The sequence below is a fragment of the Epinephelus lanceolatus genome, chromosome 23 (assembly GCF_041903045.1).
Source record: "Epinephelus lanceolatus isolate andai-2023 chromosome 23, ASM4190304v1, whole genome shotgun sequence".
In the NCBI taxonomy this organism is placed as follows: Eukaryota; Metazoa; Chordata; class Actinopteri; order Perciformes; family Serranidae; genus Epinephelus; species Epinephelus lanceolatus.
The window spans coordinates 34,604,898-34,667,769 of NC_135756.1; the positions used below are offsets into that span (position 1 = coordinate 34,604,898).

Genomic DNA, 62,872 nt, shown 5'->3' on the forward strand with positions numbered 1-62,872 from the left:
CCTTATCAAATGAGTTTACATAGTGCTGATCATTACAGCTCTCTGATTACATGATATGTCAATCTGCCTGTATTACCCAATACCTTGACAGGCAGGGAGGGGGAGAAAGCACAGCAATGTGACATTATTTTGTATCCAGCTGCTTTTCTAAAGTATGTCAACCATTTTTGTGCAATACAATAAGGTCTTACTGATATCTGATAAAAATAAAACCATTGTCATTATAATTAGTTATAACATGCATGTACATGTATTTGAGTACACTGTTGCATCTCCCGCATAAAGGTGGGGATGGCGAGGCCCTTTCACTTGGTGAAACCTGTATCAGCGACCCTTGTTTCTGGCAGAAACCTGTCCCAGCAGAAGGAACTGCCCAGTCAGCCTGTCCCCCCTCTGCAGCAGACCTGTGAGCTCTATCTCAGCTATATGGAGCCCATTCTGGAGGAGGATGAGTTGAAGCAAACCAAAAAACTAGTGGAAGAGTTTCAGAAAGCAGGAGGAGTCGGAGAAAGACTCCAGAGAGGCCTGGAAATGAAAGCATGCAACACTGAGAACTGGGTGAGCCAAACAACTACACCAGTAGCTATAGACACATTTATTGAGACAATGGGGTAACCTCCTCACACATTCTGCAGTTCTGCAGAAGCTCATTATGTACTCACCTCCTGGGACTGACCTTATAGACACATTCTGCCAGTGGAGATACAGATACAGATCTCCAAGGTTAGAAAATAAATCATATTTATCTTGACCAAATTATTACATAATACTTTTTGCTTCATATTTCTTCAACCACAGTTAAATTACATATGAAAGATTTATTTCTTATAAACTTCAGTCTATTACAATCTGTGGTCCAAAATTAAATGAAAGGGAGGAAACTTTTTGGGAAATGAGGAAAGAGATGCACAAAATGGGCCTCTAAAACTGGTGGAGAAAGGATGGGGCCTGAGTGAAAGGGTGGGGCTGGACAGGGCTGGAGACAGAGGGTTGGGCTGGAGAGGGACAGAAAGAAAGGGTGTGGTCAGTGGCAGCTGCACCAGCTCAGAGGTAGAGGTGGAGATGGTATAACTACAACTGATGTTTCACTGGAATATATACACCAAATGATGAATATAATGTCTGATCAAAAGACAGAAGAGCACAGTTGCTGCCTTCAGTCATTTTACAATACAATCATTTGAATTAACTTTCAAGTTAAAAGAAAATAAGTCACCCCCTGCTTATTTGGTCGACTACAACATAATCACATATGTTTATTCATACTTCTTGCACTGTATTTCTTTCAAAGATTTAGATTAAGTTGGAGATCTTTATTGTCATTAGTTGAACCTAAGATGCTCATAACACCAGGTCAATTTTTTTGAACGTATTCAATGTGTCATCACTCTCAACAGTCTCAAACCCAAGTTACAGTACTGAAAGTCTTTGGGATAATGCTACATGTATTGTAAAATATTAATATATGAACAGCTTTTTATTACAGAGCTGAACAGATAATAACTGAACAGCGTAGATGTAATAAACTGAAATGTCATTTGTGATTGCATGTCAAACCCACTAGTGTCATATCAGTTTCAGTCCTTGGATGAGAGGAGAATCTGATTCATTGGAATACCCTTTTTAAATGGTATAAAAGAAACTGAATAAAACCCTGCCCAATCATGCAGCTCTGCTTCCGTCTCATTTCTGACAGAGCTGCTCAAGCTGTGTTTGCTGCACCCAGTTGTCATACAGATGTCTTTTAGCACAATTCTTGGATTTGTATCAGTAATATGTGACCACCAGTATTCTCATATGTCACCAAACAGATACACTTATAGTTGCAGTTACAGATTAAGTTTCAACCAGAATTGAACCTTGAACAATCATAATTTTAAATATAAATTCAAACCCTAACTTTTGCAGTTAGGGTTCTTGCCAAAGTGAACATTCAGCCACCTACAGTCTATGCAACCCTGGAAGGGATAGAAAACAAGGGAAAGACACTGTTATTGCTCATGTAAATTGGAACCACATTTCATTTTTTTTGGCCACCAACTTTATTCAGGCATTTTGTGCCATTTGATCACTAATCTGGAAGAAGCAGATGTCCAAAAACATTTAATATGAAGTACAGGCGCCATGAAACACCTTCTTTACAAACTCAATTGAGTTTATCTGTCATTGTCTGTATTTTTCTGTGTGTCACTTATAGTTTGTAACTGTTCTTAGTTTACAGAGGTTATTGTCAAGAATGGATTTCTTGCTGCGCGAAAGCCTCTCGCAGGTGTATCAAATTCTGCAGGGATCTTTCCCCAAAAGTACTGTAGTAATAAAAAGGAAAAAATAAGGTAAGCACACACACACACACTCACACACACACAGGTTACTAGTATGGATGATAAATATAGTTGGGTTGCTTATAAATATGTTTGTACAATGTGAAATCTGAGGTATTTAGTGTAAGAGGTCGAGAATGTGTAGTTATTACACAATGTTTATGATTATGTCCATGATACTTCCTTAATATCACATAAGGGGCTGTACACATGCTGCGTTTTTTGCGACCTCAGATTTATTGTTTTCAATCTAGACATGGGGCAGGCGCACTCAAACGCCAGAGTGACGCCATCGTGGCGTGCGCGTTCCCAAGCACCCATTTCTCAGGGCGCGCCTGCTGCGCTCTGAGATAAACCGAGTTCAACTTTTGGAATACAGCAGTGCGCACTGCATGTCATTTGATGAGGAACAATCAATCAAAGCTGACCGATATCTTTCCCTTCTTCTGAAATTATCAGTCTGTGATAAATATGGAAAAGTTGATCATTTTGGTGCAAAGCTGCCAAAGATTTTCTTCTGTCCCATGGACAATATGCCCACACACTTATAAACAGCACCTGGATGAAGGTTAGCTCTGCATTCAGGATTTCAGGTAAATGTGCTTTGATACGGTGCTAAGGTGTTAAAGTTGCATAGCAACCTCAGATACAAGTTTCTACAGTGCTCTTCACAGCTGGCTCAAAACAGGCACAAAAGTAGTGCCCAGCGCCCAACCTCGCATTTTCCAGGTCTTTAATGCATGGGTACGGCCCCTTACGGTGCTTTACGTCCCATGGGTTGAGGAGCCACCTCAGGTCTCCATTTCTCCACTGTTCATCTCTCGACCTGAGGTGAATGAGTTGTAGAGTCTGATGGCCACAGGGAGAAAGGACTTCCTGATGATCTTGTTGATTTTGTTGGCATCGACTGTCCTCACCCTGTTACCCCAGCACACAATAGCAAAGAAGCTGGCACTGGCTACCACAGATTGGTAGAACATCCTCAGCATGGTACTGCACACATTGAATGACCGGAGCCTCAGCAGGAAGTAGAGTCGGCTCTTGCCCTTCTTGTATCCAGCCTCAGTGTCCTTAGTCCAGTTCAATTTGTTGTCTTCTCCCAGGTATTTGTAGTCCTGTCCAGTTTCCACATACACCCCTTGATGGAAATATGTGTAGGGGTGTTTTCTGCCTGCTGAAGTCCACCGCCAACTCTGTAATTTTGCCAGTGTTGAACTGCAATATTATGCCAGTTTCTGTTGGACCTGTGATGAATACTGTGACATTACCAACATATTCTGACAAGCTAACTAAATTTACTGTTTCTGAACAGGTTAACCCTGTTATACCCTGTCTGATCTGATTCAAGAGACGCTCAATGGCCAGAGAGTATATAGCATCACAGATGATGGACAAACTTGCTTGAAACCTCTTTGAACACTGACTGGTAGGCTGAGTCCACCACCAACCTTTAATAAAACAGAAGAAAAAATGTCTTACCAAAACCATAAGCAATAAAGTGTCCCAGACATATAATTGTGATCAACTTTATCAAAAGCTTCCACTTGATCAGTACTGTACAATCATTGACAAACATTAAGCACTTTGGACTTTATGACTTTGGACAAATCAGTTATGTTTAATTATTAAATAAATACATTTACACTCAGTTTTTTAGATGAGTAGTATTCAGTCTGTTGTACAATGTCCTCTGTGGCTCTGGGGGTAACTTTATATAGGCTGACAAACTACACCAGGATTATTTTGGATTGGCCTTGAGACTTTTTTTGTTTTGGGAAATTGACCTATATAAGGGATAAAAAGTAAGCCACTAATTTGAACAATTCCTTAATAAAGTTAGTCTCATTCTCAAATTGTTTCTTACAAACATTTAAATGAAAAATGAAGATTTAAATAAATAACCATGTTTTCTCTGTTCAGGTCTGCTGCAAAATTGATAGCAGCTGGAATGGAATTAAAGACAATGATTGACAAGTGAGTACTCAGCTTATATTTTATCATTGTAACAGTTTCATTTTTTTAGTCACGATTTATTGTTTCACACAATGTAATTATAAATACAGCTACTGTGTGGCTCAAAAATTAACTGTAATATTAACTGCAGCTAATCAATTCATTTGTTCCTTTCACCTTAAAACATTAAACACCAGAAGAAGCAGTTAAATTGCACATTAACAGAGGTTTCAACTGCTGACTGAAAGTAGTACTATGTTTTTTTAAATGATGTTGTCTTAAGCTAGTCAAAAGGTAAACTTGAACTTGGAAAAGTTCAACCAACCACATTTGCTCTCTATCTTTGTACACTCATATCTGTGCATCTTTGGTTTGGATCAGTTTTATTATTCTTATTTTTTCACATAAAAATAAATATAGTATGACATAGTAAAACTATTCATAGAAAAAAGAAATGGCTTGACCTGAAAACCCTGTTTTCCTGCTCATCTTATTGAGAACATTAATATCCACAAGAGTTTGTTTTGATTCAAACCTTATCAATAAATATTGTAAGTGCATCAAATGCTATATCGTAGGACGTAGGACACAGGACACAGGTCACAGACAGTAAACTGTGGGCTGACTGTATCAGTACTACCCTCTTACTGGTATAGGCCTTTTCCTTTCTCTTATTTTGTAGGTGAAAAGATTAAACTTCAGTCAAACATGGAGACAAAACTACATTATTTTAAGTGGTTCTGAACATCCAGTGGATGTGACAGCTTCAGGGACATCAATGGCCAGAATTGTAAATGATATTTGATGGCTGAGGTAGTATTCAATGTTTGTGTGTTTTTCCAGTGACGCACTACCAGCTGAGTACATAAAAGGGAAGCCACTGTGTATGAAGCAGTTTCAGTATCTGTTTTCATCCTGCCGTATCCCTGGTGCGACAGTGGACACCATGGAGTTCTACACCCAGAAACACATCACTGTAGTACACAACGGTCAGGTGAGGAACAAGTCAAACATCTGTGCCTGAGCTTTTCTGGGACCAGTGCTCATAACAACACTCGTAAGAATTACACTTGGACATTGTCTTAAGAGCCAACTGAGGGGGCATCCTGGGTTGTTGGGTATTTCGGTCCTGACCATGAACCACAACATCCCAGTTTGTATTGGACCATCCACTTTCTCCCTCTCCTTATTCCCTTAATCTCTCTACTATGCTCTACTGTATAAAGGCATAAAATACCCCAAAATATCATAAAGTGCCAGCTGAGGGGTAAAAAAAGCTTTTTTTGACTAAATTTGGAGAATAGAACATTATAAAGCAACTTACTCCTATTTACAGTAAAGTGTAAGAAGTAAACGGAGGAGCTCTCAAGTGATCACATGATTAATCACATGAATGCTCAGAGCAGAGTCGATCAAAGACAAGGATTTGTCCTACACCTGCCACCAAACTGGAGCATAGTGGAAATACCACTGTTGGAAGACAATATGATAATTCCCATTTTAGAAGGTAGTGTAACATCCTATAGTTTAAAAATAGTGGGCTAATATTGTTGTATTTAAACTATACATATTATAACAATTGCATAACTTTTGTAATGGCCAATAATAAATTGTACAGTCATTGCTAAAAAAAAAAAAAAAAGGTTCCTGGCCTTTGTCTCTGTACTATGGTCATTTAAAACACCCCAAAAGCTCATATTAACCAGTTTAAGAGAACTCATCAGCTCTCTGAAGTTCAGTCAAAAGGAAGTTCAGCTTTTATGATTATGTCACTTCTTATTTGTAAGTCTGCATGAGTCTAGTGAATATGAGTGCTTCAGGGACATTAATGTAAAACATGGTAAATGCTATTCTAATAAGATGCCCGAATGACCTTAACTGGCTTGTTTAAACATGAAGCAGTTTGACTTCCAGGTCCTCTCCCTAGTCCTGTCTCTAAGTGAAGATACTGCAAAGATCATTTCAGCAAGATCTCATTCTTTCAGTCATTACCCACAACTTGTTACAATTGTTGAGAGTCGGAATGTAGATCGACCAAGTTAAGTACTTCACCTTCAGGCTCAGTTCCCTTTTCATTCCAGTAATCCGGTACAGTCATCTGCATCACTGCTGCCTGGCACCAATCCATCTGTCAACCTCAAGCTCTTACCCTCCATGGAAATAAGTAGTGAGGTCTTCCAGTGACTCACAGTGGCAATGGATGCCTGCTGCATGTCAGATATGTTCCTTCATTTGTTTGTTTGTTTGTTTGTAATTCATCTTGGTTTGCCTTTGTTTGTTGTAATACAAACATCAAAATCAGCTACAGCCAAAATCTGCTGCTGTGCGCCAGCATCTGGATGTGATGCATTGTTTATGAACACAAGATGTATTTTAAGAGATCATTTGAGTCAAGAAAATCAGATTGTTTGTCAAACAGCTATTGCAACTGTATCCCGCATTTAGAGTGTTTATTTCAGACAGTCACTGAAACCCTCTGACAGTCAGCTCGAAACATCCCTCAGTTTTCTGTCTAAATAAATCATTGCAAATAGCCTTAACACCTTAATATTGGACCACTTCGTCTTTACTTCTGAAACAGTCTGAGGCAGCAGCATTTACAGCATCTGCCACCAGCTGCCACTCCGCTGCATTTTTAGTAATGTCCATATTGAGTCCACCAAACAACATTGTCTTTTTGTTATCAGCCTCCCCAACAAGAACTTCAGCTTCACATAGTGTGAAGTTTAGTTTTAACCTTTTTTTCCCGCTACATTTGCCATGCTCTTCTTTGTGCAGTTTCTTGTTAATGACTATTAATTCAGGGCGTTTCATTGGCCATTTATAGACACCTATGGATTGGGCAAGACACTCGCTCACCTGTGCCAGATTTCAAGTTTAATGTGATTTATAAAGGGAAACAGGCGTGGGACATGCATGCGCACTGTGCTATAAATCAGGATATTTTTGAGCGTAAGCACTTTCTGTGCTTTATTCATACATCACCTTTCCTGCGCACAGTTTTACAAATGAGGCCCCAGGACTCCAGTGTAGAATGGGCCCAGGCTTGAATTTTGCTCTGAGGCTCAACCATGCATCATCTCTCATAGCTGGTGGGGCATCAGATGGGTCTGATTCACCCACAGCGAGAATGGACCCAGACCAAGGCAGAGTGGTGTCACGGTCTGGTGGGGCTTAGTAACTTAACCCTGGGATGAGGGAAAGTCTGGGTTTGCTGTTTAGGAAAGAGAGGTCACTTAAATTTAGGGTCAGTTATCACTGTATCTAACTCTTTGAACCTAACATGCTCACTGGCAGGTTTCCTTCAACAAATCCTGAGTTTCTCTCTTTCTTCTCCCTCTGACAGAGCCAGACATGCAGTTTCATTTCCTCATTGATTTAGTCAATGTCAAAATGCAAATCAAAGCATATTAATTAATGAAGGTTAATGTATGTCAGAATCAAAATCCTGGTTGGATATTAGTTTGTTATCCAGGGCTGTCTAAAGTTACCCCTGTTATGTGCTGTCAGTTGTTCTTTTTTTAACAGCAGTTTTTTTGCCCTCATTCAAATATTATGCACCATCAAGTCACCCTCAGCTCAGAATTAAACCTCTGCATGTCCTTTTTTATAACAGTGAAAACCATTCACCAAGCACAAGCTTAACTCGGGGTGAATATACTCAGAGTTGATGGATCTAATTCTGATCAGCCGTACTGGAACCAAAAACTCAGAGTTTTCCATTTCAGGGTTCATCAACTCAGAATTCAGGGTTAGAGAGTTCAGCTTCTCTCTCAGTACAGCTGCTTCAGTTGCTTCAATTGACTGCATTTACCATCAACAATAATTGGATAGCCACTTAAAATGTTGTGAATTTCTCCTTTAATGAAATGTGGTGAATAGGTCTATAATATTGAAGAGGTGCCCAGTGGTTGATATTTTGTGTTTTCTGTCTGTTTTTAGTGCTGTCTGTGTAATGATAGTAGTCTGATTATTTATCTGATGGTTGAGGCTATAAAGTGTGTCACATTAACTAGTGTGAGAATGCCATTTGGCCTAATCTTATACCTACTGTCTTTCCTTTAACAGAAAAATATACAACTGTACACCAATCCAAGTTTTTTGTCTTTCACCAAACTAAGACTAACGTTTTACGAGAGTTGCAAATAGCTAAGAATAGCTCAGTGCGCAGCAAATATGTATGTGTGTGTGTGTGTGAGGACCAAAAAGTGTATTTTAGCAAAAAAACATAAAGTGAGGACATTTTTGGCTGGTCCTCGCTTTTTCAAAGGCCTGTTTGAGGGTTAAACTTAGTTTTAGAGTTAGAGTGAGGCATTTAAGCCCTGTTTCCACCAAACACTGTCAGTATGATACCTTTGGAACCAAAGGTAACCCTTCAGACATGGTACCTAGACCACGGCAAACAGTACTCTTTCGTGTGGGCGAGGTTATTGTCACACACTGCTCCATCCAGCACTCACTGTATTTCCTCCATTGTCAGTCTGCACCTTGCTTATCATCCACAGAACAGGGTTACACGCCGACATTTTCAGAACAAAAAAGAACAGGCTATATTGAGAGTCTCTCTCCATGGGCTATTAAAAAATAATGGGTTTGTGCATTTAGATCTCAGGCAAGTGCAGGGGTTTAGTGTTGCTGGAGACCACAGAAACAACGCTCTGCGATGCTTTTTTTTTTTTTCTCTGAGTGAGATTTGGATATGTGCAGTTCACATATTCCAGTCAAAATTAATATTTTTTTTTAACACTAAAAGATCCTCTCATTACTAAAAGTGTATGTAATCCAAGAGAGACAATAAAAACTAGTTAAAGTAATGGTCAAAGTTGTCACGTGAAATTTAAGGTGCGCTGATGGATTCACGTTGTCAACTCATACATTGAGTAACATAACAAGTTAACATTCCACCTTATATGCTGCCAGCAGAGGGCACAGTGAATTAAGCTTTTTTCTGATTACAGCTGCTGCCAGAGCCAGGGAAACATCCATTCATTTTATACTTACAGTTTACTATTATACTGTATGTGAAGCTCTCTACGGTATGAACAGTAGTTACAAAACCAGCCACAGCTCAGCAGACTGAAGATGTCAAAAGTAAATGTGAAGTACAGTTTTAGTTGTGTGCTTGTGGATTTGCTTCGGTGTACCAACTGCAGCTCAGAAGAAAACAAAGTCTCCTCATGGTTCTGACCATGGTCTGGAGATCAACGCAGGAAAACTAATACTAACATTAGCTTAATTGTCCTGGTAACTCATCATAAAACACACCCCATTGAAATGTAACAGAAACAAAATAAAACTCACCAAAACTGTGAGATGTTAGTCTTTTCAGTCATCTAGTCAGTAAGTCCACTCCTCTAACAATCACCAACTGTGTTTTGTTTGAATAAATCCATATGGAGTCTTAATGAATTGATTTAAGAACAGTTTGCTAACCAGTGGTCACAGTGAAATTTAATCAGCTTATTATTTTAATTAATTACAAGTTGTAATTACAATTAATGATTGTAAATCAAATGACCACAACACCATTTGCTCACTGACAACCTAAGGCTTTGGGAGGGCTGAGCGTCTTTGCTCCTGGGGGTTTTGCTCAGGTGGTAACCCAGTCTTGCTTTCATGTTTCTTCCCTTTGGATTCAGTTCTTTGTGATGGAAGCATACAACAGTGATGGGAGTCCACTGACAGTTGATCAGCTTTGTGTTCAGCTGGAGAGGATCTGCAACTCCTCACTACAGACCAACATGGAGCCTGTTGGAATCCTCACCACCCAGCGTCGTGACAACTGGAACAAAACCTACAACAACCTCATCAAAGGTGAGAACAACTCTGTTCTAATGCAAGTCAAACTGTAGAACTGCTGACCTAATGAGAACATGTGAAATAAACTTATTGTCTACATTCATGCATGCCTGGTATAGAAGAAGAAGAAGAAGAAGAAGAAGAAGAAGAAGAAGATACAATTCATTAATCTTAGAGGGGGAATTCATTTTTTTTTCACTCTGAGCTTGTTTCCACCTGGTATTGTCATGCATCTTTAGTGATCCCATCACAAGTGAACAGCTTAAAGTCTGTCACCTGGTATTGGAATGTGTCTCCACGTGTCTCAAATGACTGCTTGTGATGGGATCTCACTTCCCCTCTTGATCTGCAAATAACCACTTGAATCATTTGCATTTGCAACGACCAACTGCATTATTGTTTTTAACGAGTTTTAACATTTGTTACGCTACACGTACACTTAGCGCCTTTTATTATCTAAAATGAGTAAAATCATAATTGTAGACCTGCAGTGTATTGATTAGCAGCCCCTCCTTGCCACGAGACAGTTAGGACTGCTGAAAAAATATCAATCTAGCATAATATTGAAATATTTGTCATGGCAATATTGTATACAGACATACCCTTAGCGACATTTGATGAGAGTCCACCCAGGCCACATACTCACAGTGAAAGGGCTATCTGTTAGCATCACAAGGCTAATGTTATCTAATGGTATTAACAGATTTAGCTTTAGCTTGTGCTAACCAGGCAGATGTTGAGCTGACCATTTGTTTGTGTAACTGTACCAACAGAAAGCTTTGCAGTGGGGCATCAGATAGCAAGCACATCAGCTTAGTAGGCAGTCTTTGTGTGTGGCCCAGAACACAGTAGCATACACTAGGATTGCCAACTTTCACGCACCTGACCGTCTCACACTTTTAGGCTCTGTCTCACACTCTCACAACACCAAGGCAAACACTGTGACAGCAACAGAGTCGAACAATCTTGTAATGTAGTGAATGACTTTGACTGTAGAAGACAGCTGAGTATGTGATTCCATGGCATTTCATCTCTAACTATTCTCTGATTGAGATTGGACTGAAAAGCAACAGCAGGGACAAGCCGAACAGTTTATAATGAGCTTTAATACACCACTTCAATAAATACAGGGAGCGCAGTCTGGTGAAGCAACAGAGAGTCAATGTTCAGTTTCAGAGCTCCCAGGGGAATAGGATCTGTCCGCACTTTTCTGCATGGAATGCTGAAGCAGCACACAGGGGAGATGCTAGCATCCACCAGGCGCACACACACAGCAGACAGTTCACTAGTGTGCAATGGTAACAAGAGGGGGCAGGCGGAGAGCGATGTCAGAGTAGCTGAGGTTCCAAAACCACAAGTACTTACTGAGAAAACAGTCTCTCCAATGCGAAGCCAGCTGTGGACAGAAAAGAGCTTGACAGCAGTGATGACACGTGGATTCTGCAGGGCACACACACAAAAGCGAAGTGTGCAGCCACACAACGAAGCAATCCACAAAGACTAAGTAGAAGAGTCAGGGACAGGCAGAGTCGATACCAAGTCCATCTTCGTCCAAGGACAGTCCTTCCACATTGATGTCTTCCACTGACAGGGAAGATGAGGCCTTGGAGAGAGAATCCTTGCCTTCCAGTGGTGAAACCTTTACATCATAGGGCAAAGGCACGAGTCCGATGAACTTAGGAGCCAACTTCTTGGACCCCTCCACCTCCTTGGATGGAATTGTTCATATATATGGGGACACATTACTCCATGTCTGTCCTTTCACCCAGCCTGCCCTTTGCTGTGCCTTTATTATTATTACCAGGGGCGGATTTAGTGATCTGGGGGCCTGGGACCCCCAGGCAAACTGCCCTGTTTTATTTTCAGCCTTCCTCTGAGAATGCTGGTAGGCTATTGGCAGTTGTAGGAAAAACAGGCCTAGTCAAAACCCTGCACAATTTACCTAAATGTACTTCAAGTTTGTTCAAGATTTAATTTTTATATAGTGCTGGATAATTTGAACTGAACTATTAATGAATCATATTTCGAAAGTAAAATCTGAGTGATTAAAAATGAGTAAAAATCTGAATCTGCAACATAACCAGTAACATTTATCTGTCAGGTAGATGTAGTGGTAAAATATTTTCCTCAGAAGTTAAAGTGTACAGTTGCTTATTTTAAAGGGGGAGCACTGGGGGCCATCTTTGAGTTATTTTAAGGTACAATGAGTTACAGTGGTAACACAATTCAGTATTTTTCATATCTTAACATCATCATGACAGTTCTCCCATTTTATCATACAGCTCTCCCCTCCTTAAAGTGTTGCAGTCTGATTACATTATAACACAAAGTTTGCTCTGTGTGCATGTCCTTGCTGTGTTTAGATGAGACCAACAAAGAGTCGGTGCTGGCTATCCAAAGCAGCATCTTTTCAGTGTGTCTGGATGGAGCGATGCCCTCAGAGTCTAATGAGAAGTATCGCAGTAGTTCTTTTCGTCAGATGCTGCATGGAGGAGGCAGCCAGCGGAACAGTGGAAACCGTTGGTTTGACAAGGGGCTTCAGGTGATATTACAAATATTACAGACATGTTTTAATACAGAATGCATTTCTCAATAGAATTGTTAACAAAACACTTCCTGACTTACAAAGTGTTAAAGCTTCTGGAAACCCAAATCCACAATAGCCTTCTCACTATGTAATTTAGGGTCTTATGTACATAATATTAAACATGTAAAAACAATTAGAAATCAGTTTCCATCCAAATTCAAAATATCTGTCTTTTAAGTTTTTGTACATTCTTGAAATTGGGCTTGATTTGGCCATGGTTATCTCTGAGATTTATTACACAATAAATGCCAAACCAATATAAATCATCCATCAGTTGTCTCATCCCGCCCCCCAGTGGCAGTGCAACAACACCTTTCTGCTCCAGCTAAATCTGCCTCTTTGAGTCTGAGCCAACAAACAGCTTTCTAGTCTGATGCTTAGAAAATACAGATCGTAAACTGGCTGAACTGCTCGGCTGCGACCCAGCGGAGGCTCTGCCTCTGGTGGGCTCCCAGTAGCACTCGAATCAGGTTGACCGGCTCCAGAGCCTGGACAATCCGAGCCTTTGCAGCTCGTGGAGCTGCAGGAAGAGGCGGCTTGTCCCTCGGGCCCAGTGCCGGTGTCGGCTCACGGGGAGGGGACGTAATGTGCACCCTTCCTCACCCCTAACCCCAACCCCAAGCAGTTAGCTTTGCTACGCATAAACATATCCCCAATCGCGGAGGTGATGCTGCGGGAAACAATACAATTTTAGCCAGAGGGGAACATTATTCTAGGCGGGCAAATACTTCTACACAACACCAGAGAGACGGCCGGCTGGCCGGTGCCGGTCTCTCCCGCTTTGACGGTCGGTGTGTGTGTCAGAGTAAAGACATATTTAATCTATTAAGACTGGATGTGTTTGAATGAAAAAGGCTATTATCAGAAAAACGGAGCAGATTTATGTTTCCAATGAAAACGTATCTCAATGAAGAAAGGCAAAGCGCTAGCCTTCCGTTGTCATTCATCTCAGCTAACATTGCATGTAAAAGTTATGCTAACTATTCTACGAAGTAACATTAATATGAATCACAAAACATTTTGAAACTTACCATTCAGTGACCACCTGAAAGGAATCATTTTCAGCCGGCAGGGCTTCTGTTTCATCCTCTGAATCATCAGAGGGCTCAAACATGTACAGCTGGATTAAATTTGTGGCAGCCATTGCTGAGCCAGGGAGATGTCAATCAAAACGAGGGCGCTGTCAATCAGAGCGTTATCTGCCACGGCCACTCTATCCTGGCAAGTGGTCTCAACAGTAGGGGTGTAACGGTACACAAAAATCTCGGTTCGGTACGTACCTCGGTACACAAGTCACGGTTTGGTTTTTTTCGGTACAGTAATGAAAAAAATAGACAACTATTAAATATCTTTTACTTATTGGTAACCTTATTAAAACATACCACCACAGCAGTTAACTCTTTTTACACAATTTTTGAATGAAACAAATATATATAAAATCCTGCTTTTTCACATTGTTTGAATGAAAATAGAAATATAAAAGTGAAAAATAAAATCCTGCTGTTTTTTCAACACATTTTTTGAATGAAAAATATAAATATACATTTCTGCTTTAACAGTTTTACTCAATTAAAATAGAAAGTATAGTGCAGCTGGTCAGCTTTAAAGCCTGCTCAGATTCAGTTTTACTAGGAACTTACTTAGCTTTCCCACTTTGTTAAAGTGCAGTAAACAAAACATGCTTATATCTAAAGTGCAGCTTAAACAATTTTACTCAACTCCAGTGGTGGTGGTTATTTCTTTAAGCGCGATGGTCAGGGAAACGCTCTTTCTTTTTTTCTAGTCGTGCCAGTTAACGTTCAAACTCGGGTGGTGTCGCTTTAGATGCGTTAGCATGTTAGACGTGTTTCCAAGTACATACCCGACCGCTGTTCTGCAGTGTCGGCACACTGCTTTTGTCTTGTCCACTTGTTTATTTCCATCTTCATATTTTACGCTGAAACCAAAGTGTTCCCAAATGGAGGACTTAAGGTTTGCGGGTGGGTCTTCAGGTTCGTCAGGCTCACTTGCCATGTTGTGAAAATGCGAGAATGTGCCGCACAAAGTGAAAGCGGAGATTTACGGGACTCGGTCCATCACTCAAATATGTCTGTTGGGGAACTAGATATTTTAAATGGTTCGGCTTGCAAAAACGGAATTAAAATAAAACAAAATAAAATAAAATAATATCCTGCGCCCAATAATTCGGTACAGGGTCGTGCCGAACCGAAAGTCGTGTACCGAACGGTTCGACACAAATACATGTACCGTTACGGCCCTACTAAACAGCAAAATGAGCTGTTTTTACACCAGGTTTTCTAATAGTTATGAATGGTTATTTTCACTCAGACTTTTGTGGATGATTAATGAGACACTCGACTTTGATATAATATATGCATTTTTACTATTTCAAGCTGTGTTTCCAAAGGCTTTAAAACCTGTTTCCACAAAGAACATCTCCAAAGCAAACAAATAATTGCAAAATACAAAAATAAATACAAAAAATCACCACATTTGGTGTGTATGACCCTGAGGTGACCCTGAGCCCAGTGTTTGACCCAAAATTTAAAATAAACCATGCTCCAGTCGACACAAGAAAATTTACATCAAAGGAGGACAGCTCTGATCCCTACATCATTTGAAACCACAACCAGAGCAATTGGTGAATTAGAGTCTGCAGCTTTTGCCAGGGTGCTGGACAAAATAGCCTTGACCTGCGCTAAAACCTTATGACACTCAACTTTATAAATAACTTAATATCTGCTTCTGCAGATACAGATACAGACTTCACTGACACTTTGAACAGGTTACAAGATTGAACTAATAAACTATCATTCAGTTTTTTGATATCTTTGGCAATTTTTATATTGTATATTATCACAGGTTTATGCTGTTTTCAGACCTTTTCTGAGTTAATTATAGGTGTGTATGGCACTGCTTGAAGTAGGTGACGTAACTGAAGACATCCCCCACTCTAACACCCTTTTGCCTCTCTGTTTTTACAAAGAAAAAAAGTAACTTAAACTCCTGTAATGCTCACAATTTCTACTCTTCATACACAATTTATACATCAAAACATAGATATTTTTTTCTTCTTTCAGGTGATATGCCCATTTAAGCACTAGGACAAATGACATGTCAACATCTTGAGCAGAGTATTGGGATGCTCAAAGTGAAGACATTTCAGCAATACACCTCACAGTTTTTGAATTTGGATGTCTTTTCAAGTAGTACTTGTGTGTTGTCAGCAGATCAACTGAATATTCATGCCTGGATACAGATAGCAGATTCTGATCAGCTGATTAGACCTCCATCACTTATTGCCTGTTTCTGATTGGTGCATCACTTTATAGCTCTTTTTGAAACCACAATCTCTACTGTTTCAATTGTTAACAGATTTAAACTTCCAAATGTTTCAGGTATAAAACTACCTCTGTCACACACACACACACACACACACACACACACAAACAGATATTTATGATTTGTTCAACTGTTTTCTACTTCAATCTCTGCCTTTGTTGCTCTCACTATTTTTCTTGATATTAAACTTTTTTTCTTTTAAATATTGTGCTTTTTTCATATTGTCTTATAATGGCAGTGATATCAGTACCAAGGATTTCTTCTTTCAGCCCCATCTCAACTTCTGTGGAAAATAGGCAACATATTGATTTACTGATTGAGTGGGAACAATGTTCAACAAAAGCATAACTACACTGAACAAAAACTGACCTGCAACGTTCTGTTTCTGCTCCCATTTTTCACCGGGTTAAGTTAAAATATATAAAACTTTCTTAATGCACTCAATAGATACACTCACATTTTTGGTTGCAAATGTGTTAAATCCTTATTAGTAGGCACTTCCCCTTTTCCAATCCCCCTGACAGATGTGTATACCAAGATGGTGATTAAACAGCAGCTTAAAGCTAAGGTGTGCCTTGAGATGGTCACAATGAAAAAAACAATTAAGATTTTATATGACTAGCACTACAGAAATGCATTTTTTTTTTTTTTTGTCACAGATACCCCAAAGAATCAATCAGTATCTGGTGTGACACCATTTGCCTCATGTAGTGCAACACATCTTCTTCACATAGAGTTGATCAGTTTGTTGATTGTGCCATTGGAATGTTAGCCCACTTCTCTCCAATGGCTGTGTGAAGTTGCTGGATATTGGTAACCAACTCCTTGCTCAGCTTGTACAAACAAGAACAGGATATAAAGTAAAAGCAAGAGTTAAAGAGCACACTGCCCCCTTTGTAATTCTTTGAGTGCAGCAGTATAGGCTTGCCAAAACAGTTCTGTGCCCAGATGTGAAAAAGTAAGATCCATTGAAGTTAAAAAGACATTTCCTTGTTCAGTTTTTAGAGCGGAGGTCAGTACCAGGTAGCCAGTCAGTGAGGGCAAACAAAACCAGACAGATTGTGTTTGCAGGTGTTAAAACCGGGGAAAAGATCAGGTCTTCGTCACTGTGCTAGCAATGCCTACTACAATATCCTGAGTCATGGGGACTGTTTATTTCTATCCACTAATGGTAAAGTTAGCAATGGCAAGGACTGTAGTGTAAGACAGAACTGGAAATTACAAAATGAGGATACAACAGAGAGTGGCACAGCAGCAGGTTTTGTTTTTGGTTGAGTCATTTTGAAAATAATTCATGACTTTTTAGTCACCCTAAGTTTCCCTTCTTGTCAGAAGACACTAGGACCACACAGGACCAAACAGACTCATAAGGATCAGGAATTTAATGCTGATTGTGTTTTTATCCTTTTTTCAGTTAATTATTGGAGAAGATGGGACATGCGGTCTGAACTTCATGTGTACAGTTGCTGATGGTATCGTCCACGCGTCCGTGTGTGAACATTTTTCAGCAATCGTGTAAGTATAGATGTTTTGATTTGCTGTTTCAATAATTAAAAGTTTAATATGAGACAGATTGTACAGATAGAGATTTAAATCACTGCATCCTGCTGTAGCATGGACAGGTGGAATGATTCCTGTCTTTGTGCAACTACCTATATGACTACAATACATACAATGCTCTGGTACATAAACAAATAACACCATACCCCTGGTTATTGGTCTGTAGCTGTTGGACGTGCTGGGGCACACCTTCCAGTGTTTAGGAAGGATCCTGCAGAGGCAAAACAAGAGTCCTCCCTAGCATTCAGTGAACACACATTGGAACAGGCTAACAAGTGTCCCCATGTGATCATCATTAACCCTCAGCAGACTGAGGGGGTTTCAGTTACTGTGATAATTTTGGCACTCTGTAATGTTGTTGAACAGTTTTAAACACATGTATCAGTATTGTCAGAATCATGTGACTTTTAGGAAGAATATATTTCTGGATCATATTTAAGAGTAAGTCGAGTAATGGAGTAAAGACTACAGCTGAAAAAGTTCTAAATTATCATTTACAGTATATAAACAGACTCACACACAGAATCAGTCATTTAACAGTGATCCTTTTTTAATACATATTTTCTGTGTGTGTCACCACACACCACTACAGTAATATGAATAGCAGATCTGATGAGCTGCGCAGCTCTCACTTAGTGCTCCATCTCTGCTGTGAACGATTCATTTAACACTTTTATGGTTTTATCTAAATCACAGTATTTAAAAAAAATGTCATTATTCAGCAGTGGACACATTAGAAAGTGTAAATTATGATGTTTCTGTCAATATTTTTTTCACGCTTGCATGATAAAAACTCATGGAGACATTAATCCAAATAAATGACATGTTTATGTAAATCCTGCCAAGCTCCACTGGCGCAGGTTTCATTGAAGAGGCCCTCACTTCCAGCAAATCGTTTACTGTGCAAAGCATTGTTGGGATTCTATACCCACGGAGGATCCACAAATGCATCCTTCGAATTTCTCTGAAAGAAGGACTCAGTCCTTCGTGAAACTCGGAAGGATCCTTGACATTGGAACAGTCCTTTGGCGAGGGTCGATGACGTAACGTCCTTCAAATTCTGCCGTTTGTGGATCCTTCCTTGACATTGAGAAACACCCACAGACATACAAGGGGAAAACACACCCAGCAGGCCCTGCTAAAGCAAGGGGGGTGTAAAAGTCTTTATTAAACAGATTGTGCTCATTGTTATGCACTTTTAAGAAGTTTTCACTCATTAAAATGGCCCCTGACCTGTGCAGATTTAAAAAAAGATAGCCACGTAAAAGCAAGGCTGAGTGGGAGTCCCATGCGGGAAAGTATGGCTTCCATGGTCATTGTAGCAGCTTCAGTTAATTATAATGAATGAGCTCTGCTGCGGGCGTGCTGCAGAAGACGTGTTGTGCCACATCCATGTCCCATGTATTGCAGCAGTTAGTCTTCAGATGGACATGCTCATTAATTTTAGTCACATTTTAGTCATTTTTAACCTTCATCATTTTAGTCCAGCTAAAGTTGATGAAAAGTCTGGACATTTTAGATCAATTTTTGTCAATACTTTTAGTCAAATTTTTTGATGGGGAAAATCTGAGCAAAAATATTGTTTTATTTTATTTGCAAGGTTATTGTTGATCTTAATGAACTGCTGAGTGTGTTTGCACTGTTCTCTGGTCCATTTGTTCACGCTGGCTAAAAAAAAAGCCTTTGATGAAACTGCAGGTAGCATTCATTTACTTGCATATGAATAACGTATGGACTTTGAATTATGTTTTTATGCTTATTCCTGATTTGCTGAAGTTATTGTGATTAGTGTGTTGGTATTTATCACAGATATCATTTAATCTGTAACATTCATTTCACATTGATTTGCCCAAAAACTGAAGTGATTTCTATGTATTCTTCATAATGGGACAGTGTCAGTGTACAACAATGCAGTTCTTAAGTTTAAATATGCTGCATCATTTTTTTCAAAATGAACAGAGTAGTAAAATAACTTGTGAATTCACACAATTCGTAATTTTATGCCAGCATCCTTTTATCACCTAGATTGAAGCAACATTGTTGGTTTTTACTGTTTACTGTTACTGTAAGAGTCAAATGACATGCTACAGGGTTTCTGTCAATATATTTTAATGTTTTTATGATAAAAACTCATGAAGATGTTAATGAAGAGACCTGACATATTTATCACAATTGAACATCAATAAGACAAAGGACCTGAAAGTAATCTTTGGACAGAAGAAAGGATCTTGATTTCCACATCAGTAAAAACCTGACCTGGGCATTGCACACTGATTCTGTGGTGAGAAAGGCAAGGCAGAGACTGCTCTACCTTAGACGACTGAGGAAATTGTGACCATCCCATCAAATACTGAGGAATTTTTACTCCTGCACCATTGAAAGCGTCCTGATAAGGGAACATCAATGCATAGTAAAGAAAATATCACGGAACAGGACCACAAGGCCCTACACACAAGGCCCTGCAAAGAGTGGTCTGTTTAGCTAAACATAAAATAGGTGCTGCTCTGCCCTTTTTAAGAATGTTTATACCAGGGCCTGCAAAAATAAAGTTAGGAGAATCATTAAAGATCCCAGCCACCTGAATAACTGCCTTTTCTCACTGCCGAGATCAGGAAGTAGGAACCGGGTACTCCAAGCCAGCACTGAGAGGCTCAGGAAGAGCTTCTATCCTCAGTCCACAAGGATCCTAAATGAAGACCCTGCCAAAGACCGCCCAATATCATAATCTTGTGCACAAATTAATGAAACTGACAAATGATATTTCACTAAAATTGTATTTTCTCATTTGACAAAGTGATTGATTGATTGATTGGTTGATTGTCTCTTGTGTGTGAAAACAGGAAAAAGCCAGAGGTGATACGGTCCCCCATGGAGCCTTTACCCATGCCCCAGAAATTACACTTCAACCTCACACCTGAGATCAAGAAGGACATTGAGGAGGCTAAGCAGCAAATGGACGCGTGAGAGCAGCTTTTAGTTGTGACAGTTACACAGATACCCAATGACCAGAACAACAGAAATCCAGAGGAACATGAAGTAATTTTCAATTACATGTGTTGCTACGTGGACAGCTCCTACAACAGCAACTCCATTTTCACAATTAGAACAGCCTATAAATACTACAGAAAAAGGGCTTCAAATGTGACCTAAGAGATATGAAATATGATATGACAATAACCCTAAAAAAGCCCTGTATTAGAACTGATGTTTTTTCACATCCAGGGCCCACACTTTAAAAATTTTCAAATAATAACTTCCACGGGAAAGTCATGACCAAATAAACTATGCTTTAGAGACCCATGGGACTGCAGGCCATCTCAGCTGACATTACTGTCCTTAAGAGGCTGTTTAAAGCGTAACGTTGTGAGAAACAGTAGTGTGAGTAAACAGAAGCTGCTGATCATCACGGCTGTACAGTAATTCCCTGTCACGAGAAAGGGAGCAAAAAAATCAGTCTGATATGAACAGAATAAAAAATGTATATTATACATAACTTATACTTATCAATCAGCATAATGCTGCCAAATACTTAAAAAAACTGTCAAACTAACCAAGGAAAGTCTCACGTGTCTCATTTCCACCACCACAGACTGGCTGACGATCTGGATCTGAGCTTTACGGGATTTGACCACTTTGGGAAAACCTTCATAAAGGCTCACAAGATGCGTCCTAATGCTTTCGTACAGTTGGCGCTGAAGCTGGCTTACTACAGGTAAAAGTTAATGGATAGTTAGTAAGAGTGTTTAGAGCTCCAGTATTTGTTTGAGTGGTAAATAAGTTTCAGGGCTGTGTATGGTGGAACACAGAACTTGTTGAAAAAATGTCTCTCCTTTCTTTTATCAGGATGTACCAGCAGATCTGTCCATCACTGGAATATGTCTCCCTGCGTGCGTTCAAACTAGGACGTATAAGTTTGATGAATACAAACTCGCCTGCCTCAGCTGCCTTTGTCAAAGCCTTTGATGACCCCATTATACAGGTCAAAATACAGGGAAATTTTTATGCAACTATAACTCTGCGTAATGAAAAAAATGTGTTAATGTCAGAGATACTGCCATAGATTGCTTTATATCATACTATTCCTGCACAGCAGTCCCGCTCAAAAAACACTAACCACCAAATGATTATTTGTAACATTGTTGTCTTCTTCCTGTTTTGCACAGAACCCAGAGAAGGTTGCTTTATTGGAAAAAGCTTTAAAGACACATGCATGGTACACTGACATGGTGAGTGTCATTCACAGCACTGCCAAATACAGTTCAATGTATGTCCACTTTATTTTTGGTGTAAGGATGCCTTTCAGTAATGACAGTAAAAGTTGTGATTTTGTAGCCCCAGTTCTATTAGCACAGACAGAGCCCTCTGGTCTCTATGGGAATTCTCTCCTCCAATTGTGAGCATGCACATACATGTGGACCACACAGTATAAACTTGTTGCAACATCAACCCAGCCACACTGATCCTGTCTGGCTAAAGGTTAGTCACTGCCTACTTCTTTATTACCTAGGCCACAGAAGTAGAGGGGTGGTTCGTCTTGCGGTGCCAGGTAGAATTATAGTGGTCAGTGGGTGTTGCACCGGCTGGCACACAGATGCACTTCCGCCTTTCTGAACTGGGTCCAAACTGTTTCACCACCTCGAAGTGAAGCCTCTACTGGTCTGGTAGGGTTAAGCCCTTTGACGTGATGTCGGCACCCTTGTTCTGTGGTCCTGCAGCGTGGAAGGGCCTTCTGAAACAACAGGTGCGCATCCTCAAAAGGGCAGTGGATGAAAATCCACTCTGCCTGTTAATGTAGGCTACTGTGGCACTAATGTTGGTCTTCGCCAATATGTCCCTCCCTTGTGTGAGGGGCATAAAGTGTTGGAGGACTAAATACATTTCCTGTAGCTTGAGTAGACTAATGTGTCGGACCCCCCTCGGAGGCCACACACCACCTACCACTCTCTTTAGGCAGGTACCACCCCATCCCTAAGGGACTCATCTGTGAACACCATGTTGTAGGTGATCTCTCATCCCAGTAATGTTCCCTGCAACAGGTGTTGTGGAGACCCATAGTATCACAGGTCATCCTCTGCTGAGAGGGGAATGGTAACCAAGTATTACTTGTGCTTCTTGGTATCCAAGCGAAGGCTGGCAAGCCACCTCTGTAGGCAGGGGCGGAAATCCCGGGGGGGACAAGGGGGACATGACTCCCCCTTCAATAAAGCTGTACCCCCCTAGAATAATTTGAGACACAATTAATAATTTTTGAACAATGCAGTAGTATTTATTAAAAGCACAATGTAAGCGGTGCTCATTATAATTGCACGATAATGTGCTATTTAAATCTTAAAAGATTTAGTCCCCCCCTCCCATTCCTAGTAGTGGTATATCCCACACTCTTTCCAATGGGCGGGGCTAGCAGCCGTTAGTACTTGGCAGCAGTAGTAGTGTGTGGCTGCCCACATTGCGCATGACGGGTAAGATGTTCACTCGCAGATAAAGTTTAACTTACACAAGTTACAACACATCCCATTTACTGTTACAACAAGCCCCAGGCCCAGGCTGATAATATAAACTGTCTGCAACATTTCTCCTGCATTGTTCAAAAGCCAGAGTTTAGTGATAGTCAGAGAGGACAGGAGAGAAAGAAGAGGGAGAGGACAGGACAAGAGCAGTCAGTGACGGAGCGGCTCGTAGTTAATATCTGTAGGCTCTCCACCTGTCAGTGAGACACACATGAGAGACGTGCAGTTTAACTGATGAGGAGCGGTCATTACGCGCGATTATCACACACGGTTCTAAGGTGCACAGCGGCAGATCTCACAGCGCACTGTTTATAAACCAGTTCGCCAGTTTAATTGCAGGAAATGTTTATCTCACTGCCGGTAAAAAAACGAAAAAAACAAACAAAACGGTTTGCTCCTGCAGCCAGCAAGAGACGAATTCCATTCCACACACCTGAGCCAGATGAAAAAGAGGGAGAGAAGGAGAGAGATCGAGTTTCGGTCTTTGATGAATGAAGCCTTATTGTTTTGCTGCTATTATGAGATATGAACAATGAGATACATGTTTTCTCTGTTTACTTAATAGCATAAATATTCACACTACTGCGCACGGGGAGACAGAGACCTGCTCTGCTCCAGACACACTCAGCACCTTGGACAGCATGGCACACCTGACTGTTGTCGATGTGTACATGTTAATTTGATTTCAATCATTTTGTTTTAAATCTGGACATGTGCAGGTGGACTCAGCCAGTGCTAAGGAAGGTCCTATGCCTGTCTGTTGGAGAGACAGAGAAAAGATCAAAGTGTCAAACTGCGGTAAAAGATGCTGTATAAAAGACAGGCTACAACTTTTTCTCCTTGTCCCCTCCCTGTTATTATTCTCTAAAATTTTACTGTTTATTGTCCCCCCCAACTATGAAATGGGATTTTCGCCCTTGTCTGTACGCATAGAATATGCAATTGGCCCAGTGGTACCACCAGGTTGGTGTGGTAGGGGACTGCTCTTCCTCCACTTTATTGTGAACCCCAACTTCATTAGTTGTAAGATCAATAAGACTATGTAGAACACATTTGTTGTGGTGCAGAGCACCAAGGAAAAACAGAATGGCAGTCTGCTGTAACTATAGGCTATGCCCTGAAAAGTGAAATGAAAGAATTTCCTGTTTAGGAGCCACATTGGTGAACCAAGTACCCATCTGAACTAGTTCCAGTAACTGCTTAATGGTAGGCATACAGAATGTCTTGAAGTCAATGCATCGGTTTGAGATGAAGGAATCCAAAATGGGTCAGACCACTCTTTTCTACTTGGGAACCAGGAAGTACGCAGAGTAAACCCTATCTGTCTTCCGTGAGTGGGGTTGACTTCCTGTTTCTGTAACAGGACCTGGATCTCTACTGAGAGGTCATCTGTGTCCTCCCTGGAGAATAGATTGACGATGCCCATGAACAGAGAGGGAACATGGCAGAACTGGAAAAAATAGCCCAGACTCAATGTCCTGTCCATCTGCTCTGTTAACTCACAGTTGCATCCCCACTCCCCGAACAACCTGGTGAAGGGATGAGCTCTGTGGAGGCAGCCTAAAAGCTGTAAATTTCTGTCTCAGCCCTCCCCCAGCCAGACCTCTCATAAACAGAAGACTGGAAGGCTGATATGGAAAATTTTGAGCCAGTGGCGAGGTCTCTGAATAGTTCACATTAACATGGAAAATTCTGAGCTGAAGGTGAGGTCTGTGAACGCATCACGGCTGGTGGACATGCAGCTGACAGCATGTCACTGTGCTTAATCCTTTCATCTCCTGTAGAGATCAGGAAGGAGAATTATACATGGATGCTTAGCGAAAATTGTGTGTGCACGACAATATTGCAGCCACAATGGGGATTTTTTTTATGTTAACCAAAGGCACCATATAGGCTGATGCGTATTTTAATTATTATTAGTTTTTACATCATCACACCAAGTATGACATTTATAAATGGACACAGTGTTGTAATGTCACAGGGTAAGGCTGATTACACTTGTGTAAGCTCTTCGCCCAGTTCCTCCTTTACTGTAGTTGGGATGAGGGCGGCAGAGGTGTATGTGTGCTTGGCACTGGGCAGGCATAAAACATCATAGGAAAATGATCTGAATTCAGTGACACATCATGGGGAAACCATTGAGGTGGATAGGAGAAGGGAATATGCTCTTGAGAAATATGATTTGTTAAAATCAAAATATTTTTCACATTACCAACAGAAATATCAACGCCAACAGCGAGGCAGCGAGGGAAGAGGGGAGCTTTCTACATCCATTGCTCTCTTCTTCTCTCCGCCTTATTACTATGCTGCTGGCGCTGAAAGTGATCTCTCCTACTCAAGATGTTTGAAGGGCTGAGTGACCAATGAAACTGATCCAAAAAGCCCTTCCTTTGTCCCAGCCTCATGTGACAGAAGCCTACTGTGGCTTCCTCAATGCTGTGTTCTTTGGAATGAACCTGGGTTGACGAAAAATAAAAGACATGAAAAACAACTTAAATTTAATGTCAAGAGGTCCAAAAACAAAACAAAACAAAAATACATCGACGAACAAAAAGAATGCCAACTTGATGACAGCTCCATGCCTATATACCTGCTGACACATATTACATGATATCAGCTACAGCAATTAACTAATTGTCAAAGGGAGTGTCTATACTCCATGTTCTAACAACAAATTAAATAATTCCAATAGTCTATTTGAGTCTATTTCCACTCTCCATATTCCATAACATCTGTGCATAACTACAAAAAAAGACAGTAAAAAAAAGCTGCCTGTGCGTGTGCATCTGTTTGTGTGTGTGTGTGCATCTGTTTGTGTGTGTGTGTGTGTGTGTGTGTGTGTGTGTGTATGTGTTTGTGTGTCACATAATATAGATAGTTGCCAACACTACATATAAAATAAAAGCCAGATACTACAAAGTATTAATTGTCTGTGGGCTGCAAATAGACCACTTCTTAGCAGTAAGTAGAAGATAAAGTTATCTCAGAGCCTGACTGGGTAAAGCTTCTCTTCCTTTGGGCAGCTGCCTTCTTCTCGCTCAGACTCACCCTGAATTTGGGTCTGCTGCTACCTAGACCCATAGCAGAAATCCTCACTGAGGTGACGGGATAACTTAATGTAGTGTAATGATTTTACCCTGCTACATCTAGGGATCAAATGTCACCCCTCCAACCTACACACAAGAAAAGGGGAGTCGATTGAGGGGTCTCAGACTGATGATTGGAATCTTTGACATCAGGGGGCAGCCTTACTTTCAGTGTCCTAGTCAGTTTCTCCCTGTGGAGCTCAAGGGTACCCTGTGAAGTTCTTGACCACTATTAGTGCTATGGAGCAATGTTGTATATGTGGGTCACCTTGTCATTCATTCTTGTGCACAAGGAGTTTGTGATTGTATATAGTGCAGTTTTCAAACTCTGAGGAAAATCCAGGCCTGGAAATGTTTTAGGAGTAAGGAATTGCATTTCACATATTTGTTATACCTTAAGGGCAAACATGGAGATTTTGTGAAAAAAAGAATCTTTGTTTACAAGTAAAATTGCCAGGGTACCTTTAATACTACATGTGGTGATCGACTTTGTAAACAACAGCATCTCCTTTCCAATAGGCATTTAGAGGCCAGGACGTGTCTTGCCATCTCTATGGTCTGAGGACGCAGGCTGAGGAAGAAGACATCCCCATGCCTGAAATCTTTACAGACCCCTCCCTTTTTAAAGTCTTTGACTGCAAACTTGGAACAAGTTCTGTAAGTATTGAAGCTGAGACATGAAAATGAAAATACCACAATACTGCAACAAAAGATAGCCATTACTTAATACTCTGCAACAAATCTCATATTTGTGTGCTCCAGTACATAAATTCATCCAGCTGTTTAGCCCCAAAAAGGTGGGGTTGCAAATAGAGTCTATGTGCCCAAAGACCTACCACTTTTCACATGTAATTGTACTTGCTCAATTCATAAAATGAGAGATCACAGAGGAAGTTAAAGGGGAAGGGTTGTTTTATTAACTTTATTGTCACAGAGTCCCTGCCCCCACTGACAAGGCTGCCAGTATTTGGAAACTTATCCACTCTGGAGACTGTTTTTTGAAAATCTGTGTTTTTTTGGGGGGGGAAATAGCTATTTTAGTCTGTCTTTGTTTCAGTTTGGATGTAAGACAGTGGATGTTGATGAAAGCAGTTGAATTTTCAGTTTATGTGTAAAAGTAAAAGAAAGTGTGTGCACCTTTTTAAAGAAAAAAGACCTCAAAGAGGTGTTCATGAGGTGGATGAGGAGAGGAAGGAGGTCAGAAGGAATAGACTGAAGAAGGTGAGAGGGGAAGGGTGGGAAAGGGGAAGGGTCAAGAGGGCAGGTGGTTGGGCAGTAGGAGCAGCTAACCAAGTTTAGTGCCTCAGCAAGAAGCAATGGTTGTGGTGCATAGGGACAGTATGAGTGGAAGAGAGATGTTTGGTAGTTTAAGAGAGAGAGGGAGGGTAAGATATGAAATGGTCAGGGACGCGAAGAGGCTTAGCAGAAAGGTTAGTGGGAGAGCACTTTCTGGTGAATGTCAGGTCAAGTTGGTTTTCAGCTTCAAGAATATCGGTGAGGGAGAGAGCAAGAGGGCAAAAGAAGATAGGGAAGGTAATTAATCAGATGTTACCTCTACATTTGGGGAGATTAGCAAACAAGTGCCACACTCTTTGCTGGGGAGTCAGGGTATGTGGCTGGAGCCACGATCATAAGAAGGCATAGTACAATTACCTTGATTGTGACTAAAGTCTACCTGTACAACCAGAGCAAAAAGTGAATATTTGTAATTTGTTCAACTGTTACTTGTTTCTTTGTGAACTTATCGGCAAACCAAAGAGTGTGGCCCTGCATGTTGATATGCATTAAAGTATACACTAACCCTGACAGATCAGAGATCATTCCATATCAGGTCTCGGTGCAACAACAGTAACTAACAACTGCATTTTCACCTCTGTCCCTGTTCACCAGGTAATAAACAAAGGTGAATGTTCGCCATGTTATGGCCCTGATGAACCTGGAAAATATGAAGTGCTTTACAGTGTTAAGGACGATCACATTGAGTTTACGGTGTCTGCTCATAAATCCCACTATACCAGCAAAGAAAAAACTGCAGCTCATTTGGCCCGAGTCGTGGAGGATGCAATGTTGGACATGAGGACCCTGCTGGAACAAACTACAACAAGCTAATCCAGACTTAAAGCAATAGTGCAATATTTGGGAAAATTTGCTGATTTCAGAGAGCTAGATTAAACTGACACCATCCTTGTGTCTGTCCTTTAAATATAGAGCTGCTGTTGATTTAATTTCTCTTAAATTCTTGCATCCCAGGATGTTCACAGTTTCATAAATATAAAAACCAGTAAAACCATGCTGCAAATTCTATGTATCACATCATTAGTTTATCTTAGAGCAAAGACTGTCTGTGTGTGTGAAGATCATAAAATCAGCCTACCATCTACTGGGAGCAGCAACTTCCCCAAGTCTTGTCATCACCATGAGGTTGCCTAGGAATGGGTATTGTTAAGATTGTAATAGTGCCAGCACTCTTACCAATACTCCTTATTGACCCACCACTCAGTATTTTTTTGTTATATTTCAAGAGAAAAACAAAAGAAATTAAGAACTATTATTAACTATTATTATAATTAACACTGTTTTATTTTCTTACATGTACTGTATTAAACTCTGTGCTCATTTTGTTAATAAAAAACTATAATGAGTAGATGTTCATCAGTGACCCTTTTCCCTAAGACCAAATGTAGACAAGTTCAACTTAGATCTGTGATAATAAAAAATGTGATGAAATGTATGTTTTGTTTTTGTTGATGAGACAAGTTGGGACTATAATGTTAGTGGTGGGCTATCAGACATTCAAGAGGATAGGAGAAAAGAACAATTTATTTTATGAAACATTTTAAGTATTTTAAACAAGGAAGCCAAAACAGCCATGCTTGGAATTATTTTTGAATGCCTTGTGAGAGACCACAATGGGTTGGTAAGTGCCAGTGAAAATTCAGGGCCAAAATGTTTCACTAACCAGCAAAACACTCACACCGGAGGAGCTCCAGCTGTTACCATGAGTTGTGAGCCATAGTAGGGCATTAATTAGCAATCATATGTCTGACTATGGCAGGGGGAGCTGTTTAATGAATTTGTGGAGTTTGAGACAGCTTCCGGTGTGACTGACGCCGACTGTGCTCTCCAAGCTGTCCATAAATAATTTAAATGTCCTAATGCAAGGGACTTTTCAACTGAACTGCTGTGAGTAAATGAACAATACCTGGGATTTATTAAGATAAGAGTGTGAAACTTTGCACGCTTGATGCACACTAGGAGAGTTGCCTCATGAGAACGCCAAACAATGAACCAACTTTCCGACGCTGCTTTTGACTGCAAAGACTCTTCATCTCTTGCAAAATTCATTGAAAATGTGTTGTCCAAACATTTTCAAGAAGCAGATGATGTCGCTAAAGAACGATTCAGTCGGCTGGAAAAAAAGTTGACACAGTGCAGTCTACTCTGAATCGCCAAGCTGAGCAGCTAAAATCATTGCACGACACTGTGGGGAAGATTGACTCCCGTGTGATAAAACTTGAGACAGATAGATTGTGCACAATATCAGACCAAATATGAGGACAAACTCACCCAGCTTGAAGATCAAGCACGTAGAGATAATATACTACTGTTGATTAACCTTAAAGGAGCTATATGTAAGAAATCTAAAGCAACTAGTCATAAAATCCTCCTAATATGTCACAGAGACTAAGGAATAATGTTCATATAACATACTGATCTCACCGACAACAATAGTACAGCCAGAATATTCGCATTTAAAAAAACATTTTTATGGTCCGCAAATCATGTTTATGTTTTGAATTTGTGTTTTGGCCTGTTGCGCCACCCACCACTGTCTACCAGTCACGCAGTCAGTAGAGTCTCAGCATCAGTTACAGTTACGACTGAGCTACAGCAGCACGGCAAGCAGCATTAGCAGTGTCCCGGTACATAGCATTAGCAGTCGGCTACCGAAGATCAACGACGCGGCCCTGCCACGGCAGCCACCCGTGGGCAAACAAATTAGTCTCCAGCGTGCCGCTGTCCAGCAGCCTTGAATCTGTAGGGGAGGGGGGGCAGACACGACTTGCGGCAGTATTTTGAATTTGAGTGCAGTAACCGTTTTGGCCACATTCTTACATACAGCCCCGTAAGGAGGGAGTCGAGTCATCTAATGCCAGGCAATATTTATTGGCCAACATGGTAAAAAATGGTATCCTGCGCTGGCTGAGCAACCTCCAGAAATAATGCATGCGCACAGGGTTGGTGCGCCCAGAGATGCCTCTTCTCACCCCCGCCCTTTGATCTTAAAGTGCCTGAGGTGCACTGACCGGGATCAGATACTCAATGAGTCCCGAAGACATCCAGTGCAGGTAGCTGGTCATCAGATAAAGTTTGCATCGGACTACAGCGAGGCTACATCCAGAAAGCACAAGCCCTGCTACCTGGTCCTGAACAGGGCGCGTAAGGCCGGTTTCCAGGCTTTTCTGCTGTACCCAGCAAGGATCTCTCTAAATTGGGCTGGCGAGCGCTACACGTTTGAAGATGTTGCTAAAGCCTCTGCATTTCTGGATTCCGAGGCCGCAAATGGAGCTGTTGGTGTGGAGAAAACCTGGGTAAAGTGATGCTGCCCGCTTTGTTACGGCAGTAAGACTGTTGTTGAATTCCTCAGTTAAAGGCGCTGTATGTAAGAATTTGGCCAAAATGGTTACTGCACTCAAATTCAAAATACTGCCGCGAGTCATGTCCGCCCCCCCCTCCCCTACAGATTCAAGGTTGCTGGACAGCGGCACGCTGGAGACTGATTTGTTTTCCCACAGGCGGCTGCCGTGGCAGGGCTGCGTCGCCGCGTCCTTGATCTTCAGTTTTCCAGCGGACCGTTCGAGCAAGTCCGGCTTCTCTGCTGCTAACGCTGCTGCCGGGACACAGCTGAGGAGCCGGCTGCTAATGCTATGTACCGGGACACTGCTAATGCTGCTTGCCGTGCTGCTGTAGCTCAGTCGTAACTGTAACTGATGCTGAGACTCTACTGACTGCGTGACTGGTAGACGGCGGCGGGTGGCGCAACAGGCCAAAACACAAATTCAAAACATAAACATGATTTACGGACTGCAAAAAAAAATTTTTAGATGCAAATATTCTGGCTGTACTATTGTTGTCGGTGAGATCAGTATGTTATATGAACATTATTCCTTAGTCTCTGTGACATATTAGGAGGATTTTATGACTATTTGCTTTATATTTCTTACATATAGCTCCTTTAAAACTACTATCTTGATTTAAATCTGTCACACTAGGTGTAGACGTTGATAAGCCTGAATAGCTATATAAAAGGGACAGCGGTTTTTTGTTTTTGTTTTCCTATCCTTATAGTTTCTTGAAAGCATTAGGTAACAGTGACTTTTATCATGGACAGCCGAGGTTCTCCCTATAAACTTTTGTGTGCTTTTCTGTTTTAATGTGTATTTGTTTGTTTGTTTTCTTCTTTTATGTGTGGCCCCTTCTGTGTATGTGTGGGGATCGGTGTGAGGTAGGATGGGAGGGGAATGGAGGGGAGGGTGGGATAAGTGGGAAAGTGGAAACTAAGAGGAGAAGATGTGTACTTCTCAACAGTTTCTGGGATATAATTGAAAGCTACCCTTACTGTTTCATTGCATCTGTTTGTATTTGACAATGAAAAGAAGAAATATGCTATCTTGTTTTATATTTAACCTATAGTTTAATGAACAGCAGAGAATTAAGAATTATATCCTGGAATGTGAATGGTGCTAATAATCAGGTTAAACATGGTAAAATATTAACGCATTTAAAAAGATTTTCCCCAGATATCGTCTTTCTCCAAGAAACACATGTAAAAACAGAAAAGCTGCTCCAAGTGCTGGACAATCCTTAAAGAGGGCTGGTCTTGCTGTCTTATTTAATAAGAAATTAAACTTCACAGTCAACAATGTACTGAGAGATTCATCTGGGAGGTATATTCTTATTAATGTTTCTGTGGGGTTAAAAAACTTTACTTTAAATATATATATGCACCTAATGAAGATTGTCCAACATTTTTCAGTACATACAATAGAGAGTAAACTATTAGATTTTTGTAACTTGACAATCATATTAGGGGGAGATCTAAATTTAACACTAAACCCACAAGTTGACAAGAGTGGAAAGATAAGCCAACCAAAAAAAATCTGTATTTACATTATTTAAGTTAATGCATGCCTCTGGACTTGTAGACATTTGGAGAACAATGCATAGTGATGTCAGAGATTTTACTTTTTATTCCAATAGACATCAAACCTGGGTGGCAGTGGTGTGGTGGTTAGCACTGTCGCCTCACAGCAAGAGGGTTCCCGGTTTGATCCTGGGTGTGGGAGCCCCTCTGTGCGGAGTTTGCATGTTCTCCCCGTGTCAGCGTGGGTTCTCTCCAGGCTTCCTCCCACAGTCCAAAGACATGCAGATTGGGGATTAGGTTAATTGATAACTCTAAATTGTCCGTAGGTGTGAATGTCAGCGTGAATGGTTGTTTGTCTCTATGTGTCAGCCCTGTGATAGTCTGCCGACCTGTCCAGGGTGTACCCTGCCTCTCACCCAATGTCAGCTGGGATAGGCTCCAGCCCCCCTCCGTGACCCTCAAGAGGATGAAGCGGTTAGAAGATGGATGGATGGACATCAAACCTTCTCAAGAATTGATTTATTCCTAATTTCTCAAGATATTGTAAAAAATGTGTCACAGAGTTTAATACATCCAATAGTGACATCTGATCATAGTCCTATCCAAATTGACTTTATAATAAAACCTGCACAAGTGTTTTCTAAACAGTGGAAGGTCAATGACTCTTTGTTTGAAGATCCAGTAATCAAGAAGAAAATAAGTGAATACATTCATTCATTCATGGATATTAACAAAAACTCCATAAACAATGTTCCAATGATTTGGGAAACTTTGAAATGTTGCCTTAGAGGGGAATTAATCAAGATAGGTAGCTTTAAGAATAAAATGCGGCAGCAAGAAGAAAAGCCAATTGTTAACAAAAATTAAGCTGTTACAAAGTTTACTGTCAAATGAATACAAAGACGAAGTATGGACAGAACTGTGCAAGTTAAAGGTGAAATATGAGGACATTATAAGAGGCAAAATTGAATATAAATTAAAGAGAGCAAAATTAAATTACTATGAAAGTGGGGAAAAGGCAGGAATGCTGTTGGCTTCAAGACTTAAAAAACAGATGACAAAAAATACAATTTCTAGTATCAGACTGCCAAACAACTCAATAGCCTCTGATCCTGATCAAATAAACAAGACATTTACAGAATTTTACAAAAACCTCCACAGGTCTGACAGTGATGATAACCCTGAGTCACTACAAATCTTTTTTAATAACGTTAATCTTCCCTACTTAACAGAAGAGGAAAAACATACACTCGATCAGCCAATAACCATATATGAAGTAAATCAGGCCATAAATTCATTTGCTAAAAATAAATCTCTGGGACCTGATGGCTACAGCGGAGAGTTCTATCAGGAGTTCAGTGAGCATCTATCACCCCTACTACTGCAGACATATCAAGCATCATTTGAAAATGGAAGTTTTACTGTTATGTTTCAGCTCCAAGAGGGAAGGATTAAGAAAAAAGATGACTCAGCAGAAATCTTCACAATAAATGCGAGGTGCGCAAACAAAGAAATTTCAGTCCTGCTCCGGAGCTTGACTCATTGAGTTGTGATGTGTTTGTTGCCTGCGGGCACATTAAACTCAGTTGCATCTGATTCTACGTGTCTCCAGTGATTTTTTTTACCTCTGAGTATTTAAGTTTTTGATATCTAATGGAAAACAAATAAAGTCCGTTCGAGGAGATGGGAACGAGGTCGCGAGCTTCATACACTAACTTCATACAGTGGATTAAAATGCTTTACCTTAAACCAACAACCAACATCAAGGATGAGGTGCAAAACAAGGATGTCCGGTTTCAGGACTATTGTTTAATTTAGTCATTGAGCCACTATGTGAGAAAATAAGATCTGAAAACAACATAAAAGGTGTACAAATTGGAAGCCAAATGCATAAAATATCATTGTATTGTGATGATATTATATTGTATTTAACAGATGTGGAATCCTCACTTTTTCATCTAAATCAGATCATTACTCACTATGGCTCTCTGTCAGGATATAAAGTAAATTGGGAGAAATGTGAATTGATGCCTTTAAACAAAACGTGTGATATCTCATGTGTAAACAATACCAAAATAAAATGAAAACAAACGAAATAACTTATTTAGGATTAAAAAATACATCAAGCATCTATCAAACGAGGAATACAAATCTCACTCAAACTTTCAGTAAAATAAATGCAAATATTGTTCGTTGGTCAAGCCTTCCCATATCTCTTTGGGGTCGAGTGAATATTGTAAAAATGAATATTCTTCCTACTATCAACTACATCTTGAGAATGTTGCCTGTTACAATACGAAAAGCCTGGTTTGATGATTTACACAAAGCAATCTCAGCATTTATATGGCATGGTAAAAAAGCTCCATGTTCATACTTGAGGATGTCTAATCCAAACAAAAAAGGTGGTCTGCAGCTTCCTAATTTTTGTCACTATTATTTATCATTTGGTTGTCAACAAGTAAAAATGTTATTTGATCCCAGTATGATTAAAGACTGGAAAACAGTTGAGGAGAGTATGTTACAAAGCTTATACATTAACACAAAATGTCTATACTTCATGAAAACACTTCCTAAGGAATTGATTGGAACCCCCATTAAAGTGTCTTTCAATATTTTAGTCACGTACAAAGAAAGGTTTTTTACACTCTACCTAAAATTCATAAAACCTACACATAGACACCCCCAGGTAGACCTACTGTTGCTATAGGCTCAGTAACTGAGAAAATCTCAGCCTTTGTAGACTATTTTCTTCAACCTCTGGCCATTACGTTACCTTCATATGCCAAAGATTCTATGGATTTCATTAAGACTATTAAGACAATACAACAAGTGGAGGACACACACTTACTGGTTATACACTAATGTTCCCTTTGATGGGGGCCTGCGAGCTGCTAAATTCTTCTTGGACCAAAGACCTGACTTAAATCCTACCACAGATTGCATCTTGGACCTTATAAAAGAAGTACTAACATCTAACTATTTCCTTTACGGCAATGACTTCTTCCTCCAGGTCTCCGGAGTTGCCATGGGATCCAAGATGTCCCCCACATTTGCTTCCCTGTATGTTGGACTGTTCAAACACGAACTGATCTTCAACCAATGGGAAAATCCATTCCTCCAACACATCTCCCACTGGAAGAGGTACCTGGATGATGTGTTTTTCATTTGGAAAGGACCAGAACATTTATTACAGGAGTTATACACTTTCATTAATGCCAGGAATAAACACCTGCAATTCACCATGTCATTTGATAAAACTAAAATGAACTTTTTGGACATAATGGTGATAAAAGACAGGGGCTACCTAAAAACTGATTTATATCGTAAGCCCACTGATAAAAACTCTCTTCTCCATGGTGATTCATATCATCCGACATCCCTTAAGAAAAGCCTTCCAGTCTCACAGTTCAACAGAATCAGGCGGATCTGTCGCTCCTATGAGACTTTTAATATACAAACCAATGAACTGATGAACCGCTTTAGACATAGAGGGTATAAAGCAGAGATGGGACCAAGTCACACATGTGCAAGTCTCAAGTAAGTCTCAAGTCTTAACCTTCAAGTCTCAAGTAAGTCCCAAGTCATTTTTTCTTGGGCAAGTCAAGTCAAGTCAAGTCACAGGTTATGTCAAGTCAAGTCAAGTCAAGTCCTGTAATAGGTCAAGTCAAGTCCAAGTCAAGTCACCTTATTATTGTAATTTTACCTGCAGAATCTGATCTTAATAAAGTGAAAAGACAAGATATAAGTAACTGTCAGTAAACATTGACTTCATTGCTGCAATGTTTACTTTGCAGGGACGACCCCCATGCGGCGCGTGCACACACACACACATACACACACACACACACACACACACACACACACACACACACTAACCAAGGCAGCGGCCAAAATCACCCATTTAGCTCATTTAACCCTGTGTTGCTCGTTCATAAAACATACAGCCGGTCTTGTGATGAACAGGTCGAAATGTTCGCTCACGTTTTCTGGGGTTAATGTTAGCAAATAAATTAAAAACAAGTTCCACCAAACCGACTCAAGTCCCCATCTCTGGTATAAAGAGTCTTGGATCCAAGATGCTGCATCACGTTTCTCTAACATGTCTCAAACTGAATGCCTCACCAACACCAGGCCCAGGGAGACCGAACACAGAGTGGTTTGTGCCATACAATACTCACCTGTTTCCAGGGACATTGCCAATATAATTAAACAACATTGGCACATTATTGACACGGACCCGTCCCTGAACAATGGTCTCGCTAAACCGCCTAGGGTGGTCTACAAGAGACCTCCTAACCTGCGTAATATGCTGGTGAGAGCTGATCTCCCCTCTCCTCCTCCCCCTCCATCCCCTTCACATTTCCTGGGTTCTGTACCTTCTGGTAATTATCCTTGTGGTTGCTGCCAACAATGCCATTTCACACAAAAAACTGTCTCATTTAATCATCCGCACACTGGTAAAAAATATAACATCAAAAAATATAACATCAAAGGCATTATTACATGCTCCACAGCTAATGTGATCTATATGTTAAAATGTGGTCTGGCATATGTTGGCAAGACCAAGGGCGAAAATCCCATTTCATAGTTGGGGGGGACAATAAACAGTAAAATTTTAGAGAATAATCACAGGGAGGGGACAAGGAGAAAAAGTTGTAGCCTGTCTTTTATACAGCATCTTTTACCGCAGTTTGACACTTCAGTCTTTTCTCTATCAGATATTAACTACGAGCCACTCCGCCACTGACTGCTCTTGTCCTGTCCTCTCCCTCTTCTTTCTCTCCTGTCCTCTCTGACTATCACTAAACTCTGGCTTTTGAACAATGCAGGAGAAATGTTGCAGACAGTTTGTATTATCAGCCTGGGCCTGGGGCTTGTTGTAACAGTAAATGGGATGTGTTGTAACTTGTGTAAGTTAAACTTTATCTGCGAGTGAACATCTTACCCGTCATGCGCAATGTGGGCAGCCACACGCTACTACTGCTGCCAAGTACTAACGGCTGCTAGCCCCGCACGTTGGAAAGAGTGTGGGATATACCACTAGTAGGAATGGGAGGGGGGGACTAAATCTTTTAAGATTTAAATAGCACATTATTGCGCGATTATAATGACCACTGCTTACATTGTGCTTTTAATAAATACTACTGCATTGTTCAAAAATTATTAATTGTGTCTCAAATTATTCTAGGGGGGTACAGCTTTATTGAAGGGGGAGTCATGTCCCCCCTGTCCCCCCCGGGATTTCCGCCCCTGGGCAAGACTACCTGAGCTTTAAAAACCAGAAAAACTGAACATCGCAGTACCATCAGGAACAAGGTAACTTCCAGTCCGGTGGCTGTACATTTCTCTGAGGCTAAACATAGCATTTCTACCCTTAGATATATTGGTAGTGAATCACTGAAATGTCCACGGAGAGGGGGTGACATCAAGTCCTTGTTGTTAGAACGTGAACTATTGTGGATACACACATTGGGCACATTAGCCCCTAAAGGCCTTAATGAAGACTTTGATATTTGTCCTTTTCTCTGAATGTACACTGTCTTAATAACTCATAACTCCTTGTCTCCCTCATGTCCTCACTAATATACTGTTGTTGTTTTCTCATTAGTGTTACATACCTCCTGACAGGATGGAGTAGTTAGTTAGATAGAGGCGCCTCTTATAGTTAGTACAGTATGATGGCCCAATTGCCTGAGTCCAATAATGGAGTGTTTATCGATTGGAGGTACACATACTTTATATATATATATATATATTTATACACACACACACACACACACAGTGTTGTACTGTGACCAACGTACATCATTATATGTCATACTTGATCATGTTCATGTAGGGCTGCAACAACCTGACCTGTATACTGTATCTTCTGAACCTTATGCGGTGGGGTGTTGCAGCTCTATATGTATATAAAATCCTCAATATATTTTTCTACACAATATATTTTTCTACATATTATAAATTTGTTTACATATTTTTCTATACATGATCGCATATACCGCTAAACATGATATTTTATTTTATATGGCAGAATTGTACTCCTGCTATTGGAGATGTACCACGTGATGTAATCTTTGCACGGTGGGTATTTAAGATGGCGACTTCATTGTAATGATTAGCAGTCTGAGGATGAGCATCACGCTCGAAACATCACGCATAATAAAAATTGCATACGGGAGTGCGGATCGCTTTTTTCTTTTTTCATGCTTTTGATACTTTGTGCTCTAGCACCCAACCCAGTGGGCTTCGGGGATGTGCGTGTCCTGTTTTTTATCATACTTTTGTCAACTCCTCATAAGGACCAGCTCCAGTCCCTGACTGGCTGACCGACCAGTTTCACAATACATGATGCATTTCCTGCCGTAAAGCATATTTTTTTCCGCGAAATTTCGCCCCTGGTGGCAGAAGCTTTTTACAAAGTTTGCAAAGCCACTAAGTAACCTATGTAAACGCTGATAGTGTGATTTTACTGTGGCCACCACCCTGTGCAACCCACATTATTTTCATAATGACATTTTTAGGAAAAGATGCTATCTGTTGCCTCTTTAATTAAAAGTAAAATTACAGATTTCAGAAACTACTGAAAAAATTACATATTACACAAAAAACTACTCAATTACAGTAGCGTGAATAAATGTAATTAGTTACTTTCCACCTCTGGATCTGGACATGTAGTTTTTGGGAACAATGACATCCAAGGTTGTTTGACAGAGATTGTTAAAGCTATTTAGTAAATCATTTGCTTGGGTTAGTTCAGACGGATGTGGCAACATAATGGTAGTGCTGCATGGAACAGTGTCAACTGATACTCAGACCAAGAGTAAAAACTAAATCTAGTGTGTGGCCACGGTTATGACACATGCTGGACTAAATTAAATGACTGCGATTTTTAAGAAGTCATTGAGAGGGACCCAGCTGCACACATGATGGCGGACATGGGCGCCGCCATATATCCAATCCATACCGGATGTCCATACCGGAAGTTGGTCTGTGTGTGTATTATTCACCAAAGAAGAAAAGGAAGAAGACAACGGAGAAGACGAAGAGAAGAATGCAAACAATACATGCACGACTAGGAGAAAGAGCAGTAAGGGAACGAGTCTTTTAATTATTAGAATTAGACAACTTTATTGTCATTGTACATTGTACAACGAAATTCTGTTCGGCACTTAGCACTAGCAGTACTAGCTAGTAGCTAGTAGCTAGCACTAGCGTAGAGTACCAAGCCGCTGCGTTTATATGCGCCATCATCTTCATTATATTTATTTATACGTGTGTTATGTTCTCTAAGATGCAATTCTACGTAATGTATCGAATCATTAGGGGGACGTCTATGTGGGGAATCTCGGCATGCACAAATTACTACCACCGGATGGTGGGTTTAGCTACATTTGTTGTGTAAAAACAAGGGCATGATTGGTATTAACTTAACGTTAGTTGCTCAAGGTCTTTTGTACTCCCTTTCATCAATGTCTTTGTGTAAACAGTGTTAATGTTGGTCAGAGACTATTACTGCCCTTGCTTGATGTGTTGGTTAATTTAGATGTGTAGTTTGCAGCAGGGTTAATATGTGTTCCTCCACTTTTTGGTGTGTTGTGGTGTAAAACATCTGTGCACACACTCACTGCACACAAGCCATTTTTTTCCCAATTTTTGGTTCACCTGGTCTCCTTGTGTATTAATGCTTGTATAACCTCAGTCTTGCAATCAAGTTATATACAGCTTTTTTTTCCAGAGATATTCTAAAAATAGTAACGAGAGTCGTCTCATGGTATACGACATGAGCCACCCCCGAGGGTTAACCGGGTCAGATAAATAACATATACATAGCCCCGGGTGTCTGCAAAAAATACATTTGTGTTATGTTTTAGTAATGCAGAGTACTAATACACATACACATAGGGATACATAAATAGCTGTCGTGCCTCCTCCACCATGAGTCCTTTAGATCGGTCAAATATGGTTGATGTTCAGTATGTTTTCCACCTATCAATGTTGATTGACTTCTCCTTTATTCAGATGCACCCCTCTATTCTGAGTGATGAAGCCAGTCTGGGGCAAACAACCCTTTCACCATCCGAGTTTGGGTGTCCTTTCTGCCCCAAATTTAAAACCAAAAATGAGAGCACGATCCAGAGGCACCTGAAAAACCATACAGAAAATGTAGTTCATTTCCATGGTATGTTGATGAGAAGTATCTGTTTGAGATCATATACTTCTACATTTAACAGTAATGTTTAATGATATTTGTTTGGGACAAAACAAGACATTTTAGGCTGCATCTTGGGATCTTGGGATTTGTGGAACAGTGGTTGACATTTTATACCATTTTCTTACATTTTATAGACCAAACAAATAAATTATTCTACTGTTTTTCCATTTTTTTTCTTTGTTTTTTTTTCTACTTTTGAGATTGATATGGATATCTGGAATAAAAACTTGTTCCCAAAAAGAGAACTCCAAGTCTTCTTTATGTTGCCAGTTCAATAGTGTAATATTGTGTTTACATGTGTTCCTGAAATATAATAGAATACATATGACAATATGACACTCTAATTATTAGGCTCATTTAATAGTTAAATAGATACAATTAACCATACTGATGTAAGAGTAAGTATGACATTTGTTGTGTCCATGGTTTTCAGCTGTTTTGAATGACATGATAGTAATCTGCATGTTGCAAATGTAGGCCAATAAATGAAAGTGCTCACCTTATTTAATCTTTGTTAAAAATTAATCCAACTAAAATTCATGTGTTTGCTGATTTTCTGCAATTTTTGTAGGTTTAACTTGTTGAGGTCAATGTTATTTCAAACAAAACATGACTGTATTTGAAATAATTGTTGAAATAATTGTATTATCATTATTATTATTAATAATAATAATATTAATATTATTTATTTTATTATATATATATATATATATATATATATATATATATATATATATATATATTTATAATTGTTGGTTGCTTCAAAGTTTGTAAATGTATTGCTAAAATAAATAATATAAAAAAGACAGACTTAAAAACCGACTTCTGGGGGAAAAAACAACAAAAAACTGACTTCCGTTATGGTCTTCCGGTATGTATGAAACTTCCGGTATGGATTTCCAGTATCGTAGACATGAAGAAGATTAACTTCCGGTATGGACTTCCGGTATGTATGAAACACTTTTACCCTCCTGCCACATTATTTTTAAGCCGAATCAAAGCTCCCTATATTACATTACTTACGGTAAAAAAGACTTTCACTCTTCACTTGCACTCATACAGTAGGTAAAATACAGAGAGGGGCCATAGAGAGAAAGATACAGCCTCCAGCAGGCACTCAATTGTGCGTACCTGTTACTGCCTCACCAGCCCGGTAAAGCCTTGAGCATCCTCGGCAGGCTCCGGGTAGACTCTTAGCCATCTGGCTCTATCCAACAGCACCTAGCAGTAATCCCCACTAACCCTGGCACCGTATTGTAAGAACTCCCCAGTTATAAAAAATAGAAATAAATCAAAAAGCGAGCCAAATTGTAGGCCTATCTGGTTCGCAATCAAACATTTCTAGCGCTGGTGTGTTTTATTTTTTTCTCAATGCCCCTCCACGGCCCCGTAGTACACAAACATAAAACAAAAAATAAAGAATCTGAATTTAAACTCAATTTGTCTGACTTACATTTATCTCTTTCATATCATGAATGCATAGATCTATGCTTTTGATGTGATATGCAGCCATGCAACAATGTTCCAACAGGGGACAGCCCTCCATTCCGAAACACCGCCGTTCCGAACCATCCCCACTCCGAAATTGATTTTCAATCAAATTTGAGAATTGTATTGTGGAGTTTTGCACAGCGGCAACCAGATCTTTGCTCTCAAACTCAAACAAAAAATGTGATGGCACAACAGTCTCCTTCAGTAGGCTACATTATTCTATACTTTCTTTTGATTTTCACATTGGCTAGTCATCCTGTTTAATTTTTCTTCTGATTAAATCGGAACCGTTGACACAAGTTGTAGGAAGCCTCTGCAAGTAATTGGTTGCTGGCAGACACTCTGTGCTGCAATAAAATGGTTAATCAGCAGTGCCGTGCACTGTAGAGCCGATGCGCTGCTGGTTCTGCCGGCCTGAATAGAATATAATGTCTATAGCCTTACTGTTGTGTGTACAGCCTTTATAGACTGAGCTGAGTAGTGATGCGCAGGTCAACCCGTAACCCGCGGACCCGCAAATGGACCTGCTGCGGGTCGGGCAGCAGTGATCGTCTGTTAAATCGGTCTGTAAATGATAGTTTGACATTATTATTATTATTACAATCATTAGGCTATTATTGTCACGGCATCCGAAGGTAATGATGCGTTGAGCAGGTGACAGTCCGCGGCCGTTTTCAAAACACACTTGTGTCACGCACTCCAGAAACTTGTTGAAACTTTAAACAATAATTAATTGTACAAAATGGGGGAAACAAACGTTGACAAAAATGGTTCCATAATTCATATTAAATTCAAAAGATAACGAAAAAACAGCTATATAAAAATATGTAAAAAAAAAAAAAAAAAAAAAGAATATCGAATACCAAATTTTCTTAAGGAATACCTACCCATAGAAACGAATATTCGAATATCCAAATATTTGGGTACAGCCCTATCCATAAAGGGTTCAAAGTGTTCAGGTTTCATGCAAACACTGTTAAGAAATAAACTGTTGGCTTTTTTCCTCCCAAGATAAAGTTCGTGATTAAATACATTATCTGACTCTTTGTCTTTCTTCGCCATCTTTTTAATGAGAGAGGATGAGCTGTAACTTGCTGCAAGATACTGCTGCTTTCACTAAAACACACTGTTGCCGCTGTTGCGCAAGCTCACACTCAACTCAGGCTGTAGGCTACTTCAATCCCTGATCACCTTTAACTAGTCCCTATTATTAACTGGACATTAGACAGGTAGCCACGCCCACACGGTGACAAGCCCCAGACGCACAGCACTTTTTGGCCCCCCAACTTCTGAAATGAATCCGGAGCGCCTGCTGTGGACAGAGCATATTGAATATCGCTGTCTACATGTTTACATGTTCATGCTTACTGAACACATGTATTGATAAAGTATTGGCTTCTTACTCTCTAAGGTTTAATAGTTTAATGTCACTTACAGTAACGAGTGTAGCTGCCCTCAACTCAAGTCATTTTCGAGTTATCTTCAGTTCGTTTCCACTGCCGCCGCTCGTCTGTTCAACGGTTACTGTGTCACATCTGTGTATCTGTGGATGTGGATGTGTGTGTGGGGGGGGGGAGTTCAGCACCGGTACAGAGCGCAGAGGAGAGCCGATACCGTCAGAGCTAATCAATACTACAGTCTTTGATAATTTAGCCCCGGGGCTAATTTTGTACTGGGTTTAGATACACATCCTAAATCGAAACACAAACGAAGTGGAGCCTGTAGAAGTGAAATAAAGTTTGCAGTGGCTGACGTACCACGAAGTGCGAAACGCTGCAAGTGTGAGTCCAACAATCAGGGCCCTATTTAGATGGTCTAAAACGCAAAGCGCCAGGCGTGCGGCGCATGGGCGTGTCCCAGTCACTTGCTAGTTAGACAGCGCGTTTTCAGACTGTGTGCCATGACGGAGAGTCTAAAAGGGTTGGACTTACTCTGTGAATTATAACATATCGACTGTCCCATCACATCCGATGTCAGATCAAAGGGGATTGGCATCGTTTGGCACCGTTTGGCACGTTTGGCACGCGTAATGGAAACCCAACCTGATTTGATTAACACAGCTGCAATCTAATAAGTTCACATGCCTCTCAGCCAGCCACAAACAGCCACAGCATCAGATAGGGAGTATATATTCAGCATCTGTCATCTTAGAAAAGCCAAAAGAAAAGAAACAGAGCGAGACTGCGAGAGAGAAAGAGAGAGCGCGCACGAGAGAAACGCTGTCAACAAATTGTAAATTATTCAATTTATTTTATTTTAACCCGGGAGGTTAGAGAGCCCAGCTCCCTCTCCAGCATCCTGAACCCCCCTGCCTGAAGGTGCAGGAAGGGCTGGTCCCGTGGCTGCACCCGGGCCGTCTGGTCTGGCTGCGCACTGGCTGCGGAGCTGGGGTCATCCTCCTCCTCCTCCTCCTCCTCCTCCTCCTCTTCCTGACAAGATGATCTTCACTTTTACGTTCTAAAAGCTTTTTTTTACATATACATTTGTACTTGTAGGGCTATAAGTTTACATTTTTAGTTCACAGAAGCTGGTTATTGTTGTGTTTATGTCAAAATAAAGTTTATGAAACGTTTTCACATCTTTGATTTTGTGATTTACATGCCAAAATGATCACAATTCAATTGGGAAAGACAAGTTCATTTTACAGGCTATGCATCATCAGCCCGTGGAGGTCTGCTCGCAGTTCCGTATATTCGGACACTGCAGCTTGGACCTCCCGGATTATGATGATCATTATTACTGCGATTAGATCGTTCTGATTAATGACTGACCATTAAGACGTGTTTCTGATAAATATTTTAATGTGCACAATAATATCCTTTCACATTGTAATCATATTTTTATTTGTTATCTTTTGCATATGTGTGGCTGCTCCGTGTGTGTCGGAGCAGAGTGCACGCGCGTTGTGCACCCGCCTAGAGACGCATATTACTAACCTGTTTAACAGCGAAATACTGTGCCGTTGACTTTAGACCAGGTTTTTGTTGGTCAGTGGCGCATTTGCTTTTTACGCCATCTAACTAGCAACGCGTCATGACTGTGCCTGACCACTCCTCATTTTTAGACCAACACACCCAGAGAAGCGCAAGTTCATTTGCTAGTTTGACGACAAGGGCGCAGGGCGTGAAAATGACAACTGCGCCTGCATCTAAATAGCAATGACACTTGCGACATGGATTATGCACCCTCCACCGTCCGCTTTAGACCATCTAAATAGGGCCCTCAGTGTTCGTCAGCACATAGCCCTGCCCCTCAAGAATTCCGGGTAATGTGAAAAGTCCTACCCGCCTACTAGGAACTTTTTTCAGGGAAAGTTTGGGGTTGAGTGAAAGTTTTTTACCCAAGTAATTTCAGTGGAAACGCCTGGAGGTTTTTCAAAATCCCGGGTAAATGAGAAAAGTTCCTGCGGTGGAAAAGGGGCTAATTTAAAATTTAATTTAATATACTTTATTAATCCCCCTGAGGGGAAATTCAATTTTTTCACTCTTTTTGTCATTAACACACAGGTCCGAAAGACACACACATGCACAAACAGGACCTGTACATGCACAAAGTGGAGAGATGTCAGAGTGGGGGAGCTGCCTTGGTCAGGCGCCCCGAGCGGTTGGGGGGTTCAGTGCCTTGCTCAAGGGCACCTTGGCAGTGCCCAGAAGGTGAACTGGCACCTCTCCAGCTACCAGTCCACGCTCCATACAGGCGACCCTCCGGTTCCCAACCCAAGTTCCTATGGACTGAGCTACTGCTGCCCCATTTATTTAAAACACCAACAACAATAACTTCATCAAAATTTAACACAACAAAAGATGAAAGTTTAGAAAATTCATGTATAAAGCCAGCATTTGGTCTCAGTGGGTGATAGATCATAAGGCAAAGAACTGGTACAGTGCCACATATTTTAAAAATAGAAGCCTCAAAACTAGAGAATCTCTCTTAAGTGATGGGGCAACGACTAAAACATTATTTAAAAGCAGCAGCGAGGCCACCACCCTTGCCACAGTCCCTTGGAGAGCTCAAATATTCAAAACTGGGGGGACAGAGCTCAAGCAACTGGCTGTGGTTTCCAGGCGTCAACTATGTCTCAGGTAAGAATAAGAGGTCTGAGTTATTAGAGAAAATGAAACTGTGCAAAATAAAACTCTTATTAGAAAGAGATCTTACATTTAAGAGAGCCATTTCCACAGGTATACTTTGGCCAGCATAGGGGTTGGTTTGTACAGGGATTAAATTATATATCCTGTGTGTTATATTAGTGCAACATTCAATGGGCCTATTAATTACAACAGGGATGACAGACTGACATGAGGAGGTGTGAGAAAAAGATGAACCCACTTGGCACCATACAGGGTTCACAACAGCAGGGGGAGACTCCCTTTGATTGATCAGGTGTGGGAAAGACGTTAAAGGTCAATCATGCTTGTTCAGTTCAAAAGGGGAGTGTATTGTGGCAGATTGTAGTGTTAAAAGCGTCCTTGACATGTCTGAGTACAAAGCAGATTAAAAAAAGTCCATGTGAAAAGGAATAAAGTTACATCATAACTAAATAATAAAATAATACTCACATAACAACCAATAAATATTCAGCAAGACAAGTTTACAGAAAATAAAAATTCTATGTAAAAAGTGGATGTGTGGCAAGACAGACAGGAGTCAAACTGAATAGGCTATTTGAAAGAGGTGAGTTTTTAGGCAGGATTTGAAAGTTGAGTGAGTTGATGCTACGAATGTCTGGTGAGAGGGAGTTCAAGAGGCGGGGGGCAGGGTGGCTGAATGCTTTAGACCCCCTGGTTGTCAGGTGGGCTGGCAGGACATTGAGGTGAATGAAAGAGGAAGACCTGAGAGTGTGGGTGTGGATGTGCATGAGTTGGGAGAGGTATGGAGGAGCTAGGTTGTGGATGGCCTTTAAAGGCACTGACACACCAAGCCGACGGTCAGCTGTCGACCAAAGTCGGGCCGTTGGTGAGCATCTGTCGGCCTAGTTTTTGTGGTGTGTCCCGCGCCGTCGGCACTTTGGCAGCTTTTGGGCCAATTGAGCATGTTGAATCGGTGGCAGCGCTTGTCGGTGAGAGAGATCACTTGGCTGATTAGGTTTTATTTCCTCGCCCCTGTAGCGAGTGAATCTGCCTGTAGTGAAACCGGGGCTAACCGGTGCTTCCTCCTCAGTTTCCACTTCACTCAGCTGCCCACAGATCCGCTGCTTCTTCCCACTTTAACCTGAATAACAAACCGGAGTTAGCTGGGAGCGGCTAGCGCAGCGTTAGCCGCAGCATGACCAGAGGCAAGCACAGCCAGTTAGCCTCCGCTAGCTTCCCAGCTAGCCCCAGCCCTCCATTAGAATCCAAACGGAGAGCCGGGGCTAGCTGGGAGCAGCTACTGGAGTGTTAGGCACAACATGACTGGAGGGAAGCACAGCCAGTTAGCCTACGCTAGTCTCTAAACTAGCCCCGGCCCTCCGTTTGGATACAACCGGAGCACCAAGCCCTGGTTTGTTATTCAGGTTAAAGTGGGAAGAAGCAGTGGGTTTATTGGGCAGCTGAGTGAAGTGGAGCCTGCGGAGGAAACACAGGGACTGTCTGGATGTAACAGTCCGTGGAGCAGGGGCGGCTGGCCAATAGATGGCGATAGGGCACCGCCCCTCCTTGAGCCACAAAAGAAAAGAAAGATGATGATAATAAATGTATGATTATCATCATCATTATTGTCATATATACACACAATATATTAATTATTCTGATAATTTTCACTTGAAACAGCTCGTCCTGCCTCTGAATATCCAATCAGAGGCAGTGTGAAGTCACATTCCGGCCCTTTGGGGCGATATCAGCCTGGCTGGAAATCGCCCGACTCACTCTCATAGACTTCCATGTAAAATGCTTTTTTTTCTAAATGCAGGCACTCCAATGCAATCTCTATGTGTTCCGGGAGGGCTTGCCCCAACGTGTTTTCGTCATACGTAAACCACCAAGTATAATTCATGTGCTCCTCGGATGGTCCGATTTCCCATGTCAGGAAGTCGTTCTTACTTCATTGTATGTTCATGAGCGTTTAAGTCCTAATGTGGAGACATCATGGACACTACAAAGAAGATGTGTTGTATTTTATCACTCAAAATGTTTAAAAAAAAACACGTCGTCAACCGTTTCCACTGAAATATTGCTTTACAGTCGGAAACTCATTTTTCCAATTATTCCGACATCACATGAGGCAGCGCCACTGCGCAGCGGTCACATCCAAGATCAACATGGCTAAAGTTTCCAGCTGATCCAAGAGGCTTTTTAACCATATAGGTTATAAAGTAACGACGCGTAGTGCGCCCAAATTCACACCTGTTCTTCTCTATGGATATTCTCCGCGAACCATTAGCGAGAAGCTACACATCACGTGAAACAGCGGAACCGGAGCGCAGGAGCAGAGCTTTCCAGTGATCACACGCATCATTGTGCTGTCATCCCATCACACTATAAATCCAGATCAATTGTCTACAAAATAAAAAACTGACGAATTTCTTTACAATCCATTATACAGATCTTGTTATCAGTCACTTCATATAGCTAGTGAGGAATATCGTATCTTACCACGTCTTAGGCTTGCGTGTGTTTCTCCCTGTCTATCCACATTTGTAGTCCGGCACAGGTGATTAGAATCTGGGGAAGCCACACAGTTTTTCAACTGTGCCTGTGTGTGTGACCGTCTAAATGGGTGTGTCGTATTAGTATTTTTGTCCTTTTGAGCCTCCTTACGAGCTTGTTTTAAGTCATTTGGCACCCGGCCTTTTGTAGGTGTTTTTAAGACTCGCATGTTAATAAAGTGTTAATCCAAGACAGACTTCATTTTTACACACCATTACGAGTTGGAAATGTCTTCAAATTCCCTCAAGTGGCATTTTTTTGTAGCTGAATTGCCATAATAATAATGATAATAATGAGAGTGATAATAAAAATAATAACGATAATAATAATAAAATAGCCTAATGATAATAGCAATATAGTTATAATAATAGTGATAATAATAATAATAACGATAATAATAAAATGATAATGATAATAGTAATATAATTATAATATAGTGATAGTAATAATAATAATAATAATGATAATAATAAAATGATAATGATAATAGCAATATCATTATAATAGTGATAAAAATAATAATAATAACGATAATAACAAAATGATAATGATAATAGCAATATCATTATAATGATAGTCATGATGATAATAATAATAATACAATGATAATGATAATAACAATAATAATAATAATAATCAAATGCAATATATACCCTACAAGCAATTCTCTAAATAAAGACCTGAACACGCCTAAACATTTCCTGGGTTCCTTTTGTTCTATTTATGTCTGTCTGTCTGTCTGTCTGTCTGTCCTCTATGTCTGACGTTTGTAACAAACAACCCGCGTGAATATATGTTGACAATTGAGCGATTTATGATCACTTTAATAGTGCAAACATGTCATTCCTCTATAGACGTAATGCGCTGTAGGAGCGAGTGGTACTGTACAAAGATGGCTGCGCTTTTGGCACGCCTCTCCAATCCACTGCAGCAGTCAACACGGTGCCTATGTAGATATGTCTATGGTACCACTCTCTCACGCAGGCGCAGAACGTACGTGCCACTTGGCCGTCGGATGTAGTCTTTTTTTTGTTGTTTTTTAAATGCTTTATTAACATATTAGCAATCATACAAAAAATATACAATACATACCAGACAATACAAGACATACTTAACATACAAGACGTACAAAACATAGGGGTATCAGAACAATAATTGATTAATAATAATCAATCAATGAAAATCTTCAAGTTTTTGCAGATGTCCATGGTTTTGGCTGCTTTGATGTTCTTCAGTCCTTTTAATGTTCCAATGTAGTGTTTCAATTCAATCTTGAATTGCTGGATCCGTGGTTTCCTCTCTGACCATCTACATTTGTGAATGAAGAATTTTCCAAATAAACAGGTTTAATATGAAAAGTTTCTTACGATCAATTCTGTCTTCTTTAGAAAAATAAAAAATAATGTCCTTCAAGTCAAGGTCAATAGAATGACCAGTCAAAATCCTAAAATAAAATTTCACATCAAACCAAAATAATCTGACACTGGGGCAACACACAGTTTTTGTCTATGTTTCTGTATCTTGAAATTAGTTTGTTGACTGGATAAATTGAATGCAAAATTTTAAAAGAAACTTCCTTAACTTTATTGGTGACACAATACTTCTTGTTAATCAGCCAAGCTGAGTCCCAATTAATATATTGAAATTTTGAGTCCTAGAATGCCCTAGCAGATGAAATTGCCGTCTCTTGGCAGAGATCCCGAATATGACGGTTGTTGTATTTTCTTTCTGTGAAGCGTATATCCCCCAACATTATGTTAGAAGTGAACTGTGCATTAATACCTTAGGTGCTACATCCCTGTAAAAGTCTCAAGAGTCCAGAGGGTATAGCATCAAAGACAATTGCATATTCCTTAGGTGTAATAGGAACTCCATATGTGCTAAGAAAATCAGTATGACAATAACACTCTGTCATTGTTTAGTAGTTATGTCACCAACAAAATATCATTTTTAACCAAACTATCAATATATAGGGATTTCTTTTTGTATGTAATATATTTATTATTCCAAATTAAACATTTGTGTGGAGAAAAGTTGTGTTTGTATGTAATTATCCAGGATAAAAGAACTTGATTGTGGAAACTAGATAACTGAATTGGAATTATGTCAATATTAAAGTTGCATTATAAGAGGAAATCCATACCACCTATTCTATCAAAGATTAAATTTCTAATGGTGTACCACAGTTTATTCTTCCCTTATAATGTTTTAACCATTTTACCTTTAATGTTGTGTTTGATGTACTGAAATCAAGGACATTAAGACCACCGTTGGAGTAGGAGTTGCAACAAACACTCTTTTTGAGGTCTGTTTCTCCAGATAAAGTTGAAGAGTTTAGAATCATTTTTTTTTCATTAAAGCAAGAGGAACATTCAATACCATAGCTGTATAAATAAGCCGTGACAAACCTTCACTTTTTGATAATAATATATGGCCATTCACGCAATAGCCAGCTATCAAACTTTTTCTGTATTTTTTCGATTAATGGGTTAAAATTCATAGCCACTCTATCCACCTGGTTTTTACAGACCTTAATACCCAAGTAAGATACCACATCTTTTAAAGGAATACCGCATATTTCAGCTAAGTCATCCAATCTATCTTTAAAGGGAAAAGATTGCATTTCTTGATATTTAATTTTAATCCAGAAACCAAGGAAAAACTGCCAAGGCAGTCCAGCCTTCTTAATTTCACCTTTGTTCTGCAGGAAGATGGTGGTATCCTCTGCTAGTTGACAGCATTTTAATTCTTCTCCCGTCGGATGTAGTCCGTGTAGTGTGTTCAAATGCAATTGACACAGGGCGACGTGAGGTGACATGAGGCGACGTAGACGACGAACAGTTGGCTTTCATCTAGTTCTTTGATGTCAGTTTGGTGTGTCCGCACCTTAAGATGAGGAGTAAGATCTTGAAGTCAATATTTTACTGTGAGCCATTTAAGCTTCTGAGGTACAGGACTGATGTGATTGATGGAGAGGGTTCTGGTGATTATGCAAGTTCTGGACCAGCTGAAGTTTGTGGATGGACTTAAGAGGAAGACCAAAAAGGAGCAAGTTTATTGTTTATTGTAAACGGATCCCCATTAGTCGTCACCAGTAGTGAAGACTATTCTTCCTGGGGTCCACATTGAAACACAAACTAACACCAAAAATTTTTTTGTGCAGTTCATTCAGAGCAGTTAACAAAAAAACCTCAGTGCATGTCATTCACTTGTTCAGAAAAAACAAAGAAAGTAAAATACAGTCTTAAATATAATACAAGTAGCCTCTCAATTAAGAGGTGTATATGACCCAGAGAGATCTGCTTCGACATCAAACAAGAAGTATACAAAAAACAGGAGGTAAACAGGAGGTATACAATATGGTACATGTTGGTATATGTATTTATATAAATATAGTATATGTATTTATAACAAAGTATGTGTCTTATACAAAAATATGTATTTGTGACCAAGAGAGATCTGCCTCAACATAACAAACAATAAATAAGAGGTCATGTAAAAATAACAGTATCATTGCCAGTGGTGAAAACATCAAACCGGACGAAACATAATTCCTTTATGTATGTATGTCTTTTTGAAATTGGACTTATTTCCAATAAGGATTAAGTATTCAGGCAGAGTATTCAAATGTGCTGCAACTCTTAATAACATTGTTTTCTTAAGTGTGTTCGTTCTAGGCTTAGATTGGGTTAAACGGTAGCTTGTGGCCTGTCTGGTATTATGGCCATGTCTATCAGCAGTTGCTAGTAACTCAAAGGGTGACTCAACTCAAAACTCAACTCAAAGTGACTCAAAGGTTTATGCAAAACACAAATGTTATCAAACACAAAATAAGGTTGTATGCCACTCTTTCATCTACTGTCATCCACAAAAGCTTGGCATGCATTACATTCACCTTTGTTCTAATCGTGCATTGAAGTATCAAGCATGCAGCTCTATTTTGAGCATGTTGGAGTAAAGTAAGATCTCGTTTTGATGCACTAGACCAGACAGTTGAGCAATAGTCCAGATGGGACAAAATTAAGGACTGTGCAGCCATTCTAACTGTTGTATCAGTAAAAAAGCGGGCGCACCTTCTGATGCTGGAGATTCCTATACTCATTTTCGTCACTATATTTTTAATGTGAGTAGACCATGATAGTGTTTTGTCTATAGTTAAGCCCAGTAATTTGGCTTCTTTCACCTGATCAATATCAGCACCAGCAAAAAAACAGCATTAACTCTTGTTGAAGCAACTCATTTACTTGCTCAGAGGTCTCTGCGGATGCATATATGGTTGTATCGTGAGCATACATGGCCAAATCAGCATTTTTTTAATACATACGCCAAATCATCAACAAAAATAGAGTATAGAATGGGCATGCGCGGGTCATGTGGCTGTCTGCACATGACCCGCGCATGCGCAGCTGCGCGGGTCATGTGCAGACAGCCACAATGCCGTTTTTGCATTTTACACCTGCGCTGGGACCACAGTTTGGCTGGGAAGCCTTTATCTCCAACTCTTGCGGTTCGAAACCTGTATGTGTGTACCTGCGTGCACCAGTACCAGTACCAGTGCTGGTACCAGTACCAGCACACGCGCGTGCCTCCGTGCCGTCAGCCAAAACTATGCTCCATGTATTTTGCCATAAAGCATGTTTCTAAATACAGTGTGCATTGTTTGTCTTACATTAATATTTATTACACAGTGCATTTACAGTGCTCTGATTTTGCATCTCCTCTATAATATACTGTTTTTTATTTCTTATTCCTCTATACATAACACACCCCCGGGTATGGACTAGTTGTGTGTTATGTTTGGGAATTAAGCATGCAGTGGCTGCTCCTGATAATCCAGCTTCATTCATGAACTACTTCTGCATGTCTGGTACGCAAAGGGAAGCCTGTTGCCATTTATTTGGCAGATGTCCACCAGCCATTTCTCAGGGACTGCAGCCAGCTAAGCACCCTAGGTTGGCAGGTCTGGTAATGGGGGAAGGGGGGCCCATCAGGGTGCTCCCCAGCCTCCATTATTACAGTTTCAGTAGGGGGTGAGTGGACTGTGTCATATAGGAACATCCCTGCACCTGGGCCCTCTGCTGGGTTGGACAGGAGCCCTTCCTCCCCCTGGGTCAGAGGAGGAGATAGACATGCTTGGGCTTGAGCCCTTAGAGAATGATGAGTTGACCTCAGAGGGGCAGCGAGTGCCTGTAGAGGAGTATGACCAGCAGTCACCTCTCCTTAAGGAAATTTTTGGCTGGGCTGCTTTGGCACTGGGGCTTGACCTGCCAGCTGATCAAGGTCCTGCCCCTTCCCGTTTCGAAAATGAAACAAGGGGGCGACCCACACGGCTCCATGTGCCTCTCCTTTCTGATTTCAAGGAGGTGGTCAGGAGTTGGTTTACAACACCGACGGCAGAGGGCTCTGTTGTCGTATGGCTGTGGGCCATTTCCCCCATGGATCAGGCTTTGGCTGCCTTGGTGGCTCCGTCAGAGTCCCTCCTGGGTAAGGCAAACTGCTGGCATGTTGGGAAAAATGCATGAAGCCGTGGCAGTCCAGACACAGCCGGCAAGCACGGGTGCCATACTGTCCCTGCACCAGCACCATCTGGTTGGCCAGCTAGAAGAGGGGTGTAGTACGGATCTAATAGCTGAGCTACAACTTCTTCCAAAGCTTTTTGGGTGGGCACCATCTCTGGCTGTCACAGTCAGAGGATAGGGCATGTCTGCTCAAACTGCCTGTTGAGCCATCTGCCCTGTTTGGGCCCACATGACATGGTTCTCAGAGGTGGTGCCTCTCCTGGCTGGGAGGCAATGGGAGCTCCCTGTCTGGTGGGAGTCAGGTGCAGGGGGCCCTGCTCCATCCTTTTCCACAGGGGCTCAAACTTTGGGCCTGGCCCCTGAGACGGCTGGTTTGTTAGGCTTGGGACTTGGGCAGTCAGCGGTTCAGACCATGCAGAGTGCTTGGGCACCATCCACGAGGGCTGCATACTCTTACCGCTGGGACCTCTTTGCATCAAGATGCACAGCTAACCGGATCAATGCACTGACATGTGCATCGATCCATACAACAGTCTCTCCACAGAATCCCTCTCTATCAGATCATTATTTAATAACTTTTGATTTCTTTTTACTCGATTACATGCCACTCAGCAACAGTCACTATACTAGATGTTTATCAGATAGTGCTGTCGCAAAATTTAAGGCAAAGATTCCATCGACGTTAAATTTAATACCATGTCGTTCTGTAACTGAGGTTTCCCGTACCGACTTTAAACTCTCCCAAATTGATCATCTTGTCGATAGCGCTGCATGCTCGCTGCGAACAACACTCAACTTTGTAGCACCTCTTAAAATGAAGTTAACAAGGCAAAGAAAGTTCGCTCCTTGGTACAACTCTCAAACCCAAAAATTAAAACAAATATCGCAAAAATTTGAAAGGAATTGGCGATTAACAAAACTGGAAGAATCTCGTTTAGTCTGGGAACAAAGTCTCAAAACGTATAAGAGGGCCTCCACAATGCCTGAGCAAACTATTACTCAGCATTAATAGAAGACAATAAGAACAACCCCAGGTTTCTTTTCAGCACTGTAGCCAGGCTGACTGAGAGTCACAGCTCTATTGAGCCTTGTATTCCTTTAGCCCTTAGCAGTAATGATTTATGAGCTTTTTTAATGACAAAATTCTAACTAGAGGCAAAATTCATGACCTCCTGCCCTCAAACGGAACCTGTCTGCCCTCAAACACAGCTGTAAGACTTAATATATATCGAGATAGCTTCTCCCCGAATTCGTCTTCAACAACTGACCACAATGATTTCTTCATCTAAATCATCAACGTGTCTCTTAGACCCCATCCCAACTAGGCTACTCAAGGAAGTCTTACCTTTAGTTAACACCCATATATTAGACATGATCAATACATCTTTATTAACAGGCTATGTACCACAGTCCTTTAAGGCAGCTGTAATTAAACCTCTTCTAAAAAAGCCCACCCTGGATCCTGAGGTGTTAGCCAACTATAGACCAATATCTAATCTTCCCTTTATTTCAAAGATCCTTGAGAAAGTAGTCGCAGACCAGCTGTGTGATCTTCTCCATGATAATAATTTATTTGAAGAATTTCAGTCAGGATTTAGAGTGCATCATAGCACTGAGACAGCACTAGTTAAAATTACAAATGACCTTCTGATTGCTTCAGACAAAGGACTCGTCTCTGTACTTGTTTTATTAGATCTTAGTACGGCATTTGACACAATTGACCATCAAATTTTGCTACAGAGACTGGAACATTTAATTGGCCTAAAAGGTTCTGCACTATGCTGGTTTAAATCTTATTTATCTGATCGTTTTCAGTTTGTTCATGTTAATGATGAATCATCTCTATGTTAGCTAGCTAACATTACATTACTAACATTAAATAGTAGTTAGCTAACTAGTACCTACATTGTAGTTAGCTAACACTAGCTAACTTAGTTAGCTAGTATTAGCTAACTACAAAGTAGGCTGATTTGATGACAATAATACTATACTTTATCACACAAAAGTCATGGATGTGGAAAATAAGTTCATATTTTATAACGTCATATGTATTCCAAGATATAAAACGAATATAATACTAACATGTATGCTGCTGTATAAAAATCCTCCTGGGTGGTGAGACTGCTGGCATTCGATGTGTAAGTGTGACAGTAAATGTATACCTGACAGTCACAGTTGATAAGAATCAAAGATTCCTGGGAAATGCTTGGGGTCATTTTTGACCCCACTTATGGAAGAGTGGGGTTGTGATCAGGCCTGGAATTTCGTCATTTTAGGGGCAAGGCCACTTGGCCTTTCGTGTTGTCAATTTTTTGAGGGCACAAAGGCCAAAAGCCAGGGCAGCAAGGCCATAAAATAAAACAATGATTTTAAGTCCACGTTCATAATGAATTTAAGGACTAAGGATGTATAACTATCTGTGAAATGAATAACTAAAACAAGCTCAAGTAATAATAATGAGTATACTAAGTAATAATGTGATTTATTTAATAGTACTAATAAACCCAATGTGTTTTAAATATAGAACAACCAGGTTCATGTATTTATAAGCAAACAATCTTAAATATTAGGCCTAAATATGTTTTGAGTGTACATGATAAACTGATTCACTGAACACGACTGGCTTACAATTAGCTTATTTTTGATGTGTTGTTAGATAGTTAACAAATAAACTACAGCAGGGCTATTCAATTACTGTTTCAAAACTAGATAATGTTTTGATAACACATTTTTAGCAGCGAGCAACCGATCCACTTTTTTTTTTTGTACATACATTTATAGATACAGGCATGGCCCTCCTCAACATGATGCAGAAACAGAATAAAAAAGAGCAATCAATGCACAGAAGCATAATAAGTGACATTAACAGTATCTAACAACACACACTATCTCTCTACCAGCATCCCCTTCTCTCCTCTCCTCCACACACACACATGCACACACCTCACCTCCTGATGCTTTCCTTATATAGGTCAGTTACACAGGATATAGTTTTATAGAGACCATGGCAGCAACAGTCATGTTTACAACAACAAAGTCACTATTTAAAATTTAATAATATCTTACTGGAATATAAATATTCCTCCTGACATCACAACACTGAGTGAAGAAAGTAACGCTATCTCAGCATGAAGACAAACATCAGTATCAGTCATTCATCCTGCTCTCTGTCCCTCCTCTACTGAGGACACTCACTGTCTGCAGGTCGCTGCCTAAAGTGTTAAGCCCTTTTCACACAGAGCGCACAAAGCGCAGACCTCCACCGACGAACCCATTCATTATGTATGTGCTACCGCAGCGCAAGAGCGCACCACTCTGCCGCCGAGTTGAGCGGCGCGCGAGAGAGCGTGTACTGCGGCGTCTGCGCCCCGCCAGCCTGCACTCGAATTGAACATTCTTTAATTTCACTGCAACACACTGTGATGACACCTCGGCGCGTCCAGTAGCAGAGAAGAGTCTGAAGTAGACCCGGAAGCGGTCACCATGGAGCTGTAGCTCCTGAACGAGCCTGTACTCCCCCAAATCCTGTCTTGCGCGCCTTGCTCTCCGCCTGCTCTGCACCCTACCCCGCGGTGGGCGCCGCGAAAAGCGCGCTCTGTGTGAAAGAAGCTTTAGCCTACCTACAGACAGCTTTCATTTAGTTTGTCTTTAACATTTTGTTGTTAGCACCGCGAGCGCGATGTGCTTGTGTCGACGCGATCATAAATCATAATAGCGGTGAATGAGAGACTGCGGACAGATGTGGTTGAAATATGTTTTTCTACATGCTGATCACATGTATTGATAAAGTATTGGTTTTATCACACTTACTCACAGTAACAAGTGTAGTTGTCGTTAACCAGAGTAATCTTGAAGTTATATTCCCTTTATCTGCACCACGGCCCCACTGCAGAATGATGATACATGAAACAGAAACTTTAAAAAGTAACGCCGATAATGGCGGAGCTTACTGTTATTACAGTGTTGATTAAACTTGCCTTGGGTTGTTTAATACCGGGTCTCGGTACCAATCCCTGCCCGGGCGTTTGATGAAGTCTCCTGGTTGGCCAGTGTCAAACTGTCGTTACAGCCCGTCATCCGAGCGGTTCATGCCAGGCTCGAATCAAACCCCCCACTGGTGATGTGCGCATCATCTCATTTGATGTTGTTCAATAAGAGTCCAGAATGTCATAGCATTTTTTTCTCAATAGACGCAGGTGTCAAACCCGTGTTGACAGGAAAGAGGCAGAGGAGAAAACCACAAAATCACCTGGGGCAGTGCAGGCGGGGCATCAAGTCCACTGTGGCCTTAGGCAGATATTTTTTTCAAGGGCACAGGGCCAAATGAAGAGGGCACAAGAGCCATGGCCCTCATGGCCCTCGTGAAATTCCTGCCCTGGTTGTGATACAAAAACAACAATTTCTTAAAATGTATATAATTTTTTTTTTAAATGCAAATGGCCTCATGTCAAAAACATGTTTTATGAGGAATACCTGGAATATGAAATGATAAAAAACTTTTAATTCCGTATATATTGAAGAAAAACAACCCCTGGGGTCATTTTTGACCACTTAGGCATCTAAGGGTTAAAGACATAAAAACCTGGATGAGCACCAATTTCCTGATCTTAAATTCAGACAAAACTGAAGTTACTGTTCTTGGCCCCAGACAACTCAGAGACTCTTTATCTGATGATATAGTTTCCCTGGATGGCATTGCTCTGGCCTCTAGTATTACCATAGAAACCTCGGAGTAATATTTGACCAAGATTTGTCTTTTAATTCTCATTTAAAACAAACCTCACGGACTGCGTTTTTTCATCTACGTAATATTGCGAAAATTAGGCCTATCCTGACCCGAAAAGATGCAGAAAAATTGGTCCACGCTTTTGTTACCTCTAGGCTGGATTACTGTAACTCCCTATGATCAGGTAGCTCTAATAAGTCTTTAAAAACTCTCCAGCTAATTCAGAACACACCAGAACACTGCGCTCTGAGAATGCAGGGTTACTCGTGGTCCCTAAAGTCACTGTCTCCACATTTAAGACTAGACTTAAGACTTTCCTTTTTGATAAAGCTTATAGTTAGGGATGGCTTGCCTTGTACCAGCCCCTAGTTAGGCTGACTTAGGCCTAGTCTGCCGGGGGGCCCCCCTATAATACACAGAGTACCTTCTCTCCTTCTCTCTCTCTGTCTCTCTCTCTCTGTCTCTCTCTCTCTCTGTCTCTCTCCTTTGCATACACTCATGTCCTGTTACTGCATCCCGCTAACTTGGCTGTACTGCATGTCACTGACTCGGCTTCTTCTCCAGAGCCTTTGTGCTCCACTGTCTCGCAGGTTAACTTATATTGCATTGGTGCCTGGATAGTGTGACGCAGGGCCGTTGCAACCGGACATGCAAACTAGGCAATTGCCTAGGGCCCCGAGCTGGAAGGGGGCCCCCAGAGATGGCTGACATTGGTCCATATCAATGACAATACGATGGAACCCCTATAGACACTGCAACAACGACAACACGTTGGAATCCCCCCTAATGGGGCCCCCTACTAGCTGCTGCTTGCGAGTGGCTAGAGGGGGCCTCCCAGAGACTGCTGACATTTGGTCCGTAATCAACAACACAACTTGAAACCCCCATAGACACTGCAACGACGACATGTTGGGAGTCATCCCTAATGGGGCCCCCTACTAGCTGACTTGCTGCTGCTGCTACAGCAATGAAGCGAACATATCCTTCAGGGCATGCAAAAAGAAAAACAAAGTGAGAGGAGGATGAAAAAATATGAGACAGTGGTAAGTGAGAATATGTTACATTAAAAGTAGTTATAACAGAAGAGATCAGCATAATAAATTAACAGTAATCCATCTAACAAAATGAGACAGAAAGAGAGACAGAGAGTGAGACAGAGACAGAGACATAGAGAGATGCAGGACAGACAGTAATGACAGTATTTTACAACAACATTAATGAAAGTAATAATATTATAATTATAATTTTGGCTATTGTGGTACAATATGTTTAAAGTATATATTAATATCTGATAATATACATATGTGACAATAATCATGTGTATAATAACAGTAGAAGTGTGACTAATGATAGCAGCAGCAGGAGGCATCTGGCAGGACCATGGCAGGAGCACAACCACACACGTCACACTATCCAGGCACCGCTGTGATATGAAGCACCACAGTTCCTTGAGAACTGCAATATCAATTTTGCATAACAATGTCACTTCATAAATTGATCAGTTATCAGTCACTTTATTTGGGTTCGACCTGAGAAATAAATGATTTGATGTGAGTTATTTACCTTCTGTAACAACATCAACACTTAGGTTATACAGATAGGCTTCAATTTGCATTCTGTAAGACAACAGGAGTGCAGCAGAGACAGAAGGAGAAATAACTGGCATACGCCAGAGCGCACTGCGAGGTGCCTCTTGCCTGGGGCCCCTAGAGTGTCTTGAAACAGCCCTGGTGTGACGTGTGTGGTTGTGCTGCTGCCGTGGTCCTGCCTGATGCCTCCTGCTGCTGTCATCATTAGTCATACTTCTACTGTTATTATACACATGTGATTATTGCCACATATGTATTGTAAGCTATTATCCTTATCGTCTGTCCTGCATCTCTCTCTGTCTCTGTCTCTGTCTCTCTTTCTGTCTCGTTGTGTCATACAGATTACTGTTAATTACACTTGTGGACTTGCATCTGCTCTGTCTCCTGGGGCCCCTCGTGGTGTAACTTAAAGGGTTACCATAGTTATGATAGAACTACTGGGTGGGGAGAAAATCTTGAAACGATAGAGAATGTTCAGTTATATTGTAACCTTGGTTCTCTGAGTGAGGAGATTATCTCCCCAGACTGAAGGCCACTCTGTACCCTTTCCAATCAATCTTAATCAGTGGGTGCATGCGCAAGTGTAAATTGGTGTGTCTTAAAGATTTTAAATCTTCCACGTCCATTACCCCAGATGGGATAATTCCCATAATTATGATATAACTCCTGGGTGGGGAGATAATCTCCTCACTCAGAGAACCAAGGTTACAATGTAACCAAACGGTCAGTGTAATAATGGCTTGTGGAAAGAAGCTGTATCTAAGCCTGTTCTGATGGACCTGTAACGCCTGCCAGAGGGCAGCAGGACAAACAGGTGTGAAGCAGGATGGGTGCTGTCTGTAGTGATACCCTCAGCTCTGCTAAGGCAGAGGGATGAGTAATTGTCCTCCGGGGAGGAAAGGGGGCAGACGATAATCTTCTGCACCATTTTGACCACTCTCTGGAGCCTCTTCTGGTCTGCCTTGGTGCAGTGGGTGAACCATACTGAAATGCAGTATGTTAGATTGCTCTCAATGGTGGAACAGTAGAAGGTCACAAGCAACTTCTCAGTGACGTTGTCCTTCCTGAGCACTCTCAGGAAGTGCAGACGCTGCCGTGCCTTCTTGATGACAGCCGTAGTGTTTGCAGTCCAGGAGAGATCGGCAGAGATCGTGGTGCCCAGGAAAGTTAAGGTGTGGACCCTATCCACACAGTCGCCATTGATGTAGAGGGGGTACAGATTTGCTTTGTGCTTCCTGAAGTCCAGGATGATCTCATTTGTCTTTGTGGTGTTTAGAGCCAGGTTGTTTGCCAAGCACCATGCAGACAGTTTTAAGACTTCGTCCCTGTAGGCAGACTCATCTCCACCTGAGATCAGTCCCACCACCATCGTGTCATCAGCAAACTTCACAATGGTGTTACTGGTGTGGGCAGGTCAGAGGTGTAGAGGGTGTAGAGTAGTGGGCTCAGCACACACTCTTGTGGGGAGCCATACTCAGTGTTCGGGTGGAGGAGAGGTGGGGTCCGAGGTTCACTGTCTGCGGCAAGTATGTAAGAAAGTCCTTAATTCAGGAGCAGGTGGGTTGGGGGGAGTGACCAAGATATCGGGATGATGGTGTTGAAGGCTGAGCTGTAGTTGATGAAGAGCATCCTGACGTAGCTGGTGTTGCAGGTGGCTCAGCACGGTGTGAAGGGCGATGGCTATGGCGTCCTTGGTTTATCTATTTGATCTGTAAGTAAACTGGTGGGGGTCAAAGGAGGGATGGAGACAAGCTTTGGTGTGATTCAGGACCACCAGTTCCAAGCACTTGGTGATGACAGGTGTGAGTGCAACTGGCTGGTAGTCATTTAGGCTGACTGTGGCTGATTTTTGGGGTACAGGGATGATGGTGGCAGACTTCAGACAGGCTGGGATGGTGGCCTGTGTGGAGAGATTGAAGATTGTATTGAAGACTTGTGAGGGCTGGTTGGCACAGGCTCTGAGTACCTGGCACAGGCTCTGAGTACCTTCTCCAGCAGTTTCATCAGTTTTACATAATTTGGACCTAAGATTGTAATAGACATAATTTATTTGAACCTTTGTTTTCACATGTAAACAAACAAACCTGACAAACCCTGTAACCAATCAGAGAGCCAGAATAAGCAGCTACACTGGGCATTCTTCTGGTGTGCTAGCATAGCATATTGCCATAGATAACAAACACCCCAGAATACTGATGAATACAGAGAGTTTTCCCCAGTTGTTTGGCAAGGGCTTGAGTGAATTCAGTGTATGAATTAATTTATATGTAAAAATTCTGCACTCTAGTTTAAACATAATAATTAAGGCTGCTGTAAATTCTCAACATTGAGCTTTCAGAGACACTCCAACAGACTGAGGCTGAGGCTACTTACCTGTTTAAAGTTTTTTTTTCAAGATACAGAAGG

General features: G+C 40.9%; 1 protein-coding gene across 1 annotated transcript; it reads left to right on the plus strand.

Annotated features, from left to right (window-relative positions):
• Positions 1 to 291: 291 nt before the first annotated feature.
• LOC117249191 (carnitine O-acetyltransferase-like) lies at positions 292 to 30,756 on the plus strand. The gene is made up of 11 exons (XM_078165161.1): positions 292 to 611; positions 4,242 to 4,295; positions 5,118 to 5,268; positions 9,914 to 10,088; positions 12,437 to 12,615; positions 17,417 to 17,517; positions 20,403 to 20,522; positions 21,152 to 21,274; positions 21,406 to 21,541; positions 21,726 to 21,788; positions 30,445 to 30,756. Exons 1-11 carry the CDS (start codon positions 292 to 294, stop codon positions 30,754 to 30,756), a joined length of 1,734 nt encoding a protein of 577 aa, XP_078021287.1.
• The last annotated feature ends 32,116 nt before the right edge of the window (positions 30,757 to 62,872 follow it).

Excerpts from the sequence above, each read along its gene's own strand:
- LOC117249191 (XM_078165161.1), top strand. The coding sequence starts at position 292 with ATGGCGAGGCCCTTTCACTTGGTGAAACCTGTATCAGCGACCCTTGTT. Across the intron at positions 5,269-9,913 it reads CTGTAGTACACAACGGTCAG|TTCTTTGTGATGGAAGCATA; the intron begins GTGAGGAACAAG and ends CTTTGGATTCAG. Across the intron at positions 21,275-21,405 it reads CTGAAGCTGGCTTACTACAG|GATGTACCAGCAGATCTGTC; the intron begins GTAAAAGTTAAT and ends TTCTTTTATCAG.